At 32.1% G+C, this 61022-nt stretch overlaps 2 protein-coding genes and 2 long non-coding RNA genes across 12 annotated transcripts; 2 read left to right on the forward strand and 2 right to left on the reverse strand.

Annotated features, from left to right (window-relative positions):
- Positions 1–22079: 22079 nt before the first annotated feature.
- LOC143071802 (uncharacterized) lies at positions 22080–24468 on the reverse strand. The gene is made up of 4 exons (XR_012976972.1): positions 24300–24468; positions 23579–23682; positions 23071–23196; positions 22080–22399 (listed from the first exon to the last, which is right to left on the reverse strand). It is a non-coding gene; the product is annotated as an uncharacterized LOC143071802 (long non-coding RNA).
- A 490-nt stretch (positions 24469–24958) lies between these two features.
- Positions 24959–38056, forward strand: LOC143071801 (tRNA methyltransferase 10 homolog C-like). 2 transcript variants are annotated; one of them, XM_076246386.1, is made up of 4 exons: positions 24959–25100; positions 29775–30100; positions 36218–36954; positions 37672–38056. In XM_076246386.1, the coding sequence occupies exons 2-4, from the start codon at positions 29786–29788 to the stop codon at positions 37865–37867; spliced, it is 1248 nt and encodes a 415-aa protein (XP_076102501.1). In that variant the 5' UTR covers positions 24959–25100; positions 29775–29785; the 3' UTR covers positions 37868–38056. The 2 variants fall into 2 exon arrangements, with proteins under 2 accessions (XP_076102501.1, XP_076102502.1); XM_076246387.1 differs by having other exon boundaries at positions 24988–25100; positions 29778–30100.
- Positions 38057–40861: 2805 nt separating this feature from the next.
- On the reverse strand, positions 40862–56102 carry LOC143071803 (RAB6A-GEF complex partner protein 2-like). 8 transcript variants are annotated; one of them, XM_076246389.1, is made up of 10 exons: positions 56020–56068; positions 51935–52045; positions 50886–51018; positions 49527–49675; positions 48482–48565; positions 47112–47261; positions 46386–46586; positions 44649–44776; positions 43742–43919; positions 40862–43369 (listed from the first exon to the last, which is right to left on the reverse strand). In XM_076246389.1, exons 3-10 carry the CDS (start codon positions 50984–50986, stop codon positions 43146–43148), a joined length of 1215 nt encoding a protein of 404 aa, XP_076102504.1. In that variant the 5' UTR covers positions 50987–51018; positions 51935–52045; positions 56020–56068; the 3' UTR covers positions 40862–43145. The 8 variants fall into 8 exon arrangements, with proteins under 8 accessions (XP_076102504.1, XP_076102505.1, XP_076102511.1 ...); XM_076246390.1 differs by lacking the exon at positions 56020–56068 and adding an exon at positions 53573–53588; XM_076246396.1 differs by lacking the exon at positions 51935–52045 and having other exon boundaries at positions 46386–46526; positions 56020–56102.
- LOC143071804 (uncharacterized) lies at positions 52047–54717 on the forward strand. Its single transcript, XR_012976973.1, has 2 exons — positions 52047–52429; positions 52737–54717. It is a non-coding gene; the product is annotated as an uncharacterized LOC143071804 (long non-coding RNA).
- Positions 56103–61022: the final 4920 nt, after the last annotated feature.

The raw sequence follows: 61022 nt of genomic DNA on the forward strand, positions 1-61022 counted from the left end.
AAGGAAACTGAAAACTTCCTAAGCTTGCAGTTTTATTCATCTTCTTCAGATATGCGCAGATAAATACCTTCAAAGCATGTTTGTAATAGCAAGTGGTAACTTGAACTTAGTGTCCGTAATTCATACCAAAAAGGAACTCTCTTTTTATCAATTCTCTATCATAGCCGTAATGGGTTTAAATTGGAATTTGTTGAATTAATCCAAATGTGTTGTGATTTAAATGTAAAAGATGTATTGGACCTATTGACACTTACGGATTACAACATTCTACATCGCTTCATTGTTATTCATATAAGGCCATAATTCTGCTCATCAAATGAACATGATGCTTCCACGTTAATGCTGCATCACTTCATATTTAATTCTTCAGATGTATTTAGTAATAGCGTGTTTAGAATAAAATATATCCATTATGGATCATGACATTTCAATATGAGAAATATTATGTTTATGGATAGTGTTTTAATGAAAAGACGTCAACATATTTGATGTCTCTCATGTCTTAACAATGTCAGATTGACTGTAAAACCATTGTTTATACGTATACCGTGAATGTGATTCATGAGGCTTTGGTTAAAAGTTTTGGTTAAAAGTCTTGAATATCATTTTTTGAAATATTAAATGTTTATGCAATTGTCTACTGTAAACTTGATGTTGTATGGCGAATATGAATACCATGCAGCCTTGCATGGGAATAGGACGATCTCGATTGAACTTTGAAAGAACAAAAAATATCACACTAAAAAAAGTATTATGAAATATTTGTTTTTCAAAAAAAAGTTATATTCCAGGAATAGATAACATTAGCCGTATTTGGCACATTTTTTTTGGAATTTTGGGTTATAAATGCTGTTCAACATTGTACTTGTTTGGCTTTCTAACTTTTTTTCATCTGAGCGTCACTGCTGAGTATAATGTAGACGAAACGTGCGTCTAGCGTATTAAATTATAATCCTGGTACCTTTGATGACTATTTACTTGGCCTACTTACATTTGTTATTGGGTTGAACATATAAGATGCATTTTCAGTCGAAAAATGTAAATGATATTGCTTTGTAGAGTGTTACCCACGTGACATTGACCAAAACTTCATATTCCGTTTCGATCCCCATTGTCTTTGCATTGTGCGACGTTATGCTTGGTTTATAAATCATTCCAACGTCTCTACACATATCGATGGTATTGTCAAGATCGTGTTTAAGCTTTATCAGACACTTAGATTATCAAGTTTCCGTTACTGACTTGGTATAATTGGTTCACGACAGACTAACAGTAATAAATACCAACATATACAATGAAAAACAGATAAAAATATAAATTATTAGATAAAAGACTGATTAATAAAAAAGCAATCATGCAGACAGAAACAAATCATTAAGTAATTACACCAAACATGGACTTGACCGGGGCATAGCAGTCCCCTAGGGATGGTAATCGACTTTTCACTCATTGAAATCAAATGTTTTACAATAAATAAATTGCATCTTTCAAAAGAAATCGGCCATTATGATCAACTTTACTAAACTGCGTATCAATGTATTACGTTTGAAATGACAAATTTGGTTTTTTTTACATCGAAAGGAAAATATCACTCTTTTCAAGTTTTTTTGTTATAAAATTATATAAAAAAAATGTATAACGGTTTCAAAACTATGGTTATCAATTCATATCGGATACTCTAGAGTGTATTTAGTTTCCGTAATAAGTTTTTACTTTTCTATTAATGGAATATATGTTTACATATTTTCATTCCCATATATTATAAAAGGCTTTATAAAGCCTGTGTCTCTCATTGTCTAGTTTGCAATGTATATCGTCGTAAGTTATTTTTTGCCCTTTTTAATTCAAGACTGTGGTCATTTATACGGAGTTTAGTGGAACACTTTTTTTTGTAATAAAATCGATGTACAATAAGTCAAATTCTTTATCTTGACCAAGTTCTATATTTTTGTATAAATTAATTTTCCTTTTTCATCATAACTTTTAGATTTGTTTTGATTTTTTTTTATATTTGTCTTAGATCAGTATTTATTTTTTGATGGGTGAACCCCTTTCCAAAGGGTTTTATTGTTTGTCTTGTTACAATGATTGCATTGCCATAGGTTAGGAGAGAGTAATGAGTTCAATCATATTTAACGCAGCCACATTATTTATGTGGCTGTTTAACGCAACCACATTCTTAAACTTTATGTGATGTTTCAGGTTAACCTAGGTGGCATGTAATAAAGTGGATTTAGTTATTTCATGTCTATCTTAATTGATTAGTTGATTGTTTTATGATGTATTATAAATCAAGCCATCGGTTTTCTAATTTCAACTATTTCACATTTGGTGTGCGTTGGAGATGTTTCAAGCTTATGATACAGTTTGGGTATTGCTTATCGTTGAAGGCTCTATATTGACCCACAATTGAACCGATATCTTTTGCCTTTGGTCTTTAATCGACTGTTATCTCATTGGCAATCGTGCCAGATATCCTTGCTTTATAATTTGTTTAAAACAGCTTTCGGTTATCTCAACAAACTTTTAGTATCAATTTTAATTACAGATTAAACAGGTGGTAAAGTTTTCAACTTACAGCATCATTAGACGGACAAAAGAATACCTTTAAAAATAGACATAATTATAAAGTCCGTAGTTAAAATGTCTCTTTGCATTTAATATGCTTATTGATAACATTTTCAGTATAAAATCGCTCCGCTTAATTATTTTTAAGACTACTGTATCAACTTAGAGGGAACATTTGCTACACCTGGCTGACTAACATGCAGCTGCCCATATAGGCACTTATTGTGCCTTTTAACGATAGACTTGTTCGCGTATTTCAAAGAATCATAGTTATTGTTAAACTTATGGAGAATCCACCAATATCTTATATAATAGAAAAATTTACTTGACATTACCTTAATATTTTTTGTTTGTTTAAATTATCTGGTACTAGTATTCGCTAACAAAACTGTGGAAATTTACCAATGGGAACTGTTTAAATAGATCCAACATAAGCACACATAATTTTCCTTTTCAACATTTTGAATATTTCAGTTTCACCCATGAAACTTTATACAAATTATTACGACAAAAGAGACGATGTTCGTTTCCTTTTGTTAATTTTTTTTTGGCTGGCAGTGGTGTTCCTTTGGTCGTTTATTAAGTGGTTTTTATATTTCCACAACTCGTTTTCGTATAACGTCTTAGATTTCAATGAACGCAATCTTTGTGTTACTGGTAAATTATAAGTTCGGGGATTTTGTTACCAGAAAAAAAGTTTTAAAAACCTTTACTGAATTCTTTCATAGATACACAAAATTTGAATTCGAAATCAGAACCTTTAAAACTTATTACACTCGATATATCACTCTAAATTTTTCGGAGATGTCGTTAATAAGGTCTTTGTATTTAAAAACGATTCATGTAACTTGGTGATCCCTTGAATGAACATATTCTTTGAGTTTATCGTGTTGGCATAATAGGACGATATATTAATATTGTCTTTATCAGTACTACCATTGTTTTGTGTTAACACATCTATTTGTGTATTGATATACAATTATGAATTATTATTATACTTATCATCTTATATCGACACTTACATTTTGACATATTGCACAAGGCCAAGCTGTCTCAGACTGTTGGTGATGTCTTTTCGCTAAATATGTTGGATGTGTACTGGTTCTTGAAAATTAGTTTGAGAAAAAAAAAATGATTGGTGAATTTGTTTTTGAACTAGCTATCAATGAATTCGAATACTCTTAGCTTGGTACTCTGTTTCTCTTCATTGTGTGGGCACATAGTATCGAACCAAGAGCCCAAGCCTTTTCCAACTGAATTTTACAGTTTGTTCTTAACGTACTGACTTGTATTGCGTGCATAGAGAATATTTATGACTTAAATATGTTTGTGCGCGCTTAACTATCCACATGACTTAAGACGGTGGAGTAAAAGCACAACATATAGCAAACTGTCATCATCGGTTGTAAATGGCTCAATCCAAAAGATCGACGTAGACACCGATATAGAAGTACTCGCAGTATCTGAAATCTAGTTCAAAGTCAATTACAATAAATAAATGAAAATGTTTCTCCCAGACTTAAGTAAGACTCAGCAAACATCAAACGAATTTAGTGTAAAGACGTCATAATAAGTCCGAGAATCGTATAACCTTGTTTAATTCCAAAATATTATTGACAATATCGACAGGATGAAGTATCATGAATTTTCATAAATGCACATATAAAGCATTTGTATATTTAATTATGTTTTAAATTTCCAAAACAACATTAATTGTAGGGAACGGTAGGGCGTCGAAAAACTTTTAACAAATGTTCACGCTTTGCGCGAAAAAAATCTTCTGACTCAGACAAAAAACATCTAAATTTACGGGTTCTGTAAACAACATCACCGTGAAAATTAGCCTGTGATATCCAGTTTTTAATAAGGATTCTACAGGTAAAGCAAAATGGCCTAACTTAACTAAATCTTTGTACATAGAATACATGAAAGAATTAAGTAAACGCTTAAATAAATGTGTTATATGGAAATCATCGAGTCAGACTTAATAATTTACCAGATATACATAAAGTACATTGATTTAATTCTAAAACGCGACTACAGATACCGAGATTTACCGGAAAAGTTGTTCAAAATGTACACACCGTATAAGGAAGGACAAAAGGAACATCACCGTAAAAATAAGGAATTATATCAATAGGGAACGTAACCCGGTTTTTTTTGGGGGCAGTTAATTCGTGTACATATGTTTCCCTTGTGAAACTGAAATATCCAATTCTAGAAACAGACAATTATTTCTGTTTGTATTTAAAAAGTAAATTTTCTTTGGAAAGATGCCGCAGTAAATTTAGAATACCTTCTTTGTTCCGCGATCTGACTAGTATGTACAAATCATGTAAAAACAGTAAATTGAAAAAAAGATGCATTGCATATCTGAGATGATTTACTATATCATACATCTTGTGTCTAAGAATTACTTGAAACTAAAATGCTACGCTCGAACATGATATTGGAACTCAGAGTAATGCTTAACATACATTGCAAAACATATAGATAAACATTATAACTCTTGATCAACATTAACGAAGACAATTTGTGCTTTGTTTTCCTATTCACTGAATGATGTGTGAGTTTGGAGAAATAAATGTGAAGATGATAAAATAGTAATGAAGTATAAGCTGAGACTGGCTACTTTATTAGAATAAATATAAGGATGATAAAAGTGGTAATGAAGTATGAATTGGAAGTGGTGAGTATGACCGTTAAGGTTATGTTTATTGGAGTTGATGGCGTGAAAACATCATGCTGATTAAATAGAGGCGATTGACACAACGAAAGGAAAATCCTTATTATGTTCATTAAAACAGCAAGTTATTGACGTTCGTTTTTTCTGATAAATTCTTCCGGTCTGTTAGCATCTGTCATGGTGAATTGTCTGTTACTATTTACTCTAGGCTATAAGAATGTCGACTTATGTATATAATTATTGCAATATTTCACTGAAAAAAAATTGTCACCTCAATGAGGACATGTGGAAACATCTATTTTAGTCTAAAACGCCGACTTGGTTCATCTTATCTCCAAGTATCGTGTCTGTTAAATAATCACACGAGGAAGTGTCTCCTGTGATGCTTTTAAAAGGAATTCGACACATCATCCGTGATGCAATTTTTAATCCTGTTTGTTGAAAATTTACAACCACAGAACTGTCTGTGAGTAAACAGACTCAAGAATATTTTGTTCAACTAGATTCTTGTAGGCACAGATTTAGATTTGCAAAAAAAATCCCAAAACACAATTTGATAGCGACATTTTTTTTTTTTATCTATTTCGTGATTGAGCAATAATTTGCCGTAAAAGCGCCAATAACTCTGAAAAAAATCAAAAGATAAAGTTTTTGTTGATGACTTTCTTTCAAAGATATGGAAATGTGAAATTCATTAAATATATTAAAAAAAAAATACAGGTCATTTAAATAACTGTGATTTGACAAAAGCAAAAAATCATTATTTGAATTATAAGACACGTGTTTATTATCATTGCCAATTCAATTGCAGAATGAACTTTTCAACTCAACCTTGATGCTGTAATTTTATCATAAGAATGCATTTTCTTAAAATTTGCTGTCAAAATGATGTAGCATTCCACTCTAAAACAATAATTGCTTCTTGAAATGATAGTTTAGAGTTCATTGATAACATCTTCAAGACATGGAATTACTAATAATGAACTCCCACCTAGGTTTTTGTTGTTGTAAAATTGGAATTTGAAATCAATCAACCGTAAATGAGCAAATGAAAAAAATAATTAAATTTGATTTTCTGTAAAAAAAATAATATTTTTTTCCCCAATTTGTTTTGAAACTATTTTTTTTTATTCAAAAGAAAACAAAAAGTTCATATTAATTGAGTTTCAAATCATTATTGTTTTATTTCCCTTAAAATGACACACTTGCAACGTATTTTAAATAAAAATCTTTTTTGTTTTGAAACTATTATTTTTATCTAAAAGAAAACAAACAGTTAATATTATTAAAGTCAGTTTAAAATTATAATTGATTCATATCCCTGCATAAGCTTCACTTGCCACAACACATAGCACTTACCTTTTTCACTTTCGTCGGAAATTTTCAATATTCTCGCTAATTAAGTCCTGAAAACATTAAAGAAAACCCCTAGCAAATGGACAAATAAACGTCCAAAGATGGAAATAAAATCAATAAAGGATGGGTTTCTAAAAAGATAGTCTTGCTGTCTAGTAAACCTATTATATAAAATCTAATGAGTATTATCATACATCATTTTCCTTCTGGGCAAGAAGTTTAGTGGCTTCACAATCAGTTAAAACCAAGAAGCCTTTATTGAAATATTAGCATCGATGTTTTCTTACACGATAGAAAGTGAACATTGCATAGATGTAAAACATCGACAAAGTCTTATTTGGCTCAAGTACCTTCTGCAAAAAAAATATGTATACAGTTTGCATGTAAAATATATTATTTTTCTTTTAATGAATTTTTAAAATTGGCAATTGTTATAAAAAAAATCTTTGAAAAATATAGAAGTTTTTTTTAGACTTACCAGCAGTTTGGTAATTTTACAAAATCCCTGATAATGTTATGTATTATTATGAAATCAATAAATTATTGCTGGGTATTTTGCAAAATCATTAATTAGAAGTTTAAGCATATATGTATAAGAAATATATTATATTTCATACATTAAAACAATTACAAACGGTTCATTTTAAAACTTGATATTTCCGATATAAAAAGATACACAAGTAACACGAAGGGATAATGAAAATGCATGCATAAGTGATCATAAGACGAAGAAAAACTGACAATACCAAGCGAAAGAAAAAAAGTTGACGAAAAGACTGTTTGATTTAGCGTTGCTTACTTCAACGTCCATGATAAAACATGCACCAGTTGCTTAATTCTACGTTATTTGGTCTCTTATAGATTTTTGTCTCGTTGCTAATCTACACATCTGCTTTTTTATTTTTATAAAGATTGAAATTAAAACATGCAATGGATGTGTGAGGTGACATATACGAATTCTGAATAAAAAATAGACATAAGTACAACTTTAAACACATACAAATATAAAACACCAAAAAAACACAAGGATTATATTTGTGAAAATGAACCCAAATAGAAGATGTTTTAATTTGTTAACATAAAGTGAATTATAGTTTGTAGCATTATTGATGTTCAGCAGTCTTCACGCTGAGTGGCAGCCACGGCAGCCCAGGCTGGTAAAATTGCTCTCGGGCCTGTAAAAATCATATCTACAGGCCAACAGAATCTAACTAAAAAATTTCAGAAATTAAGCTCCGGGCCTGTAGATTTGCAGTTCGTCGTGAAGACTCCGTTCAGTGGCAAATATGTCAGGCAAACTAGTACTTATATTTTTGTCCATCTGATGAGTTAAGCCTCTTTCAACTGATTTTTATAGTTCGTTCTTATGTTGTACTGTTATGCCACTGTCCCAGGTTAGGGGGAGGGTTGGGATCCCGCTACAATGTTTAACCCCGCCACATTATTTATGTATGTGCCTGTCCCAAGTCAGGAGCCTGTATATTCAGTGGTTGTCGTTTGTTTATGTGTTACATATTTGTTTTTCGTTCATTTTTTTACATAAATAAGGCCGTTGGTTTTCTCGTTTGAATTGTTTTACATTGTCTTATCGGGGCCTTTTATAGCTGACTATGCGGCATGGGCTTTGCTCATTGTTGAAGGCCGTACGGTGACCTATAGTTGTTAATGTCTGTGTCATTTTGGTCTTTTGTGGATAGTAGTCTCATTGGCAATCATACCACATCTTCTTTTTTATATTAAACAGATTCAAAAGTTTTACATGATTATTTAATATTTTCAGTATTAGCTGCTGATTTCTTGATTAGTTATCATAATTATAATAATTTTATTTTGCATCATTGCCAAATCCATATTTTGGTTTTTCTATTTTCATATACATAGCATACACATGTAATACAATATTTACATAAATGCAACCGAATTCAGAAAAAAAAAACACCTAAATAGTATCATAAGATAACAAAAATATCGTTATCATAGTCAACACTGTATGTCATTTGCTTAGATACATTTAAATGATTTAGATTTAGTTCTAAGGCTACATTTTCTGTCATTAAAAGTATTTAAAAATCATCTTTGATATCTGTTCTTTTTAAGCCGTTTATTGAGTCCACTGGCGTGTACTAAATTTAGTCCTGGTATCTATGATAAGTTTATTTACAACCACTTGGTCGATGCCACTGCTGGTGGAGATTTATTTTTTTTTTTTTTTTGGATTCGAGCGTCACTGATGAGTCTTTTGTATACGAAACGCGCGTCTGGCGTATACTAAATTTAGGCCTGGTATCTATGATGAGTTTATTTACAACCACTGAGTCGATGCCACTGCTGGTGGAGATTTATTTCCCCGAGAGTATCACAAGCCCAGTAGTCAGCACTTTTTGTGCTGACACGAATTGTCATTGATATTGTTATATTTATAAATGTACTGTTTACAAATTTTTGAATTGTTTTAAATACTAAGGCTTTTCTACCTCAGGCATAGATTGCCTTAGCTGTATTTTATAAAGTTTTAGGAATTTTGGTCCTCAATGCTCTTCAACTTCGTACTTTATTTAGCCTTTTTCTTTTTTTTTTTTTTTTTTTTTTTGAACTTTTTTAGAGTCTTTTGTAGACGAAACGCGCGTCTGGCGTATACTAAATTTAGTCCTGGTATCTATGATGAGTTTATCTACAGAAGTCAATTGGAATTCCATGTTTTGTTCTTTGCAAACCATGAAAGGATGGGGATCTCAGACAATTTGTAAAGACGGATTTTTATGATATGTATACTTTAAATGGAAAGAACCGACTAATTAAAAAAAATGAATCACTAAAAAAAAAAGAGCAATCTGGAATTTTTATCAGTGCTTTGGTACGTCTACATAATTTTATGTGAGAGAGTCTTGTTTGTAAAAATCCAGTAAAGTTAATTATGTAATTGTAAAAGCCATAAGGTTGCAACTCCCTTGGTTGATTAAGTAGGTTCTGTTAGACTGAGGATTATACCAGAAATACCTGCTGAGTAGAAGGATATCATATCTTAACATAATTTCCTGTTTGGCATGTATCATTCGTGACATTATCTGGTTGTCAAAGCTAACAATGTCAAGTCGTAAAAAGTAATTCAAATGGATCAAATGCTTTATATTGATGTATGTTCCGTGGTCTACTTAACTAATATAGAGAACTCGTAAGGTTAAAAACCTTTTCTACAGCTGTATAATTATATTAAACGGAGAATAATCAATGACAGAAAGCGTACAGATTATTTATTTATTTGCTATCTCTTTCTAATTATAAATCATTAAATGGTTGGTTGGATCAATTTTTCAAATCGTTCTGTTGAGGCTAGTTATCTGTATTCGCATGAACATCTATTGGTACAATTTTATGTAAACTCAAATAAAGCACAAAAAATAATTTTGAACAAACCAATAATTTTTAAACTTGTTAACTGCTCATTGTTCTTAAACGTGGACCAAAATACATGCAATGTTATAAATAATTGGCAATGTTATAAATAATTGGCATGTATCATTCGTGACATTATCTGGTTGTCAAAGCTAACAATGTCAAGTCGTAAAAAGTAATTCAAATGGATCAAATGACGAATGATACACACAAAACAAATATGTGATATCTTATTTAAGCCTACATTGTGTAAAGATATATAGAGGCTGTGTATTATTATATGGTCCTTTTATTTTACTGTTACAAAACTTTGAATATTTTTCGAAAAACTAAGGATGTTCTTATCTTTACTGTTACAAAACTTTAAATATTTTTCGAAAAACTAAGGATGTTCTTATCCCAAGAGTAGATTACCTTAGCCGTATTTGGCACAACTTTTTGGTCCTCAGTGCTCTTCAACTTTGTACTCGTTGGCTTTATAACTATTTTGATCTGAGCGTCATTGGTGAGTCTAATGTAGAAGAAACGCGCGTCTGGCGTATTAAATTATAATTCTGGTACCTTTGATAACTATTAATACATCTAATGAAGAAAATTGAATTTCAGATGAGATAATGAATTAATTTAAGTTGATACTAACAATGGGGAATATTGACATGGTGGTACACCTGTGGTAGCTATAAACTGTTACAATATGTTCTAGTGAGCTTTAACTGTATGACAACAAAGGTAAATATAAACAACAAGTCATTTAAGGGTTGAAAGAGGGACGAAAGATACCAAAGGGACAGTCAAACTCATAAATATAAAACAAACTGACAACGCCATGGCTAAAAATGAAAAAGACAAACAGAAAAACAATAGTACACATGACACAACATAGAAAACTAAAGAATAAACAACACGAACCCAACCAAAAACTAGGGGTGATCTCAGGTGCTCCGGAAGGGTAAGCAGATCCTGCTCCACATGTGGCACCCGTCGTGTTGCTTATGTGATTACGAATCCGGTAAATAGTCTAATTCGGTAGGTCATATTCATGAAAGGGAAGGGGATTGTAGTTACGACGTAAGGAACATATCCGATATCATTTGTGAAACGGTTATTCCATAACGGTCAACCAACTCGTGATGGCGTCCGTAAAATTTACGAAGGGATGATTTCAACTTCACCATTTGGAACTCTTGGTTTAATAGCTTCCTTGTGAGCAGTAACCCTCTATCAAGAAAATCATGATAGGAAATGCAAGCACGGGAATATCGTATCAACTGGGAGATATATACCCCGTATGCAGGTGCTGCTGGAATGTTGCTACTTAGAAACGGAAAGTTCACAATTGGAAAGCTGAAATCATCTCTTTTGTCGTAAACTTTTGTTTTCAACCGACTCTCATTGTCATTTTCTAGATGTAAGTCAAGATATGAAGCCGACTTAACTGTATCTGTAGTATCCTTTATCTCCAATTCGATGGGATAGATGCGTTCCACATAGTCACCAAATTTTGAATTGTTTAGTGAAAGAACGTCATCTATATAGCGGAAAGCAGAGTTAAAGGATATTGCTAACTTCTTATCTTTCTTCCTAAGAAGTTCCTGCATGAAGTCAGCCTCATAATAATAAAGAAACAAGTCGGCAAGTAGAGGGGCACAGTTTGTTCCCATTGGGATGCCGACAGTCTGTTGAAAAACACGTCCTCCGAACGTTACAAATATGTTGTCAATCAAGAAATCAAGCATCTTGATAATATCGGTTTCAGAGAATTTTTTGTTTGAATCAGAGTGATTCTTTACAAAGTGTGATTTATCCCTCCATAAGACAAGATACTTGTATCTACGTTGGCCATTCTTTTTTATGAAGCAAAGTAATACCAACTCTTTCAATTTGTCTTTTAGTTTGGAATGTGAAATACTTGTGTAAAGAGTAGAAAAGTCAAATGTTTTAATACTGTTACAAGATGAAAGAGAGTTAGATTGTATGTACTCTAAAAGATCTTTGGAATTTTTATGTATCCACATCTGATTCACGCCACCTCTAGAATAGGCAGTTTCACAATAACTTTGAAGCCCGTCTTTGATTGCTGACAAAATAGATGTTAATAATTTAGAAAGAGGTTTCGAGGAGCACTTGGAAGACCCAGCAATATACCGTTGTTTGTAAGGACACTTATGTAGTTTAGGTATCCTATACAGTGATGGAAGATCCAGTTCTTCATCTTTGGTTGAAATACCAAAAGAACAAAGAACAGACCTATGATTATCCAGGATTTCCTCTTTGGTAAGTGTCGTGAGGGTATATGTTGAGTTTCCAAGTGAATTGTCTATACCTAATTCGTTTATCAAGCAATTAATGTAGTGACTTTTACAGACAAAAACGATGTTATTTGGGGCTTTGTCTGCGGGGACAACAACATATTTATCATGGAGGTCGGATAAGTGTTTAGCAACATTTGGGTCTTTAAAGATTGACGTAGCATGGGCATTGATGGACCCATTCAGTTTCTTAATTCTGATTCGTATTAACGACCTCACTGCCTTAATCCATTCGGATAGAGTGTCTACGTCTTCCTTTTCACGTTTAGCCCATTGCCTGGCATAATCCTCGACTGAGTCCATCAAAATTTTAAAGTTGTATTTCCAATTGATGGATTTAGGCTCACGATATTTCGGACCTTTCGATAACACATTTCGTAGAGAAGTGTTATTAACAATGTTAAGGTCACCGGTAATAACGTGGCCAGCAGGATCATATGTGAATTGGGAACTAGCACAAGTGCAATCAGGAGGTTTAGACTTGAAGTCGTCAATATCGAGATTCTGAAAAACGCGTTTGTAATTGAAAATTTTAGTTGCAATAGGTTTGGTATAGTTATAAGAAATTATTGGTACAGACTGGTCTTTGAAATAAGGAGGTATTTTCGATTGAACTAATTTATGATGAAGGATATTGCCTAGGTTGAAAATTATGTTCTAGTCCTTAATATAATGCCAGACAAAGAATAATTATTTGAATCTATTTTCTCTGATTAGAATATGCAAATAAACTAATCATAGATCTGCTTTATCTGGCATTAAGTATTTGGTTGAACATTGTCTTACTCATTAGTATGAACTGCCCACATTTTCTTTTTTTTTTGGATAAAAAAACCCAAAAAAACTGCCATCACAAGTTGAGGTAAACATATACAAGCATATATTTTTTCTGGATTGCCAATAGTATATACAATGATGTTTTATAAATGTTTTAACAAAGTGATATTGTCAATTCGTATAATTTGGCGTCCTTGGCTTTACTCCTTGTTTGTGTACTACATCCTATATAGAGTTGTCCTGTTGGGGTGAATACAAGAGAACATAGTGATACTATGTTTATGTCACTTGTTTTATAACATGTCACCAGTATGCCAGCATTGTTCAGGATATGGAGTGTATAAGTGTTGATATCAGCAACAATAACATTGTCTCTAGGTGTTGTCACTATGTCTCTTGGATTGAAAGGTATGTCTTTGTTGATCTCTCTATCTCCTGTATAGATATTGATTAAATCGCCTCCCTGTTCTAACACTACTACTCTATGTCTGTTACCACGTACTCCACCATCAACCACATGAATATTACCATTACTGGTACTGGTAATTCTCAAGGGATAGGTAAATATAGGTTGTTTATGTTGATGATGTTCATACACTCTCTCATGGTCTCTATTCTTATTCATCAGTATTACAACTCGTCTTCCTTGTTTAAGGAAGTCTCTATTATTACCTCCTACTAAAATTTTATTGTCACTAGTGATATGGACTGCAGTAGGGTAGAATGGTGACAGATTCTATACTGTGTCTGTAAGTTTACCCGTACTACTGATTACCTCTTTGAGTCTTAATCCCTCAGGACACAGAGTAGATTATTTGATTGAGTAACAGCCATACCATAGACACTGATATTATAACTGGATAGAACCTGTATGTTGTTTCCATCAAGTTTTACTTTTTGAACTAAACAAAAACCACCAGAACTTATCCAGAAAGTCTGTTCAATAGATGAGCTAACAAATGTTACAGTCTCTAATTCAATTTGATATTGTTTATTTATTTCCAGATGAACATGCAGTTCATAAGAAAGATTTTCATCAAATTCCAACACCCCAATGTTAGACTGAGTGATCTCTTCTGGAATGAAGTTTGGTAAAGAGCCATAACTTGATCTTGGTTCGGGTATTTGAATGTCAATAGATTTTTCTAAATTGTTTACTTCTGTAAAGAACTTGGAGGCATCACTGATTTGAATGAATTCCTGGACTTTATTGTTTTTGTTGTCAGCTTGTTTTAGTAAAACTGAGACAGCATTTAAGTCAGTTTTGATCATGTTAGAAACAGAGTTGTGATTCTGATCCAATTTATCTTTAAGCTCTTTAAAATGCCTTTCTACAGCTGCTTTGACAGATTGTTCATGTTTAAGAACATCTTCCCTTACCTGGTTGTATTTATAATTTTCTGATGATAAAAGTTGGCTAAGCTGTTCTTTTTTATATACAATTACTTTCCTTTTCCTTTGAATTTTACTTTGTCCTTTTTCCAATTTGTCAAATTTAACATCGTATCATTCCTGAATTTCTGTTAGATCATGTTTGTTGTGAATTTTTGCTACACAGGTTGGACATAGAAGACTTTCACATGTCTTACAATACAGACATACATATTGTTCAGCATGGTATTGACAGGAAATGTTTGCAAAATCTTCTTTATAAAGTCCAATTTCTTTGATATCAATTAATCTGTGATCCTCTGCTGTTTTTCCTCTTAAACGTACCTTCTTACAATGATTACACAATAAAAGGCCACACTCTGAACGCTTCCATTTAATGGGTCTATCAGTTTCACATAATCCACAATTGACAGGAATTTGTCCTTTTCAGACTGATTGTGAAAATGCCATTTTAGTACACTTCAACAGGTGTATTATTTTCCTTGTTTGTAACCTAGGCCTCCTTGACAACCTTCTCCCAGGTTTTTAGAAACATTTTTCGATCTTTAAATACTCAGTTCTAGCTAGAAGTCAGTCAATTAAGATCTGACATACTAAGAAGTATTGTGACCATGGGGATATCAAATGCCCAATGAAATGTCGAGTTAGAGGAAGCCTTCAAGGTCTTGCTCGTAGTCAGTCAGTATGGATCTGACTCAGTGTGGTCAGGAATATCAAATGCCCGATGAAATGTCGATTGAGAGGAAGGTCTTGCTAGTAGTCAGTCTAATAAGATCTGACTTAATGTGGTCAGGGGATATCAAATGCCCGATGAAATGTCGAGTTAGAGGAAGGTCATGCTAGAAGTCAGTCAATTGAGATCTGACTTAGTGTGGCCAGGGGATATCAAATTCCGATGAAATGTTGATTGAGAGGAAGGTCTTGCTATTAGTCAGTCAATTAAGATCTGACTTAGTGTGGCCAGGGGATATCAAATTCCGATGAAATGTCGATTGAGAGGAAGGTCTTGCTATTAGTCAGTCAATTAAGATCTGACTTAGTGTGGCCAGGGGATATCAAATGTCGACTGAGAGGAAGGTAGCAACTATATTTGCTTGTCATGGGCCCTTTGAAAAGATTTTTTATGTACGGATCTTATTTTTATATATGTAACAATGCTGTTCTAACATAAAACATTTTCATTGATCTGTTCAAATAAACTTTCATCATGGAAAACAATAACGTATGGAAAAACTATTAATTTTCCAACCGGCTCGCTCAAGACGGTATTAGCAAAATAATTATTTAAAAATTCTACATTATAAACTTCTGTCTTAAAATACAACAGTAAAGTAGATTTTGTATTTAACGGCTACATTGATTTGAACCTAGTACCTTTAATGACAGAATATTATCCATTCGTTTTTGATGCGTTTTGTTATTTGATTTTGCCATGCGATTATGGACTTTCCGAATTGATTTTCCTCTAAGTTCAGTATTTTTGTGATTTTACTTTTTATTAGTTACATAGTGTGCTAGTGACCTGATACGGTATACATGGAATTTACTGACCCCATATATACCGTATTATGTCACTAGCACACTATGTAACGAATTTATCTTACCGACTATCTGAACGTGTTAAAATTAGACTAGTGGCCTATCAAAGTGAGCAAGTTTTCAATACAGTTAGCATTAACATGATTAAGAAACTACTTCCTTTGATCCTACAAAAACAGATGCCAACAATGACAACTTGTTAGATTTAAATGTGTTTTATGAATTTATTTCACTATCATCACTTTCTTCGTCTGTTGAAACCTTTAAGATTTTTTTCAGTACTGTTTTGTTTTTCTAAAGGGACGTAACACCACTACTAACCGTGTATGAAATAAGCCCCGCCTCCTTATTACCTTATATGGAATATAAATGGACGCAACTCCACTACTAACCGTGTATGAAATAATCCCCGCCTCCGAACTAACCTAATAATAAATATACACGGTTTCCACGAGGACGCTTTTAACCAATCATATTCCTAGAAATGCATAGGAGGTAAGATAAATATTAATATTGACCCAATCCAAAGTCATATTCAGCCCAGTGGCGGATGCAGAAATTTTCGAAAGGGGGGGTGCTAGCCCAGGGCAAAGGGGGGGTGCAGGGGGGGTGCAAAACATATGTCCCGATTCAAATGCATTGATCGGCCAAAATAAAGGGGGGGTGCGGACCCCCGGAACCCCCCCTCTGGATCCGCCACTGCAGCCTAATAATTCACATTCGGTTATGTCAAATAAAAAAATGTCAGCTGCTGTCACTGATACAGATCTCCCATAACCGCCAAGCAAATCATGATGCAGTCTGTAAACTTTTAATGAAAAACTTAAATATTATCATTATAAATTTTAGCCAAATCAAATAGAATAGATGGCGTAGATAGTATTTGGATTTCGTGCGAGATAAACTGTAGTAAGTAGACTGAGTAAATGTAACGACAAATGTTAGAAATGATATTAAAATAGAAAGTCGGATGGTCTAGCTTATTTGACACTCTAGAGATGCTGGTCTCACACAACTTCCTCAATTACGAGCCGAGAAACACTGCTGTTTGTTTTTATCATGAACTCAACGGAAAAAGACAGAAGATATTGAACTTTAGGGAGCTACTATTTGATTTTTATGGGGGGGGGGGGGGGGGGCTAGGATGAAATTTGAAAAAAATAGGCAGGACAGGAGTTTTGAGTAAAAAAAAAAAGGGCAGGATGAGACAATTGCCAAAAAAAAAATCAGGACGACAATTTAGGTAAAAAAAATCAGGATAAACTAAAAAAAAAAAAAAAGCAGGACCAAACAGAGTGAAAAATAAAAAGTCAGGACAGAGATTACAGCTAAAAAAAAATGCAGGACAAAATTTTTCATCCTAGCCCCCCATAAAAATCAAATGGTAGCTCCCTTAATATGCCGAAACGGACAAGGCGAGTTCACCTACATCATACCATAGATATAATTGCCCATATTACAAATGATGTACATGATCAATATTGGGCCAACTTTAAACTCTGGACAGCATCCATTGAAACTTATCACCTTTCTATATGATTATCCGACATTCTAATAAGACGTGCTGCTTTCGCTTTATGAATAAACCAATGCTCTAAATCCAATAATTATTTTTTTTGCACATGCGTATGTTAACTACTGCAGAATAATGAATTTTATCAAATTGGCATGCATTAAATATATTTCATTAACTTAAAACACTTCCAAACTCTTAAATGATGCACATGTTGTTACTAATTAATTTATTATGACTGTATATGTGTTGCACACTGAAAGTGACATAGTAGATACGACAACCGTTCATGCTGGATGTTCAAAAATTCCTCCCTCTGCATACCTGCCAACTTTTCAAAATGCCCATGTGGGTTTTACGTGAAAGATGGTTCTTATAGTCCTACAAAACCTTCAAGGGGGCCTTCAAATATATTCGTATGAGTTTTTTTTTTTGTTTCTTCGTGCTTTATTAACAAGCTCATAGCCATTGTTAAATTATTTTTTTTCTTTAAAATAGTAGACAAAATTGCTCTTACAAAAATTTCCACTTGGGAGCCTCCATGGGGGAAATCCCCCTCAAATAGTGACAGTTGGCGGGTATGCCTTAGTCTCGATGCACCAGAGTTATCGTTCTTACAGCCAACAATAACGTCTGGTGTCAATTGTAGAGATTTATGTTATATTCATGAGCCTCGTGCCCAATTTTTGGATTTTTTTTCTAATACGCGATTGGATGGTATTTACATGTTGGATAATAAACTCCTCCCTCACTTCAATAACAACAACGTGGTCGAAGCGCACGTGTATCGTGCTGTTATATTTTAACGAGGAGAGTTTTATCTTTTATTCATGTTATTAAGATGCATTTAGGAATGATTTGTGTTAAAAGCGAGATGCACAAACTATTTTCATTGAATGTGTAAAACTCCTGTATTTAGATATAAAAGAATCTTAATAAGGATTCTATAAGTATTTCCATATACATCCTTGGTTAAAAAATAATATATATTGTTTTTGGTATAAAAGAAACATTATAAATCTCGAACCCATTCACCACCTCATGATTGAACCATTTATTTGAAAAAGCAAGTTTTAATTTCAGCCCATTGGTGGCACCACTCTCGTTTTTTTTAATGCGGAAAAAATATATGGGCTGATTATATAGGGAATAGCCACAGCAGACTGCATCGGCCCCTCTGAGACAGTCAGTGAAAACTTCTAGATACGCCACTCACGGCCACTTCATGTATATTGACATACACCAGCTTTGTGTATTATATCAACAAAATCGGGGTTTTAATGGGGTCACGGTGGGGGTGGTCCACAAATCACTGATTTGTCGGTATCAATACAATAGCGAATATATTGTGTTTATCTTGACAACTGATAGTACTTTTACTCCCCCCTTCCATTTCGGAAAGATGATTGATTTGTTGTTAGGAAAATAGGTCATGCATGTATTTTCCAGAGAATGCAAGCTGTATATATATGCCAAGCAGCTATATATATATATATATATACCTATTGGTCATTATTGGTATCAAAAATAATGTTTTACCTTTGATTTATTTATTTTCTTTCTTTCAAATTTCAAGATATGTATACTTGACTGTGACGTTAAACCAAGGAGTTGTATATATACTATCCTTCTGGAAAATGCATGCAACAAACCAATCATCTTTCCAAAATGGAAAGGGCCAGTGGCGGATCCAGGGGGGGGGGTGGGGGGGGGGGGTTCCGGGGGTGCGCACCCCCCCTTTATTTTTGCCGATCAATGCATTTGTATCGGGACATATGTTTTGCACCCCCCTTTGCCCTAGGTTAGCACCCCCCCCCTTTCGAAAATTCCTGCATCCGCCCCTGAGGGCCTTAGTAAATAGTTAAACCTCATAGATTTAATCATATTGACTTTATTTTGTTTTCAGTTTTGCTATTATCCTGACACGGTAGAAATTTGACATAACTGCTATATCTCAAATTAAACATCATGGTGCTTTTTGTGCTATATAATTATTAAAGTAAAAATAATTCGGCTGGCCGGGAGGTGGGTTGCATTTGAAATTAATAAAATGAATATTTTTCACATTTACATATATTAAGATTTAATAAAACACTTCGAATTCAATATTGTAAATCTGCAGGACAAAATTTTTCATCCTAGCCCCCCCCCCCCCCCCCCCCCATAAAAATCAAATGGTAGCTCCCTAACATTGTCTCGCTGTTTTACACGGCTAATAGTTCCATGCGATGGTAAAGGCTCTTCTCTATATCTTTGGGAAGAAAGAGGGGGGATTTATCATCACACGAAAAAGATGCAATTGTTGCTCCTTGTTGACGGCCTCACTGGTTTTGAGAAGAAAACAGTGCTGTCCATTTGTTTGTATATGCATGTAGGGATTAACCCCCCAAAAAATAGAGAAAAAGTAAAATATGACAATGATGACCAAGAAGGCAGAGTAGGGAATTCACAAACAAGGTAAAATAAATAAGTATGACCGCTGTGGAAACTAAACTTGAAATTGATAGAAAATAGCAAGTACAAGTTATTTGTAGTATATTTTAATTCATATGACATAGAAAAACGGGAAAATTTAGAAATTTTTAGGTGAAACCGTAGGGATATTGAAAAAAGGGCTTAACTATTGCTCGGTCCACAAATATCTATGAAATGACCTTGGTTAAAGTATTGTAGTCCACCATACGACATCAATGAACAATGAGCAAAAGTATTACTGTATAGTCTAAACCAGGCACTGACATAACCAAATGAATAAAAATTTTAAAAAAATGAAAGACCAACGGAAGAATGAATGACAAAATAATTAACGAGAAAAAGGCATGCAGCTCACCTTAGCAAATGGCATATACAATTGTGCTGTAGAATATTACATTTTTGCACACACATAAGAGCAGAAGTCTGGAACTCTCTTACTTTGGAGCATAAACATTCTGCAAGTCATATCATCATTGATAAGTTCAAAGATTAAATTAGTGAAAATTGTTACTGTAACTAATAAGAAAACCACACCAGTGTCATTTATCAGGCTTTTTTTTATAGATGAAGATCAATGCATGGACTTTGGAGGACTGCTCGGAATGTGAATTAGTATGAGACATATTGTAAATGCAGTACAAATCCAGACCTCTTTTTTTTTAGAACGATGCATTTGAATCGGGACATCTGGGATCCGCCCCTCTAATGTGCATCTATAAAACAGAGCAGTGCTTTTATTCATTTGGCATGAACTTGTTTTTATCTTATAGGTGGATTTCTCATAAATAAGACTGTTAATTACATCTTTACACTTAAATCAATTGGATGTGTGCTGATTGATACTTTAGTCTTAAGAAACAGATTTTTTTTTACAAGTTGTTATTGACTTTGAACTAGCAGTAACTGCCAGTAAATACAATACAAGTTCAGTCCTAATCAACTGATTTTCATAATTCAACTTCATATATGGTACTGTTAAATCATTGTCCAAGGTTAGAAGGGGGTTTGGCGCTGGCCAACATGTTTAAGCCCACCACTTTTGAATTCTGAATGTGACTGTCCCAAGTCGAGAACCTGTACTTCAGTTGCTGTATATCATATTTGTATTTAATTCATTTTTAACATAAATCAGACTAAGTTTTCTCTATGGAATTGTTTTACATTTCTATTTTGTGGCCTTTTATAGCTCACTATGCAATATAGGTTTTTCTCATTGTTGAAAGCAATATGGTCACATTTATTGAGTTATCAAGTTCCATATCATTTGCTCTCTAGTGGAAAGTCGTCTCATTTGCAATTATAACCGCATCTTCTTAACTAAGTTATTTATGTATAAAAAAAATATTGACAATTATATGTAAATGTTCACTGCAAAAACTTAAAAGACTTAATAATGAAAAGATATATCTGTAAAGTTTGCTTCAAATAATATCTTCCTTACACCAATTTTAAGCAAATCTACCGTCTACATTCTAGGACTGTTTGACCTATTTTTTTTTTATGCATGAACCCAAAAATGCAATCTTCATGTTTATATAAAAATTGCAAAAGACTCAGACCCTATCAGTATAATATAGCAACATGAAATAAAATATTCTGCACTAAATATCTTCTTTAATTTGATCATAAATTATTTTTTTCAAGATTTGTAAAATAAGAAATTTCACCAAGAGATTGATATCTAAAACAAGCTGGAATGTGTTTCCTGCTTAAATGATTTATATTATCAGTCTAACAGATAAAAGTTTACTACAAGTTTAAAGATATTAATGATTCATAACAATGAGGTCAAGGTCTGACAGATAAACCAAGCCTGACAGACTTGTACACCTTACAATCATTCCATAAACCAAATAGACATTTAGAGACAGTTTTTTTTTAGTATCTTAGAGGAGGATCCACCATTCGAAAAGTTACACTGACTTATGAACCATGAACAAAGACAGATGATGCATGCCAGCCATACATGTAAACTTTACAATCAATCTAAATAAAAGCATCTTTGGGGTTTATTATATTTCTTTACGTGTAGGTAAATGTTGTAACTTTTATAAAAATTGAAAATTCAACACAGTTTTAATCATTTTATAGTTCATACTTTTTTTGTTTTGCACTATTGAAAATATCTACAGCTTTTTCTTGTTCAAAGAATTAACTGTCATCCTTGTATGAATTTCATCAATGCATCCAAATTTGATTAAGTCATCATCCACAGTAAATTGCAAAAATCACTCTTAGTCCTGAATCTTTTCTCTTCTACTGTTGATAATAGAATTAGAAAGCAATAGTAGTGTAATGTTATCTTAAGGGCTAGAGTTATAGCTCTGAAGATCATTGTAAATATCAGTTTCATGTATACACTTCATGAATGGTTCTCTGCATCTTATTTCCCTACAAAGATATGACACAAGTTCAGACAACTGCTTTATTAATTGGGGACAAACATTATGTATTTAAAGAATTACTGCATGCGTTTAATCTTTTAATTGTTCGATATTTGACTGTAGGGAGCATTAGGTTTGATTAGGGCTATTCCAGAAAAAAATGTATGGGGGTTGGAAGGCAGTTTTTGTCAGCACCCGCCACCCATACAATTGTAATTGAGAATTATAGCGCACTATAGTGTGAAAAGTTGCTCTGATACCCATCACCCATGTATTATTAATACAATGTGCCTTCCAACCCCCCCATACATTTTTTTCTGGAATAGCCCTTAGACAGTTAAAACAAGTATCTTGATATGTTCCTTTGGTTATTCTTGTAGTTGAGTTGCTGTCTCATTGGCATATACCCACATCTCTTCAAACAGTGTAAGCTCCATGTAATGATCTTAAAAAGGTTCATACAAAAGCTTAAATCTAAAGGTTATTGTGTATAAATTAAGTGCTTTATTTCTTCCAATTAAAGAAATTATAAAAATGCATTGAACAAAGTTAAAACATTATATTTTTCTTAAAAATATGTCTAAATAAAAAAGTTAAGACTTAAATTATACTTAATGTTTTTTTATGGAAACTTAAGACAAGACCATATACATATACATTAGTTTCTTAAAGCCTTACAATTTCAGCATTTAAAGTCTTGAAGCATGGAAAGTCTCCTGTCCTTTGACAAATGAAATTATTCTCCTTCAGTTGTCCATAGAACCGTGGTAAATTTTCACAACTCCATCATGTTAAAAAGAAGTGCTAGAAAATACAATAATGGAATAATCATTAATTTAGTTAAAAAACTATAAAATTTTATGAGTAACAATTTATCATTATAAAAAGTAAATTTTAATAAGTATACAATGAACAATGTCTCCAGATCTGTTTTAATTTGCAGGGTTGCAAAATAATGAACATAGAAATTATGAATAAATGAAATTATATTCACTCATAGCCAAATATGGTTGTGGTTAGAACACATTATGAATGATTAAATCAGCTTGTAACATGGAAGAAACTACATGTACATGTTGTTATGGAAATTCTATTGGTTATTTCAAAGTCAGTTTTATAAAATAAACAATTATAGATTTATCCTATCAGTAAATTTATCAAATAAAGGCAACATGCAGTTGTATACCGCCGTTCAAACAATCTTCATATTCAGCACTCATCAGGAATAATGTCCACTTTGCTACATTCCATTGTTTGTTTTACTTTCTCTCCAAGATGTGCAAAATTGATCTGAAAATTATAAATGACAAAATTGCAACTTTAACTGTTTAATGATAAAGGGGACTGTAAATAACAAACATACGTATCTACAAGAAAGTAATGCACGTACTTGAGTATGCAGAGTTTTATTTCTTTAGAGGTAGAAAATATTAGTGTAAACAGTGCATGAACTTTTAAAGTTATATACATTGATTAGTGTATAATTGACATAACATGTGTGCCTTAAATGGAGTACAAATGTATATAGTATGGTGATGGAACAGTTTCCTGCACTTGTACAAAAGTGATTTTGCATTAAGTTATTTTAATAACACTCAAGTTTTATGTTTTAATTGAGCACCCAGCTGGGATCGCAGCCTTAGCTCATTTTGGATAAGACCAACTGTCGTTGCGTTGTAAATTGGTGGTGGGTACACCAGGCTGTGTTTATATCCTTTACACCAGTATATTGACATATTCACTGTAAAATATTCCTGCACATGCACACAGTTGCTTATCCGTGCTACACTACAAAAGTAGTGGTACTCCAGATAGTGGAGGAAAGAATAAAGAAGAAGAAGGTAGTTCTTATTAATGAAGTATTTGAAAGTATATATTTACAAAAACATAGCTTCAGATATAATTACCTAGCTTTACAAATTTTTCAGGCATGGTGATTGCTACTTCCTCCGTTTGTTTTCATCTAGTTTTATCGCAAATGAACGATAAGTCTAGAAACATTCCGAAAATATCCAACTCGTGTGTTTGCATATTTGGACACGCCCTCACATTACAATCATTCGAACCGATTGGATCCAGACTCTACATATATGCATATGGAGCGTCTGGATAATCGAGACTAGGTATGCCTCTGAAAAATCACAGTTCCAGCCGTTTGCTTGTTTACAAACAAAAGGGGAGGTTTATGGAAGAGCCTACACAATCGCTTTACCCTTATACACATCGGACATAGAAATTACCTTAATTGTTGTCCTAATCAGAATCCTAATAATTGATACAAGTTATACTTAATTGTAGTTTTAACAAACTACAATAAAGTATAGCTTGCATCAATTATTTCTGAACTGATAAGCTTGTATCTCTTTGTTTAAATACACAACAATGCCAGTTAATGTTCTAAACTTCATAACGTTACAAGATAGCCTTTTACTGTGCAGTCTCATTTAAAATTATCTCTAAAAATGTTTTAAAGAAATAAAATTCTTTTAGGATATTAATAAATACATAGTTTTCCCCCTTTTGAAACATGTGCTCCGAGACGGAGGAATATATTTAGAAAAGACGACATTTACTAACATTATACATTCATTTCACTTCCCGGTCTGTTATTTCCCCACAGAAAAAAAAACCAAACTGTACCATGTGGAGAAGAATATAAGTATTTAAAATCAAAACTATTTGAAATTTTCCGACAAATACACACTCGCGTAAGTATATAAAACTGTTGTCATATCTTTCAAATCAGAAGAAAGTTAATTGAGTAAAAAGGCAATGTAATTGAAAATATCCTCAGACACTAGTTTCATGTGCCTCATCTAACCTCTGTCAAAACAGAGACATATAATACATATGTCTCTGGTCAAAACAAGTGGCTGTGATCCGAAGTCGTAGAAAGGTGTCACAGAAAAAAATAAAACAAATAGCATTTCAAGATGTCATAATTATTTGGTCTACTTGTATATATTGTAGCCTAATAGAACATTAAAAACAGCTGAATTCATTTAAAGTCTGACAATGAAATTCTCAGAGGCAGATCTAGTCCAAATAATTCTGACGTCTGGCCAGGCTATTTAAATTTGTTTTCTAAGACACCTTCCTATGACATCATAACGCTGAAGCCATTTTTTACGTCTGGAGTTTTGAGAGCAAATTTTGGGGGGAACTTTGACACCTAATTTTGACAAGAAATTTTCATTGCCTGTTAGAAATTTTTACGTAGTTACAAAGTCCTATAAATAGTTTCTAAAGCGGCAATTACATGTATAACAGTGGTTGCCAATTAGATATATATAGATTCTACCACTGCATCGAGTGTGATACAATATTTATCCACTCGAGATAGTTAAATTTTCAAATTTAGAGCGCGAGGCTCGCCGAGCGTTTTGAATATTTAAAATTTAACTGTCGAGAGTGGATAAATATATTGTATTACACAAGATTTGGTGGTGGAATCTGTTTCTCTATTGATTTTCAAACAATACGCAGGCAAACTTATTCTTTCTTTGCGACTGATCTGCAAAAATATGTGTTCTTTCTACATTGTATGTGACGTCATCAGGCATTGTCGTCTTTTTTCATGCCATTACTTTAGGAAATTCAGAGGAAAACAAGAAAATTCGATGTCATAATCGGATTTTAACCAATGAAGAACTGAGATCAAACGAACCACACGTTGATTAATTTTTTTAATACAATGGTGAATGGGTGCAGAAAGGGATAAATTGACGAAGAATTAGAGAAATTTATTTAAGAGGTTGAAAGTTATGTATGATACATTATACAGCATGTACAGTACGGGTAGGGGAGAGATCCGTTTGCGCCAAAAATCCATCCTTTTGCGCCACCACTTTTTTTCTCAAATGCTACGTTTGCGCCACATGTTTTAAAATTACATGGTTTCATTTGCGCCAAAAATAAAACACACGATTGCGCCAGTTAAAAGAAAATTACTTCCTTACTCCTTTATTCGGACATGGAACTGGCAGTGTAACACGGCACATGTTTCCTTTTCTGAAACATATGTTTTTATTACTGCTGATGCATGGGTACTTCCCAATTTAATGTATGTAGTAGCTTTTAACTTCTTTTTATTGTCCAAAAACACAAACATTGAAGGATGAAATCCATAAAATAGTTAATAATAGTTCATAATAATAATAAAGCCCATACGCATGGTGGGAACAAAGCTCTGTGTCATCAACATTTGTGGCTAAAACATAAAGAGCAAAACTTCTATTTTCTATATTGGCATATCTTAGTTAAGCAAAGCAATAACTTTTATTCTCTCTCTGTACATTGACTGTCTAATGCTGCTTAAGTCATTTAATTCTCTTCAGAAACTCGTCTTTATGGTGAAATATCTCCTAACATGTGATACCTTTTGGGGCAAAAATAAGAATACATATATAGTAATCATTAATATTTATGATAGATATATGTACAGGTAAATTGGCGCAAATGAGTTACGAATATTGGCGCAATTGATACATTTTGAAAATAAAATTTGGCGCAAATGATACCCCTGAAAAACAGTAATTGGCGCAAAAGGACTGCTGCCACGGGTAGAGACTTATTTTTATGGATGTCTTAATCCGTCTAGATGTCAGACTGGTCGGACAGTTGTCCCAGTGTAATAAACACCTGCTGTGATATTAACCTGTGCAATATCAAAGTGGAAGGTTGTAAATCAATCTGTACCAACTTGATTAGAATTAAATTTTACCTGTACAGATATATTAGTATTTATGGAGGATAGACCATACTACCTACCATAAAAATGTCGGATTATTCATATCCGACTAGACGGATTAAGACATCTATAAAAATAAGTCTCTACCCCTACTGTATATACATAATATAAGCTTATTTTCCACTTGCTTATACCCCTGCAGTATAAACAACTCTTGACAATGAAATAAAATTTAAAAATAAATCCTCCCACCGCCCCATTTTTTTTCAAAAATCAGGATGAAAATCTAATTAATTTTAGTTGGCCTAAGAGGGTTTCCACTGGATTCGCTACTGAATCCTTTGTAAAACCCTATTCATGCTAATCAGTAACAATCAGGATTGTACTTTATCAACATTATCTCCTTATTACACAACCTAATTTTTATAATCGTAAATAAGGGAGCCATATTTGTATAGTGTTGTCACTTTCTGTTACCATTTCTGTTACCATTTCTGCAACCCCACAATATCCATGTCTATTGTATTTAAGTGTTGTTTTTGGTCTTTTATTGTCATAAAGGCAGCACTTGAAGTGGTGTAACATGTCAACACATTAAAAGATTTCCTTGCCCTAAACAAAGTGTTGTTGTCTTTTTATGATTTTGACTAAAGTACATGTAGATCTGATCATAGATAAAATGCAGACATCAGAATGTTATCAAATAGCTGAGAATAGATAAAATGCAGAACAAAAGATTTAATAAATTGGCAGAGTAGATAGATAAAATGCAGACGACAATCACTGAACATCAGCATGATCAGATTCCTGACTTAGGATAGGTACAAACAAATGCAGAGGGTTTAAATGTTTTAATAGGTACCAACCTTTACCTTTACCTGAAACAATAGTGTAAAATCACAACATAGAAAGACATAAAATATCAATTGAAATGGCTTAACTTAATCAAAAGATATATTAATAAAAACAAGTAATATAAAAAAGAAGATGTGGTATGATTGCCAATGAGACAACTGTCCACAAAAGACCAAAATGACACAGACATTAACAATTATAGGTCACCGTACGGCCTTCAACAATGAGCAAAGCCCTTACAACATAGTCAGCTATAAAAGGCCCAGATAAGACAATGTAAAACAATTCAAACGAGAAAACTAACGGCCTTATTTATGTAAAAAAAATGAACGTAAAACAAATATGTAACACATAAACAAACGACAACCACTGAATTACAGGCTCCTGACTTGGAACAGGTGCATACATAAATAATGTGGCAGGGTTAAACATGTTAGCAGGATCCCAACCCTCCCCCTAACCTGGGAAAGTGGTATAACAGTACAACATAAGAACAAACTATAAAAATCAGTTGAAAAAGGCTTAAATCATCAGATGGACAAAAATACAAGTGGACGTGGCCCGGTACTTATACATCCCGACACAAAAAGACACAATGAACAGATCTGAGAGTACTCGCAGTTATCTGACAGCTAGTTCAAAGCCACCAACAACTAATAAAAAAATCATGCAACTAAGACTAAACTATCAATCCGTACACATCCAACATCCAATGGATTTAGTGTAAAGACGTCATAAACAGCCAGAGAAAAAACATGACCTTGTGCAATGCCAAGTTACAGGTATCGACAGATTGTAGATCCATGAATATGTATATGCATATAACATACTAGTAGAATTAGTTAGCTTTTAATTTACTGATAACAAAATCAATATTTATACCCATAAAAACAATATTCAATGATCTTATAACAGTGTTGAATAGGTAACCTTTTAGAATAAGTTTATTTAAAGGAGCGACAAGTTTACATGGATCATTTCTAAATTTCCAGGCACGGTTAACAATATTTCCGTAAAAATGAGGATGTGCTATCCCGTTTGAAATAAGTTTTCTTTATATTCTTTTTAAATCTTTATATCTATGGAAAAATTTAGTATAGGTTTTAAGTAATTTATGGTAACGATATCCCTGGTTTAATAATTTACCAGTAATACATAGGTTGCGTTCGTTGAAATAAAAAACGTCACAACAGACACATGCATAGCGAACAAGTTGTGAAATATAAACACCGTAAGATGGTGCCAAAGGAACATCACCATCTAAAAATGGAAAATTAACAATAGGGAACGAAAAATCGTCTCTTTTGTCGTAAATTTTAGTGTGGATTTAAACATACACTGAATGAATAAATTTGATCTATGTCACAATGTAAATGCAAATCAATAAAAAAATAAAGGTTGAGGTGATAAACATTATCAGAAAGACAACAATAGCATTGAACAAAATGCTGCAAAGTAGAATAACGTAAATAGGTTAATAAAAATAATTTTGCTATAAGGTCACACAGTCTTCACTCTTTACCACAAGTCCTAAGACATTGGCTTGTAAAATTGCTTATGCTAAAAGCCAACAAAAGCCTACTCAAATTTTCAAAAAATTGAGCTTCTGGCTTGTTGATCTAAAAGTTAAGGGAAAAGGCAGAAGGTATACAATCATGGAGTAATGGAGTATGGGAATATTTTTTACATATAAACATTAATTTTGTTGTTCATATTACGAGAACAGAAGTGAACATTTATATTTGTTCACCAAGGACAGAACATTAATACTAGTCATGCTAGTAATTAACACATCATACTTTAAAGAAAATGCTTTCATGTTTTTTTTTAATTTCAGAAGAAGTTGAGATGAATTGCATAAGAAGACGTTTGTTTCAGATGGCAAAATTGTCAAGAGGGAGACTGCAGAATTTTAGAAAACAGACATTGCTCCACAGTGAAGGAGGGCATACAATGATGTCAACTTCTTACTTCTATGACAGTGAACATGCTCCCTTAATTGAGAAAGATTATACACTAGACTCAGCAGATAAGCCTCTTTTAGAAGGATTATTTACTCCAGAGACAGCAGCTGAATATTTAAGTAACCTATCTGAAGAAGAGCAGAAAAAACTGCAAGCTTATAAGCTGGAATATGAAGTTACTAGTAGTATTTCAACACAGGTAATAGTTTGTCCTTGTACATGTATATATATAATATAGTTAAAAATCACATTTCTTTTATTCTTTGTAAATAGTTCTAAAACACAATTAATACTCCTTAATTAATTTTTGCTTTGTATGCATGTATTTCAAGTTTTGAAAGTGAATTTCATCCTGGTATTTTTTCCTGTATACTGTGGATTCATTTATTATGGTTGGTATTAATTTTAGTGGATTGCTAAAAACTTGCATATTCGTGGATACTTGATTTCATGGTTTTGCCATCTCTGTATACGAAGCCTATTGAAAATATGTTATTCGGTGTACGTTTGAATTCGTGGTTCAACTGTACACATGAAACCCACGAAAAATTGGTATCCAATGAATAATAATGAATCTACAGTATAAAATTTCGTTTTTTACCACTGTATGCTGTAAGGAAGGAAGTAAGATAGCATGTAAAAATATGGATTGTGAAATGTGCAAAGGTATTTCAAAACTTCAGTTTACAGTATATAGGTTTACTTAATACTTAGGGTTAAGTTTACACATATATGTCTCTATTATCCTTTGTTATATATAAACAGGTTTTAAAGAGTGTACCTAGGATTTGGGTTTATAACAAGTTTCCATGTTGCATTGGGATCAGATTACATGTTACACAGTGTTTGGGCTACACAGGTTTTCATGTTAACCATGGTTAGTGTTCAGTTAGTACAGGGTTTCCATGTTACCCAGTGTTCAGTAAAAACAAGTTTTTATGTTATCCAGGATGTGAGCAATACTGGTTCCATATAACCCAGTGTTTGGTAAAAACATGTACATGTTTTCATGTAATCTACAGTTCAGTGGATACTTGTTTACTCAGTGTTTGGTAAACACAAGGTTTTCATGTTATCCACTGTTCAAGTTACCTGTAGTAAGTGTTAATTTAATACAGCTTTAATGTTCCCAAGTGTTTGGTTTAAACAAGTTTTTATACCCTCGTCTTTTAGACGGGACGTATTATGGTATACCGTTGTCCGTCCGTCCGTCTGTCCGTCTGTCGTCCACACTTCGGACAATAACTCAAAAACACTTTCACCAATTTCCAGGAAACTTAAGTGAATTGTTTATATCTATTGACGTAAGCTCCCTTTCGTTTTTTTTTAATTTCAGATTTTAAGTTTTGGATTTATGGGGCTTTATTCATAAAAAAAGGGTGGATTTTCAACACTTCGGACAATAACTCAAAAAAGGCTTTCACCAATGTCCATGAAACTTTGGTGAATTGTTTATATCTATTGATGTAAGCTCCCTTTCAATTTTTATAAATTTCAGATTTTAAGTTTTGGATTAATGGGGCTTTATTCATAAAAAAAGGGGGATTTTTAACACTGCGGACAATAACTCAAAAAGGCTTTCACCAATGTTCATGAAACTTTGGTGAATTGTTTATATCTATTGATGTAACAAAAAATACTTAATAAAATCTGATGAAAACATAAAATTTGTAAAATCTTTAGTTCAATTTAAAACATTAAATTTCTTGTAAAAAATAGGTTCCATGAATGTCATACGTTTGTACTATTATTGAATGGTTGCAAGGATGAAAGCACATTAGCAGTCCCTGAGATACTAACTGTTCCCTGAGGCATATATCATTTTATGATAACATTTTTACTATCTAAGCTATGGATAAAAATCAAATACTGTTTTTGCATATAGGATGTTTTACTCTTGTTAAAATTAGTTGCAATTGAAATCACAAATGATACCTTAGCATTGCAGCTTTTTCATAGAGTTCGGTTTCGGTGGAAGGGTTGAGCGCAATAAAAAATGTTATAAAACATAACTAGTCTACAATAGCACATAATAAGTGAACAAGTGACAACATGAAAATCCTAACATGTGACTAAATATTCCTTAAATGTTAAAGGGTGTCATTTTATGAAAAAAATAAGGAAATCAAGTCTCCTAAACATTTATCAATATGATCATCTTGTGAATATTCTGAACAATAAAAAGGTAATAATCATTATCCACCATATTAAGCACCATTTGAACAACTTTTGCATACATCTTTGTATAATTTAGTATGGATTCCTTACTGTGTTCAACAGAATCTAACTATGAGCAATATACCCCAAGAAAATTACCTTCTTTCAAACTACTATAAAATTTGGAAATCAGCCATAGAGTTGCTAAGACCCAAAATCATATATCACTTTCCTTATATTGCATTGAAGACTTCTATGTTATATGCCAATGTTACTGTCATTACCCAATCACCTTTGTGGTATTTAAATACCTATTGCCTGACCAGTATAAAAAATTGTCAACACAATTTGTCCATTTAAATTGTATGATAGGTATTGTGAGAGCTCGTCAACAGGTGGTCATTTAACTACCCAGTAAAAAAAAATCACTAAAAGGTAAAATTTAAATGACTGATAGATAGCTTGCTTTCCTCATGTATCATGACCAATGTCCTGAATAGACTATTCTATTTAGAGATGGGACATTTTAAGCCATTTCTTTTTGTGTCTCTTTACAGTGAAGATGGAAATTCAATCAGTGAATTTAGTTTATAAAAAAAAGGAGATATATATATGTTTGCTTCATGGTGTTTTAATATATTTTAAGTTTCTGATTCCTGATATGGAATTAATTTAAAAGTGTTTGTGAAATGGATTTTTTTGGATAGCCCATCTAATTGTGAATAATTCTACAAGATGAATTATGTGTGGCTTGGTGTTTTATAATGGGATATATTTTCATGTTATATTACGATTCCTGAAATGGAATAGTAGTGATGCTAAGTTTCATTTAATATTCAGGATCTTCTTCAATCGGAATTACTGTGTAAAATTTATTTTCAATATATCAAAAAAGTACAAATGGCTTAGTGAATAGAAATTTCAGTGCTTTATTCTTCATTATGAAAGTGGGATTTACCAGCAATGATTTATTTGTGATTGAAAGCAAAAAAAAAAATTACAATAATTATCTTTGTTAGAAAGAACAAATAGTGTATCAAATGTAAAATGTCCCATACCTAAATAGCAGTAAATAGAATAGTCCATTCAGGACATTGGACATGAGGAAAGCAAGCTAGCTATCATTCATTTAAATTAGCTCTGTTAAAAACAAACCAGGTAAATCTACAGGTAGTTAAATGACCACCTGTTGATAATAGCTCTCACAATACCTATTGTACAATTTAAATGGACAAATTGTATAGACAATTTTTTAAACTGGTCAGGCAATAGGTAAGTCACTACCACAAAGGTGATTGGATACCCACAGTAATGATATTTGTTTTTTATGCTAAATATTGAAAAGCTGAACTAGGTTTAATCATCAGTGTCTTCTTCACTGTAATCACTGTCCTCATCATCAGAAAAATCCTCATTTTCATTCTCAGAAGAGGCCTCCTCATCATCAATGAAATCTTTATCTTCATCATCAATGAAATCCTTACTTTCATCACCTACTTCCTCATTTAGATCATAACTTTCAGTAGAGTCACTTTCACCATCTTCACTTTCCCTGTTATCTTCTTGCTGCTCCTCATTGTCATTGTAGTCTTTTTTGCCATTTTTATACGCCCGTCGTCAATGAAATCCTTACTTTCATCACCTACTTCCTCATTTAGATCATAACTTTCAGTAGAGTCACTTTCACCATCTTCACTTTCCCTGTTATCTTCTTGCTGCTCCTCATTGTCATTGTAGTCTTTTTTGCCATTTTTATACAAACTTCAAATCTTTCAAACAACGGGCGTATCATGCACTAAAGCGCAGCCTTTTATTATGTTATCCATGGTTTGGTTAAGGTGTAATACCACCAAATCATGGTACATGTACGTCACTGGTTGTATACGAAAATAGGTTTTAAAAAACCATTCCTTTGAATTTGACAGTTGTAGGTAATTAATCCAACATTTTATTGTAGTAAAACATTCCTTTGTCATAAACATATGTCTTGGGTATTTTAAAGCACCATTATTTTTTATTTGAGATTTCTATAGAATATTTTATAAACTTGAGGTTACATGGTTACGAAACCTTGTACACAGATTAAATAAGGGGAGAAATTTGATTGGTTAACTTCCAGTGATGGTTATTTTCTTATATGCAATGAAATGTTATGTGAATTTTTTTCTATAGAACTGGACAGGATAAAACTTTACTCATGCCAAGTATTTCTTTGTTTGAAACAAAGATAAATTCTGTACATTTTTATGAAAATTGCAAATTAAACAAAGACTAATAGGGGAAAAATCAATGGTGGTATATTACACCTAATATGGGAAGCTGTACATGCACCTTTGACCTTGTGAGTAATCTCATTTGTTAAAATTCCTTGCTATTTAAGTGAAATATTACTAGAGATGAAATTTCTATCATAAATGAGTGAAAGTTACCCCATTCATTTTGCAATTAATTTATTTTTAATTATTGGCCTGAAAAGTAGAAATTTTGAGGAAATGAGAGGTATAAATTGACCAAAAGAGACCTTATAAATAAAGAAGACAAAGAGGTTCATTAAAAGTAATTATATTCCTAAAATCATCTTGAGTATCATATTCAACTGTTTGTAGGCAGATAAGATAAATATTTGATGATTTATTGGTCCACACTAATATATATTCTATCTTGATGTGGCTTGGTTTTGATTTGTTGAAGAAATTTTGCTCGAATCGCTGTAGATGTCGTCTTTCATTATACTAGATTTTTCTCAAACTATTGAACTGATTATGACAAAACTTGACAGAAATGCTTGAAATAACCAGTATTACAAAGGAAAAAAGTCACATTCAGTTTATTAAACAATAATGTCTTCTTTATACAGGTTTACAAATGACCCAGGGTTTGGTTAAAACAGGTTTTCATATTATCTTTTGTTTATTTGTACTGGTTTCCATAATCACAATCAATCAGTTAGCATTCCATAACCTATATAAAAAATGTATAATACATTGAGAGAACTTTATTGAGCTCAAATTATACCCATAAGAGCATGAAGAGGGTCAAATGCTTTAATTTTCATCAAATGCCCAATTTTCCTCAGATCCCTAGACCCTTAAGAAACATGTATTTATATGAACATTGGTTAGTTTGATTTTACCTGTTTAATTATAGATAATAACATTACACATGTATGTTTCATTATGATATTTTATTTTGATTGGTTAACAGCAATCTCACTTCATTCTGAAAGTACTGTGAATTCATTTATATTGGTGGGTACCAATTTTCGTAGATTGAGGAAAACTTGCATTTTCCTGGATATAATTTTGTGGTTTTGCTGACCTGTTCATACAAAGCCTATAGAAATTTTTTGTAATTTGTTAAACATTTCAATTTGTGTTCACATGTATCCAGGTAATGCACGAAAATTGGTATCCAACGAATAATAATGAATCCACATTAACCTTCATTTCCAAATAAATGTAACATTCATGATCATGATGATGACAAGAATTTCTACAGAAAAGTGCAAAGGGATAAATGAAAGAAAAACTTCATAGAAACTGTGTTTTCGTGATCCTATCAAACAAATGTTATTGTAAATATTGAATACTTCTTTCAGTTATTTTATAGGGTTGCAAAAGTGTTGACCCTGCATGCATTTTTAGAATGGAGTACTTCTATGCTCTTTACAAAATGTAATTCAATCAGCGCTTTCACAACCAAATAAAATACCAAAGAAGCTGTCAATCCTTAAGCAATATTTATCTTATATGTTATTGTAGTAATATTTATCTTATATGTTATTGCAGTAATATTTATCTTATATGTTATTGTAGTAATATTTATCTTGTATGTTATTGTAGTAATATTTATCTTATATGTTATTGCAGTAATATTTATCTTATATGTTATTGTAGTAATATTTATCTTATATGTTATTGCAGTAATATTTATCTTATATGTTATTGCAGTAATATTTATCTTATATGTTATTGCAGTAATATTTATCTTATATGTTATTGTAGTAATATTTATCTTGTATGTTATTGTAGTAATATTTATCTTATATGTTATTGTAGTAATATTTATCTTATTGTAGTAATATTTATCTTATATGTTATTGTAGTAATATTTATCTTACATGTTATTGTAGTAATATTTATCTTGTATGTTATTGTAGGCACCAATAGAAATGAGAGACGAATGGTGGGCACAGTTGTTAATGACCGGACATTCTTCGTCAAGACGGAAAAACTTGTTGCGTTTCTTTCAAAAAAAGGAAAATGCAAAGTTAGCAAGAGCAAAGAAGAAAGTGGAAAATGAGAAAAAGATGGAGATACATGATGCAGAAAAAAAAATTATGATGGGAGATCTATTGTATAATCCAATTAAGAGAAATACTATTCATTTAAAGATCTTAAGACAAACCATGGTTCATCAAACGGATTCTAAACTAGCACAATCTATGATATTTGGTAGACCATTCGTTGTTGATATGAGCTATGAACCGTACATGGGAATTAAAGAGAAGAACAGTTGTGTAGATCAATTACTAAATGGTTATGGTGCCAATAGATCTAGAAATGAACCTAGTGATCTCATATTTACCAACTGGATTCATGATAGCTTTATCTTTAAAAAGCTCAACTTTATTCAAAAAGAGCGATCTGCTTACCCTACCTTAATGATGAAATGTACTGAACAGAATTATGTGGATCTATTCCCAAAGGAAAGACTGGTATATCTGTCACCACACTCACCATTTGAGTTAACACACGATGACCCAGACAACATCTACATAATGGGAGGATACGTTGACTTGGGTGGCGGCAAGCAAGGACAAAAACCAGTATCCTATGCTAAAGCTAAGCAAGAAAAAATTAGAAGTTGCAGACTCCCCTTAGATAAATATTGTGTGTAAGTTTAAGTTTGTGTGAGTCATTTAAGAACCTCAAACAGAAATTGTGTTACCATCCTTTTCTTGAATTTCTCTAATAGACTGTTGAATAAATGTGAATACAATCCAGGTAAACTCGTAAGAGAGTCACACTATCACTTTTTGATAAACATGATAAAGAGCTGCTGAACAAAAAACAACATTAATGAAATGTGATCAGTATTGTGCATGTGAGTTCATAATATAATGAAATTGAGAATGGAAACGGGGAAAGTGTCTAAGAGACAAAAACCAGACCAAAGAGAAGAAAACAGCCCAAGGCTACCAATGGGTCTTCCACACAGTAAGAAAATCCTGTACCTGAAGAGGCAGGTCTCAGCTGTCCCTTAAACAAAAATGTATACCATGTATACTGACTGATTCACACTATCATACAAAAAGGAAGTCACACTAAAATCCAAAACATAAATGAATCAAAATGAAAAAAACAAACTTACATGACTTACAAGACTAAAATTGGCTGTATGTTCCTGAAGCAAAACTGCAGGGGGATTTAACATGTTTTGTGAGATGTCAAATCCCCCCAAACCCATAGCCAATGTAGAACTTATGTATTTTTATGCTTATTTGTGATGGGGAAAGGAGTTAAATGTAGAATTTATGTATTTTCATGCTTATTTGTAGATAAGGTACAGGAGTTAAATGTAGAATTTATGTATTTATATGCTTATTTGTAGATGGGGTACAGGAGTAAAGTCCTTAACCTTGAACCAAGTGATGAATATAATGTATGAATTTATTGATACAAAAGACTGGAGCAGAGCATTCGAGCATGTGCCACGCAGGAAGTTACAAAGAGATGCGGATTTACGGGAACATTTATACAAAAAGCAGCAGAAAATGAATCGTGTCAACAGACGCCAATTCTTATGACCAGACATTATGCCAGATGTCCTCCCAAGTATATGGATGATGAGACACAGAAGAATAGTTGCATTATTAGTGGTTTCTTATGACCATTATCAAAATTTCTTATAAATACAATTTACTTACTTGTTTACTGTTATCAAGTGTGAGTGTTAATAATAAAAACAAAGCATGTATTAAATAGTATTACCAGTTTTTCTGACTAAATTTTTTATTATTTGAAGAAGAGAAATAGGATAAACAATAATGAATGCACGTCAGACAATTATAATGACAGATACCAGACAATTATAATGATAGATACCAGGCAAACTTTTTTGTAAGCCAGAAACACATTTTATCTACAAAAGATTCATCAGTGACACCGAATCAAAAACTTTTAAGGAAGCTGGCTTGTCATGTTTTGGATTTTTTGTCACATTTTCGGAATCCTCTGGTTTTATCCATTTGAATGGCTTGAAATATTTTGCCCGGTGACCCCCATTTTTCTTTTGGTAAATCTTTTACATGTATAAAGATAAGCCATCTGTTAAAGTTTTATGAAATTTTAATTACTTTTTAACAGTTTTTGAAATCTTCAACTTGTCAATGATAAATCTATGAAAAGTCAAGAGAGAATATTTTCCGCCAAAATTTCAATGGCTAATATCTTGAAAACAAGCACGGTGACTTATTTATTTTATTTGCTCTTTGAATTCATTTATTAATCCCCTATCAATATAAGATAGTGTTTTAAAAAGTTAATTACTTTGAAACTGAGAAGCGAACTCCCTTAAAGGCCAAACAAGAACGTAAAGGAACAAAAATTTTAAAAGATTTTGCCAAACTCAGTTAAGGTAATCCAATCCTTGGGTAACTTGTATCGAAAGTAGAGTTATTATATTCCTTAAAAATTTAAATAAAACACTTATATTTCTATCAGTTAAAAAAAATCATATTTTCTATTTTCTTGAACATCGTTTTACTTGTCTGTGATTTTGGAAAGATTTGAAGAGGAGATGAGGATAAGTACCCTAACTTAAGGAAGTTCGCTGCTCAGTTTCAAAATAAATAGCTTACCATAACACTAGTATATATTGATAGGGGATAAATTGAGGAATCAAAAAAGCAAAATAAATAGGGGTCAATGTGCTTTTTTCGGATATAAGCAATTGGAATTTTGGCAAGCAAATATTCTCTCAATTTTTCATAGCTTTATCATTGACAAGTTAAAGTTTTCAAAAACTATTAAAAAATGAATAGGATTTTATAAGACTTTAACAAATGGCTTATAATTATACATGTAAAAGATTTATAAAAAGAAAAATGGGGGTCCATGGGCAACATTTTTTAAGGCATTCAAATGGATAAAACCAGAGGATTTCGAAAATTGGACAAAAATTCCAAAACATGACAAGCAAACATCCTCAGTTTTCTCGTTTCAATTGTTTTACATTGTCTTATCAGGGCCTTTAATAGCTGACTATGCGGTATGGGCTTTGCTCATTGTTGAAGGCTGTACGGTAACCTATAGTTGTTAAGTGTTATTTTGGTCTCTTGTGGATCGTTGTTTCATTGGCAATCATACCACATCTTTTTTATATTAAGTTTGAATATTGGTTTTTTGTTCGGATTTTTTTTGACTGTTTTTTCCAATAGAAACAAAAGGTTATTCAATTGGAGACATATGTACTGGACATGTGACTGACAACAGTTTCCTTGCAATACCTAATAACTGTACATTTATTCTTTCAAATTTTAATAGGATTTTACTGATGACAAATTGGAAGTCAAGCTTGATATTGACTATTTTCACTTGCATATAATGACATTTCCATGCAACACTTAACTGTTCAACCAACATGACCAATGCCTTTAAATTTGAATAATGTAAATATTGAAAAAAAAATGGAGTTCCAAGTTCCAGAAGGGTTGGTCCCTGATAGATTAGAATCTGGCACTCTTTTCCATTCAATAACTTATGAACCATTTAACCCATGCCTTTCAAAATTTTTATATATCGTTTCTGCAGAAAAAAAGGTGCAATCCCTAAAATGTCGTGTCTGTAATATAAAGGTTTTACTACAGATTCAATAAACTAAACATTATAAATGTTTATGAAAATGAGGTCAGTCAGATGAACCATACTAGACATTTTCATTTAAAAATCATTTCACACACCAGATATAGTGGTCCTATCCCTCATAGTACCTGAGAATCAGAAAGAACCACAAAATCTCAACATTGACCAATGGATTATCACAAGGTCAAGAACGTATAAACCTTGCAAGACAGACATGTATAACTTACAATAATTCTACACACAAAATGCAGTTGACCTATTGCTTATAGTATTTGATAAACTGACAAAACTTTGAAAATTTATCATGGACCAATAAACCATGAGAATAAGGTCACTGTCCTATTAACACTGCCAGACAGACATGTTCACTTATCAATCATTACATACACCAATTATAATTGACCTATTGCTTATGGTATCTTTAGAAAAAGACCAAACCACAAAACTGAACAAGTGTTCGATGATCCATGAATTGAGGTTAAGATCAGATGAAACCTGCCAGTCAGACCACGTATTTGACAATCATTCTATACACCAAATATAGTTGACCTTATGCTTATAGTATCTGAGATACAGACTTGAGTAAGTAACTTTAACCTAGATCACTGACATACAGCACAGTAAAAATGACATAGTTCAACTATCTCCCAAAAGAGCAAATACTAATAAAAACCAAGACCCTGACTACATGCACACCTCCAATATGTGCAAACAGCTTGACCATTTTGTCTACAAAAAAACTCGTCTGTGACACTGAATAAAACATGTTTACACATAATGGGACTGACAGACTAAAACAACAGGGCTGCAAAACCAAAAAAACTGAAATGTTTTTCAAGCAGTTGCTGAATCCTGATATAAATATTTGGATTATATTGAATACAAATATCACTCTGTGCTTGAGATAATGATAATTATAAACTAAGAGAAAATAAAAGCATATTTTTAATATTTTATTTAAAGAATTAATATCATTTATCATGTTCATTGAATTTCATTTCTTAAAAAGAATTTAACGAAGGAAATTTTCTTCAATAAAATATGTATAATACATCAACATTACATATGAATGTACTTATTTACAATATTTAAAGGCATTTGAAAGGCAGGAAAGGATACCGCAAGACAAATCTTTATATATAAAATATATGGTAAGAAATACATGTTTCACTTAACAAAGGAAGAGTACACATGCTGTTATGTCTCACCTGCTTTATTGATTATACTTGAATTTATGTTGCGAGTTTTTAAGAGAAAAGAGTTTACCTTGTATCACCCAAACTTAACATAATCAATGAACTCTGTAAATAAGGTCAAGGTCAAATGCACCCTACCAGACAGATTTGTACACTAACAATCATCCCGTACACCAAATATATTATATTGAGAAACAAACATAACTGTGAAAACTTAACATTTACCAATGAACCATCAAACTGAGGTCATAGTCGCATGAAACTGACATTAAAGGAGGCTTGCAGGTATAAGATTTTCAGAAAAAAATTAAACTTTAATTTTTCATTACAAATTTTATTTAATACCTTTAGTAGTTGTTACTTAATCATATGGTACAAAAGTGATTCCAAAAAATCAGTTCGTGTTGGCCCCAGGTGATTTTTTAAAATGTAGATATCACCGAAAAAGCTCCAAATTATCGCCCTTTGGTGCAAAAATGTCATTATTTGGCATTAAAATTGAAATCTCTTTTTTTACTCATCGGTGACCTATATTTTTAATTGTTGTTTTCAAATAAGCTGTACATAAACTAAATAATTGTAAATTTTAAGCGATTTCTGTAATTAAGTTCTTTTTTTATTTCAATATTACCGTTATTTCTCCTATTAGTTCAACAGAAAAAAAAGGACAATAACAAAAATGTATGCATCTTTAAATGGAAGATTGTTATCGTAAATGAATGGTGACCCCATTTTTTTATTTCATTTTTCTTTTAAGTATAAGATAAAGTTCATTTATAGAAAAATATGGAGAAATCCTATATTAAATAAAAAATTTGAGTTAGACCCGCGAGCCCCCTTAATTCTTTTAATCATTCCATACACCAAATATGATTAACATACTTCTCATAATAACTAAAAAATGAATGCAACAATGATAACCTTACATTGACCATGGCCTTGAACCATTGAGTTGAGGTGTGAAATAAAAAAAACTTAATGTTAATCACTGTTCCAGAAAATGATGTCAAGGTCAGGTGAACCCTGTATGACAGACACATAGACGTTGTAAGTATTCAATAAACAAAATGAAGTATTGTAATCCTTTTTCTCATATAATGTTTTATTTATTGCATAATTTGCCATATTTTATGGCAGTTTTCTGAAAGTTTAAGTTGCACTGACCCTTCACATCAAACATTTTGCTGAAATATTCTTTATACATTAAATTCTTAACTTTTGGACCAACATTTCAATTGGAGAAGGGTTGCTCCACCTATCAAATGATGACAAAGGTAAAAAAAATATACTTACAAAATTAATACACTTAGCAATACATATACACAAGATTTACTCAAATAATTGATGTTTAAAACATACACTGCTCCTTTGAAAATATCTGGTCAATGTATTCAAGATGTCTGTTTTAAAATTTATATTGAGAAATAAAGGGCTGCTTTGCCTAAATATGTATTACCTTTTTGATAACAACAAAAAATAAAACAATTTGAGGTTACAAGAAAATGTGTAGCAAACAACCTTTAATAGTTAAATACAACTTCTGTCTTAAATAAAAACATATGTATTATGTGTTTAAACACATAACATCCACCTACATTTAGAATTGTGTCTTGCATAACAGTAAAGATCAGTCAAGATCATCATGTTTTTACTTATATCAATCTAACTTATTTCCCCTTTTACTAGATGAAACACTACATATGAAAGATGTACCTTTATGTATTTGACTGTACATTTATATTACATTTTTTCACAAAGTAGATATAAGAAGATGTTGTATGAGTGCCAATGAGACAACTCTCCACATATTCTCAATCCAAATCTCAATTGGTAAAAGTATGCCATATTATAGGTCAAAGTTCAGTCTTCAACACGGAGCCATAGACATGTACACGCATTTGTTCTTTTTATATCATACTTCACATATTTCTTTGTTTACTGAATACATTATGGTAAATGCTTGTAGTGAAATATTCTCTATTGAATGAATCTTTTGACAAAGTAACATTATCTAAATATATATAAATTATATTTGTACACATGACCCACTTTTTAACATTGTTACACATGATGCATGTATTGGACTTGTGGGATAAATTTTGATAGGCAAGTCCCACACCATTGTTTCTACATTAATAGTAGCAGGTCCTCTCCAGCTGGCTGCATCATCCATATTTGTAGGTCTTTCTGATTCAGATATTGGATCACTTGAAGTCACGAACTCAAAATGTAGTCTCCATCTCAAACAAACTGTAAATATTAACAATAAATGTTACATTTTATTTATCTAAGTAGGATAAATTCCAAAAATTCTATCTGTTAATTTCACTTGTCTCCCCTTTTGCATTTTTATAAAGAAATACAAATAAATCTTATCATTCTTCACTTGTTCAAATGTAACAGAACATTTTTGGTATTTATATCATTTGGTACAGTGTATTGATGTGTTGGTATATCATTTCATCCGTCATATCTTTGTATTTGTTAGAGCAGGGAACAATGATGTGCTTGAATTATTTATATTAGTTTTAAATGTTTCATTCCGAAATCTATTATAAAGCATTGGGTAGCTGTATATAATTCGATATTGGTGTATTAATATGAGTATTTGTTAGTTCTAACCTATATCTGTTATGAAACATGGCGTAGCTGTGAGTGGTATAGGTATATTGACGTGAGTTTTAGCTGTATGAAGGCACATTTCCTGATGTTTGACATAAGATGTCACAGCTGTTCCTTGACCAGGCTTCTTTCTACATTCTTCTGAGATTTGCTCCTCACTTTGTAATGTTACAGAATACTGAAAAGTGAAAGAAGAAAATATTTGAGCCTTTCAAGGTACTTGTTGTCATCAAAAAGTACATCCCGTTGAGTAAAAGCCAGAACTGGTGTCTTCAATGTATACATACAGATACAGATACATGGATGTGTTCATAGTACTGATGACCAAATCACACTATCATTTTCTATGTTCAGTGGACCGGGAAATTGGGGTCAAAACTCTAATTTGGCATTAAAATTAGAAAGATCATACTGTAGGGAACATGTGTTCTAAGTTTCAAGCTGATTGGATTTCAACTCCATAAAAAAACTACATTGACCAAAAACTTTAACCTGAAGTGGGACAGACACATAGACCAAAAACATAATGTCCCTAGGTGGGACATTAATGTGTAGGAAACCCCCTAAAACTAAACTGATTAATTATTAAAATAACAGGAGCAGATTTTGATGGAAGAACATCATGTTAAAATTAACATAAAAATTAAAAGCTGTCATTTTGTGGCAGTTAATAATATCATGGAATAGATTTTCCATATGAATAAAAGAAGATATGAGCCATACAGCACAAGACAGCAAACCAACTTTTGGTATGCCAGATGCAAGTTTTTTTTTTAGAAAATGTCCAATCTTGATCAATTTTCATAACATTTGACCAAATCTAAGGATTTCAATTCTTCCATTTATATTTTGATTCTGTCATACTGGGACAGATTTAATTGTTTGTAGATCTTTATTTTCTACCAACCTGGACACATGGTATTGTTCCATCTGTGAAGTTGAACACACCTACAATGTCTTCACCTAATTTATAGGCTTGCTTAAAAAGTATAAACTTAGCTACTTTTCCTTTGGCATTTGTAATATTGTATGAATCTGAAATGAAAAAAGTTTGTTTTATTTTATTGCTTATGTATTTACATTGTATTATAGATCAAATTTATTCATTCAGTGTAATGCCACTTGTGTTAATATGTCTTTTGATTGAGTTAAGCCATTTTAATTGATATTTTATAGTGTGTCTTTCTATGTTGTGGTGTAACACTATTTTTCAGATAAGGGTGAAGGTTGGTACCTATTAAAACGTTTAAATCCTAAGCCTAAGTTAGGAATCTTATGTTCAGTAGTTGTTGTTTGTTGATGTGGTTAAAAGGTGTTTCTTAAATAGGTTCAAACATTGGTTTTCCCATTTGAATGGTTGTACACTAGTCATTTTTGGGGCCCTTTATAGCCTGCTGTTTAGTGTGAGCCAAGACTGTGATGAAGACGTACTTTGACCTATAATGGTTTACTTTTATAAATTGTGACTTGGATTGAGAGTTGTCTCATTGGCACTCATACCACATCTTCTTATATCTATTATATAAAGAAAACATGTCCTTAAAATCTTGGTAAATATTAATAAAAACTTATTAAATGAAAACATGTCATTTAGTTTCTTGTGGAGAGTTGTCTCATTGGAAATCATACCACATCTACTTATGCTTAAATGTTAAATGGTAGTATTGCTGTGTGATTGTTTCTTTTCCATTTGCTTGAGGTATAGGGGGAGGGCTTAGATCTTACAAAACATGCTTAACCCTACCATAGTTTTATAACCTAAATTACATGATTACACATAGTATTTAATTTTTTTTGGTTCAACTATGAAATAATAATAATATGTGAACTAAATATAAATATACAGTAAACTTTGCGTCTATCTATGGTAAACAAAAAATATGTCTGGTATACAAAACTTTAAGTCTGGTTACTTTGATGAGTTCATTTTCCCTGACCAAATGACAAACTTATTCCAAACCAAGGTGTGATAATTAATATTCCCGTGCTTGCATTTCCTATCATGATTTCTTGATAGAGGGTTGCTACTCACAAGGAAGCTATTAAACATTAAACCAAGAGTTCCAAATGGTGAAGTTGAAATCATCCCTTCGTAAATTTTACGGACGCCATCACGAGTTGGTTGACCGTTATGGAATAACCGTTTCACAAATGATATCGGATATGTTCCTTACATCGTAACTACAATCCCCTTCCCTTTCATGAATGTGACCTACCGAATTAGACCATTTACCGGATTTGTTATCACATAAGCAACACGATGGGTGCCGCATGTGGAGCAGGATCTGCTTACCCTTCCGGAGCACCTGAGATCACCCCTAGTTTTTTGGTGGGGTTCGTGTTGTTTATTCTTTAGTTTTCTATGTTGTGTCGTGTGTGCTGTTGTTTGTTTGTCTTTTTCATTTTTAGCCATGGCGTTGTCAGTTTGTTTTAGATTTATGAGTTTGACTGTCCCTTTGGTATCTTTCGTCCCTCTTTTAAGTCTGTACAATATCATGATCAGAAATATTCTACACTTGTTCCCTACCAAATTAAAGCTGCACAGACTATTAGTTAACATACACTTTTCACAACGACCTTCAACTTGAAGCTGCTGTTGTTTTGTTTTTCCTTTCAGTAGACACTAAATGTTGATCAAACTTACGTGGTGCTTTTCTTGCTGTAACTGTTGATAAAACCTGCATGGCAATATCTAGTAGCGAGTTCTCTGACTGCTGAGGTTTAAGGAATGGATTTGAGGGTGATACCTCTTCTCCCTCTGTGTACACACTTATATCATTTAAACCTGAATCATACAAGATAACATGATATACTCTCTCTCTGTACACACTTATATCATTTAAACCTAAATAATACAAAATAACATGATATTATGTCAACATATCTAACTAGACATCATTGAGATGGGAGTCATTCAGCTTGGTCCTAACTATCATGTATAATAAATGCTTTGATAATTTTATGATTTTAATTTCAAGGCAAATTGTAATAACACATTTCTTTAACACAAGATAGTTGTAGGTCTTTTCTATTATGTTTACCCTTATCTTTGTCTGATTTGAACATATACAATACAACTCACTAATATCCTCTGTTGTTATACAACACAGTGAGTCTATTTATTCTAAACCATTGTGTTCTTATTCATCTTATTCACTTTCTATGCACTGCCTTCAAAAAGAATTGTAATTTGCTAATACATGTACTGTATTGCAAATGCAGAAGATCCAATCCAATAACGAAAAATCTTGAAAATATCTGTTGGGGTAAATTTGATCTTTCAAAAAAGGTAAAAAATAGAAAAACAGAAAATGCAAATATCAAACCTCGTGAAAATAACCAATTTAGTATAAATTTGTGTTTTCTTTACCGTGTAATACCATAACTCTAAATGGCATTCTGATAAGTTTTGTTGGCTGATTAAATTTCTGTGCACCAATTGTAACTTTGTAAGAATACTTCACCGCCTGGCCTTTATAGGAAGGTGGAGAGTCCACAGGTATTACATCTTCATATATAACTAAAAACAAATGAAACGTTATTTATAAATCTGTCCTTTATTGTCTACAGGTATCACATCTTCATATATAACTAAAAATAAATGAAACATTATTTATAAATCTGTCCTTTATCAGAAAGATCAAGAGTCTACAGGTATCACATCTTCATATATACTAAAAAATAAAATGAAACATTATATCAAAGCCAGTTTTTTATATTACAGACAGGTGGACTTGTCAGGTATCACATCTTCAAAAGTTCATATACTGTAATATCGACATTATAAATAAGTAAGAGTTATCTATCCTTACATTGAATGTTGCTGTGTGCTTATCTTTTATAAGAGAATCATGTAATGAATATGTGTAAGACCTGATGTGTTTGATTAAAGATGGTACCTTCAATGGTATTAAGCATTTGTACATGCCTTGGTTTAATCCAGTATACTCGTCCAATAGCGACATTACATATACAATTTATAAACAAAACATATTATCTTTTACAACCTCTCCTGTTTATGCAAACATAGTCTAGGTGTCAAATCTTGATGAACAGCAGAGATTTGCTCTTCTGAAGATGACTAACAAAATTGGGAGAATCTTATAACTAATCATTGATTTATTGGATGATATCAGCATAAATAGACATTGTATGCCTACTGTAAGGATGCAGTCTTAAAATCTCCTTATCACTTTTACTGGAAGAGTCAAAATTTATTTAATAATAGTTTTGTAATCAGCAATATACTGATTTTCTGCATTTTCATCAAACCTTTGTATACATATATATACATATTTATGCAAATGTTTTTATGTTGTGATGTTACACTAATGTTTCAGATAAGGGTAGCGGTTAGTACCTACTAAATTGTTTAAACCCGCTGCATTTGTTTGCACCTGTTCTTACATGTCTAAGTCAAGAATCTGATGTTTAGTAGTTGTCTTTTGTTGATGAGGCTCATAAGTTTTCATGTTTCTCATATATATTAGACCCTTGGTTTTCTGTTTGAATGGTTTTACACTAGTCATTTTTGGAGCCCTTTATAGCTTGCTGTTTGGTGTAAGCCAAGGCTCCGTGTTGAAGACAGTACTTTGACCTATAAAGAGTTACTTTTACAAATTGTGATTTGGATGGAGATTAGTCTCATTGGCACTCATAACACATCTTCTTATATCTAAAAATATCACATAAGAAATCAAATTGTATAAATTTGTATGTAGTATTGCTGCTTTATCTTACATGACTTTGATTCTCCAGCAGAAAGCTTTAGATCACAGAACAATATCCTGGGCTTTGTTGATAAAACTGTTAGTCCACGTTCACCTATAAAAACATACAGAATGTAGATAACCCAAACGTTCATGTACATATATATACCAGTAACAAAACAGATGATTTAAATTGGATTTATCATTTTTATTTACTAAGGTCAAATGATCTGAATGGCTACCAGATCAATTAATTAAACCTTTGTACTAATGTTATGATGGTCAAGTGGTGTGAGTGTCTGCCTAAATATATCATTTCAACCTAGTATTACAGTCATGATTGGACTGCTAACTAAACAGATCATCTCATGATTCCCATCTCTTTATCTCTTAAATGTATAATATTAAAACCAACTTGTTTTTCGTGGATATTATATTTTCGCATTAAGCCCTTTCTAGCCCACTTCGTGACAATATAATTTCACAATTTTCAAATTTACTTGATGTAGTTAGATATAAAAGATTCCACTTTTAAATTTTTGTGATGATTTATATTCATGATATTCACATTATTTTTCTACTTGCAAAAAATGTGAAAATAAATTGCTCGAAAAAATTAGTTGATTTACAGAATATCTGAAGCAGGAATTTCAAAAAAATCATTTGTAAAAATAACAATGTGCACTTTACTGTTGTGTTTGGCAGGAAAAGGTTTTTGTTTTACATAGGTAACTTTGGTATTTGTCTCTTATAAAACATTGATCATCACAATATTTAAATGTCTACAAAACTGTGAATTACAATGTATGTTTATGTTTAAAATTAAATAAACAGTTAACACAGAGATACATCTCATGGCCGTAAATCTCTGTATAAATAAGAAATGCCAATGTTAAGAAGTAAAGTTGTATATCAAATATCATTGACTTACCATAAGTAGTTACCCTTAAACTGACCTAATCACCAACTTTAAAAAATTGTTGAAGCATCAGCTGCTACAAAACCCAAGTCCCACCTTTGCAACTTTGTCAAGGAAAGACAAAAATTATACTTACATAAAGTTATGTATAGTTTACCTTTATTGGGTACAAATGATGTGTCACACCCAGTAGTTGACACTTCTTCTGTTGACAGTTGTTGTGACTTAGGAAGGTGCACCCTTGATTCACTCACAGAACACTGACATATTATCTGTACACTAGACCAGGCTAGACTATCTGTATCACTATAAATAAACACATAATATTTATCTGTACACTCGACCAGGCTAGACTATCTGTATCACTATAAATAAACACACAATATTTATCTGTACACTAGACCAGGCTAGACTATCTGTATCACTATAAATAAACACATAATATTTATCTTTACACTAGACCAGGCTAGACTATCTGTATCACTATGAATAAACACACAATATTTATCTGTACATTGACCAGGTTAGACTATCTGTATCACTATAAATAAACACATAATATCTGTACACTAGACCATGTTAGACTATCAGTATCACTATAAATAAACACATAATATTTATCTTTACACTAGACCAGGCTAGACTATCTGTATCACTATAAATAAACACACAATATTTATCTGTACACTAGACCAGGTTAGACTATCTGTATCACTATAAATAAACACATAATATCTGTACACTAGACCATGTTAGACTATCAGTATCACTATAAATAAACACAAAATATTGTATGGGTGTTGCGTATGCATTGTACAAGGGTATTCAACAAAATCTATAAAAATGTAATTCTATTTATGTGCAAACAATGTTTCCAGAAATTATTGCCTTTTTTCATGAATGGATAAACTTGCAAGTTTAATAATTGCCATTACATTAAAATATGCATAAAGATCTAAGTATTAGTTTTCAAAATGCAAGTTTTTATTGTGATACTCACCCAGTCGCATTTTTCACATTAATGTCAAAAATTTTGGATCAACAAGAGTGAATAATTATCTCCCCTTGTAAAGCATTGAGGGGAATGAACTTAGATACCAATACACCTGTACACAGCTTGTAATCATGGTTATGATATATTTGCAATAGTTAAGAGTGTGGCACTATCATATTATGGGTTATGAACAACATCAGTAGACCATTGTAAGGGTTATCGAACTTGTTTTTAAATGTAAATCAATATTAATGAATACATTCAACAATGAAAATATATATAGTTATAATTAATAATTAGATTTGGTGGTTTGATGCATGTGCTAATAAAAAAGTATTGAAGGTAAATTAACAACTAAAAAAATTATAATTAATAATCTAATGTAAATAAAGGCAACAGTGGTATACTGCTATTCGAAATTCATAAATTCATAGAGAGAAAACATATCCAGGTTACAAGCTAAAACCTGTAAAACAAATAAATCATCTATAAGAGAACATATATAATATATATACTACAAACCTTGGATTTTGTGAGGTGTTACTGAAGGTAATCTGACTTTTGACAGTTTCACCAGCTAGGTATACAGACCCTCTTGGCAAACAGGCTGATACTTCTATCATCTCAACTAATTTATATCATGTTTCATCTATATCTGAAGAAGATATAGAATACATTTTTTTTTACATGTACCATTGAGTAATTTTGATCTCTAAAAAGTTATGCAAGATCCTATACAGGGCAGGCTAAAGGAATATTCTTGAATCTTTCTTTTTTTGGTGCACAGTTATAATGTACATTTGTTTATTCATGACACTTTATTTTTGCTTGTTCATTTTTATTCGAGCACAAAAAGGTCTACCAAAAGTTAAGTCTAGGACCATAGACTCACTGACCTTAATTTCTTTTAAATACAGTGAAAAGTGAATTACTAGTGTGCTGACTTTTTTTTTAGCACCGACCAAAAATGTTCCAGATTGGGATCATTTGTCTTAGAGTCTTTCTTTCTTTCTTGATTGAAAAATCACTGAAATCACTTGTAGTACCACTGACTGTCTAGTGAAAAAAACAATCTTGTTTATCAGCATGTCCTTTATGTTTGAACAAACTGCTTTCATCAACATAATGCTATTTAACACTGCAGGCATTTATACTGTCATGAACAAACACACTTACAAAATGTAAGCATATTGGGAATCAGACTTCAGTGTGTTCCATAAAATAATAAAGGCTTTATCCCACTTTAACAGATCAGAAATAACCACCAATTGGTGTATTATACCTCAATTGATGTATAATCCACCAATTGACATATATTTGTATAGACCAATTGATGTATAATGTAATTTTTTTGTAATAAAATGCTAGTGTGAGATAGGAGCATCTTTCTGCAACTTACAACCTATTTTATGACCATTATTGAGTCCTCTGAAAGTTTCAGTTTTGTCAAAGCCTGCTGCACCTCTTGAGAATGCATGTGTGCAACAATTCTTTTGTTAAAACATCTGTGCTATTGACCTTAATTGACTTTTAACAATGAAAGTCAAGTATTAATAAAGAGCTCCATTCACCTGTGGAGTTGTACTCATAATCACATGACTGCATACAGTATTGATGTCCATTGACAGGTGATTACAGGTAAATTTGCCAATCAAGAATTGACAAGATAACAATAGAAGAAACTGCAAATACAATTATTCATTAAATGCAATATGTTATATCACTATACTAAACTAGGAATGTTTGACATGTTTTCATACAATAATATGGTTTTAAGAAAACAATGCTCCATTTTGGTTGAATAATTTGGTTTGAAAAACAAAGAATTATACATCAATTGGTCTATACCATTATATGCCAATTGGTGGTTCTTTGATCTCAAGTGTGTTTTGACAAATTTGTTATACATGTATATGGAAGTGGATTATGGAACCGCTGCATTTTTCCATAAACTATGGAAGTGTAAATGTACATGTGTATTTCTTGTGACAGAGAGGTCCGACCTCGTCAACATGCAGTATCATGTGAAGTATGTGAGAGATGGCAACATAGATTATGTGGCACTGGTAAGTTTTTCAATTTATAAATATAAAATTTTGTTGCAACTATCATCAGGTATTAAACAAGGATATATATACATATCCATATATAATTAATGAGCTAAAGTAACTATATAAAGATAAAATAAGACAATATATATAACTACGTTAGTATGAATGTTTTCTCATATTTAGTATTATGTCCTAGTACAAGTAGATTTATATATATAAAAAATATCAATGTAAGGGTCACTCCTTGTTAGCCATTTATTTTATATTGATGTTTATATTGTTCACATGTGATTATATTTATAATATATAATTTGAATTTTAGGTATAACTCTTCAAGCTTACAAAGACGCCTGACATGGCAATGACCTACAATTCATTTGCACACCCTGTGAACAGATCAACTGGCCAGCACCAGAGCCTTTGAATTCACAGAAATTTATCCTCATAGCAGCAAGACAACATAATAACATTAGCAGTCGGGGGACTTACTTAAATGAGTGATTTTCTAAATCACTGATTCAAGTAACATTATTTCCATAAAGGTTGAAAGTAAGAGTTGTCTTTCTTTAATAATCACCTATTTAAGTAGTACAAAATAATCACTAGAAGAAGTGATTTAATTTTACTGTAGCTTTAAATATAGAATACTAATGATCCAGGGACTAATTATGTTTCTAAACTTATCAGAACCAACATCTGTGTTGTCTAGAATAACCAGGTCATTTCAGGTGATGACCCTGTACTGAATCTAGGATAATGACATAAAAATCACTTGTTTAAGTATCATACCTCAATTTCCTTCCCAAAAATCACTTGTTTAAGTATCATTATTTTAATAACCCCCACTAATTTCAACACCCCCGAACAGTGAAATTTTTATCGCGAACAGTAGAATTTTATTACATACTGACTGATTAGTCTTCCAGTTATTTTACATTTAAAAATACAATGTAGTGCTGAAATTCTGAGAAACTTATTTCCTAATAGCAGTAACACAGAATACATCATAAATAAATATTCAGTGAATGTAAACATACTTCAACATACATGTATGCAATTTCATACAAATAATTTAGTCTTCAGTTGTTTTACATTTAAAAAATTTAATGTAGTGCTGAAATTCACAGAAACTTATTTCCTAGTAACGTAATTACATACAGACAGTTACAAACTTAGTCCTCAATACCTTGAAGTCACAATATCTTGTAGTCCTGAAATGAACAGAAACTTACAAAAATGCTAGCTATAGACAACATAATACATCGTAAATATTCGGCGAAATTGTAGACCGACTTCAACATATGCAATTATATACACACAACGCAACACTATACAAAAAAATAAAAATCAGGGCGAACATACTGGGGGCGAACAGGTATTAGGGCGAACAGTCTCAGGGCGAACCGGTATTAGGATGAACAGGAACTAGGGCAAACCGGAATCAGGGCGGACAGACATGGATTCTTTGTCCATTTGTTATGATGAACCTTAACATATCAAACCATGCCATCACACTCAACAGCTCAAGTGTGTCCATTGTGTTTTAGTGTTTCAATGGCATTTTAGAGTCCTTCATATATGATATCACAAAAATTATATATAGGAAGTAATGACAGCATATATAGGTGGCACTGTAGTATTTGCATTCCAGAATTTAGGTTGCTCTTTTGTGTACCCTACCTAAGTCAATGTATCTGAACGGTGTGATTGGACAAAAAATACAGTATCAACTGAACCTGAGACTACTATAACACTAATACTGTGTTATAGTAGTGACTAGTCTCAGACTGAACATACTTTCCCAAAATGAGGGATGAATCAGGTGTAGAAAAATATGAAATAATTTTACATACAGATGAAAATGAATTTTTGAGAATTTTTTTAAATTGTGTATTCACTGCATGATAAAAGACCTAAAAGCACTAGTGGCCTTAGGTTTTTCAAAATAAATAAAAAGTAAACGGTCATGATACACATTCAAATTCATTTCTGAATAGTAAAATGATAGTACAGTGCATTCCGGTTATTTGCATAGCCTATTTGTCAGACGAAATTATGCAATAAAGCGGAGTATGCTTATATCCGAAATGCCAGAATACGGAGTCAAATCGCCGATAGTGCAGATCAGTAAAGGAAATACCGAAGAAAGACATCTAAAGAAAGATGAACATCCTTAATCCACTTGCATTGACTTGCAACATATTGAATGCTTACATGTACTTATTCTAATAAAAGTTATTTGTCTAGTGTCATGCATTTTATTTCATTGTGTATTCTTTCAATAAAGTTGATCAACACATTTAGTTTTAGTTTATTTATGTACCGACTTTTCCTTTACCTGAGATACGAAAATAAAATTGTTCTAAAAATAGATTTGTTTCTATGACCCGGATGTACAAATTATATTGTTACGCTTTGATTAAAACAAACTGTTGAACAATGCTACACAGTTTATAATCATTTTATACAATAAATGTGTAATGAACTGCCTTTTATATGCAGTATTTACCGATTGCACAGTGATGTAACACTGTTACTTTGCCCTCGTTAGTTTCGTATATATGCAAAGTAACAGGTAATGGGGCCCTGCACGGGTTATTTGCTGGACACGAGTGTTGAAAGTGAGAAAATATAATAATTAGAAGTTAATATTCTTTTAAAAAAATATTAAAAATGAAAGATTGATGTATGAAATTCTTCAACCATATATAAATGCCCTGTAATATTTAACATAAATGTAGATCACCCCTAGCCGAATTACGAGATTGCACATTTGATAATGATCGATAATTACCCGGCTTTATATTTTTAAAAATACACCCAAAATGTTATCTACGAGTTATCTATGAATAATGTTTGAAATCCAATCAATAATTAACACCTTTCTAGATAGAAGATCATAGAATCGTTGTGTTTTTACAACAATCAGCTGATTGACATTTTTATGACCTCGAGGCTTAAAATAGAATATGGGAAACTTTACCTGTGTACACATCGAGGCCTTTTTTATAATCATATAAACACGAAAGAAACTGTTTTAAAACTTTATTTAAATAACACAGAAGTAAATGTGAAATAATATAAAAAATTATGATGCATTCAAGAATAATATACTTACCAAATTGGGTTTCCGGTCAAAAATCTCGTCAGTTTTAACTAAGCATATCTAGCTGGCGATTTTTTTCTATGCAATTAACCGAAATGGCACTTGTGGGGCTATGCATATAACCGTACAATTTAACATTAGATGAATGGGAAATGGTTTTGTGCAGGAGAAAAGTATGCAATTAACCGAATTATGCTATTAAGCGGTATGCAATTAAGTGGAATTGACTGTACTTCAGTTAACTGTGAATGTAGAATTTTTAGCAGTGTTAGAAAGTGGTGAAAACTTTAAAAAGGCTATCATTATCCCTTATGGGCCAGAAAATACTACCGTGCCACCTTAAGGCATGCAATAATACATTGTACTTGATCAGAACAGTGATGATGATACGCTTGGAGATACATTTATCACCAGGATATTTCCTAAAGTCGATCAATGTTTGTCTTAGTTTTGACCCGAGAAACAAAGGTAACATTCAGAAAGTATAACCAATCCTTACATTACTTCATTTACATGTTATTCTATATTCGCCAAATTTCTGTCATCTGTCAATTTTTTGACAAGGCAATTCTAATAAATAAACAAGTTCGGAAATAAAAGGAGAAACGGAAATCAGTTGAGAGTCAGTTCGTCCCTTCGGTTTTATCGGCACAAATTGGAAATTGAGCTCACAGTCACTATTTAATTCACAAAGAATTTCATTATTTTTGGCTAAAATTAAGATTTTACCAAAAAATTTAAAAAAAAAGTATTGGTCACCGTGCTATTTTTCAAGCTACAAGTCGTTAAAAATTGCAAATGAAAAAAAAACCATTAATATATATTTTGGTGAATAAAAAGAAACCTATGAGATAGAATTTGGAAATGAAATATGAGAAGATAGGTTTGATAATATGCTTTTAAGAAAATTAAAAGAAAAAAAAGTGTCACCGGCTGTACGTGTTTCCTTGCTACAAGTATTATTTTTTTTTTGACTAGATCGTTCCAGTGTAAATTTTAAATCCTTAATGTAAAAGTATAATTTCCCCTTCAATGGCTAGGTTGAGAAATTGTTGCCAAAACACAAATATTTGGTATTTAGAAAAAATATATTTTGGATAAACAGTCTTACTCATGACTGATTAAAAACCAGTCTCAAAACTTTGCAGATTTAGTCAACTTGAATAACGAGACAGATTTTATACGGCATTTGTACAATACAACTTTGTGTGGCAGTATACAGTATACTACACCGATCGTGCAAGGGCTGTAAAGCTAGTCAATGTCGTTAAAAACTTCCACCGTCGTCTACATTAAGTCATATGATACATGATGAGGTTGACTGATATGTTTTAGATACTTTAATGTAACTGTTACTATAAAACACTTGAGCGTGCCATAGGCTCCTCTAATCGGCGTCCGGTTTATCAAAATGTCGAAATAGAGTCATAACTTTATTAAACTGCTTTAAAAGACCCCGCCATGAAAAATGTAAAACAAGATTCAAACTAGAAAACTAACGACCTTTATCTATAACAAAACAATTCAGAAAAAAAACATGGATTGATGGAAGATACTTTTAAAATACGGTTGATTACACGATCACATCCGCATTTTGTCCGTTTGCACTGAATAAGCGCAGATTAAACAAAAATATCAATATAATAGTTGAGTAATAAAAAGAAAAAAAAAAGAAAGAATACTGAAAAGCATAATTTAACATTCCAGTGACACAAAAATACTATCTTGAGTTAAGTTATAAAAATACCGAAACTGTATGAAATAATTAAATATAAAGATCTCGGAATGTACGTAGATAACGCCCCGTCACACTAGACGACGATCGCACCACGCTCACCGCGATCTAAAATAAATCTAAATCGTGATGAGCTCGTGGTTTGAGCGGAATGAAAATGTAACTTTCGTTGTCTTCACGATGCTACGTCCTCATCACGATGCTAAACGTCCTCATTACGCTTCTACATTGACCCGCTACGATTATACAACGTTCCCACCACACTAATTCTGCGACCTCACTGCGATTATCACGTTTTCACTTCGACCATATGCCTCGCTTTATCCGATTGCAACCCGATCTTAATTACCACGCTTCTAATTCGACCATAGCACGCTTCTAATGCGATCATAGCACGCTCTTAACACGACCATACCACGTTCACACTGCGATCTAACTACGCTCTCGGTAATAACGTCTACATCGTCTTCCATATAAATACAGTTCTAATGAATCCTTTTATTTCTCACTAGCCGACCGTGCAAGGGCTGTATGATCCTGTGTAGCCAGTCAAGGTCGTTAAAAACTTCCATTTGTTGTACTTGTCATTTATACGTAGATTTCTCGGGAACAATACAACCATAATTGACCAGAACTCGTGGGCGAAGGGTAGAGGTAGAGTTCGAGACAGAAGGGCCTCTGATACGAATCTTAATGTAGTAGAGTGATAATACTATATGATTAGCATATATATTATACGAAAAAGATAGCCATATTCACTGATGCAGCTATTCGAATCGACCTTCATGTAATCATATAACTAATAAAAGTGAAACTGCAGCCTAGATAAAAGGATCTCAAAATGATAAAAAAAAAAAAAAAAAAAAAAAAAAAAAAATAGAACTAAAAAATGTCGATTCTTGTATAAAAAAAAACCCACTTCATACCTCTTTGAAAAGATTAAATTTTGTGATGATGTGTTTTTTTTTTATCATGAGATGTCTCTTCATTCAGATTTGTAAATGAAAAAGAAAAGTTACTGTCAAAAAGTTATATATATTAAGGGAGAAGGTTTGGTACCTATAAGGTACGTAGATCATAGGTATAAGTTTCCCCGAGATAGAATTTTCTTATACTTTGCCACAATGAAGACTTTACTATGCTCTTTTCAAAAATATAATAAAAAGGATGGGTCACCGTTCTAATTTTCAAGCTATTAGTCGTTGAAAATTGCCTAAATTTGCATAGAATGATCATGAAATTACACATTTTTGTGCATAAAAAGAAATCCATGACATAGAATTTTGAAATAAATTGTGAGAAGATAGGGTTTATTATATGTTTTAAGAAAAGAAAAAGAAAAAATGGTGTTACCGAACTTATTTAGATTCATTAGAAAGGTATTTTGGCTTGATTGAACAAATTGATTCTCAAACACACATGTTTGGTTTTTATTTGAATATTTTGATTAATGCAATAAATCAGCAAGTTTTCTTCATATAAATAATATATGATAATATTCTTACCAATAAAATTGCACATCTGTCTACGAATTTGCAGATTTGGGCAAATAACTAGACCGATTTTGTACTGCGATTGTACAATTCAAGATGGCGGTATACCATGAATCTACCTTAAAACGTTTAATACCGCTGCAAATGTTTGCACCTGTCCTAAATCAGGAATCTGATGTACAGTAGTTGTCGTTTGTTTATATAATTTATACGTGTTTCTCGTTTCTCGTTTTTTATATAGATTAGACCGTTGGTTTTCACGTTTGAATGGTTTTACACGTCTAGTAATTTTGGGGTTCTTTACAGCTTGTTGTTCGGTATGAGCCAAGGCTCCGTGTTGAAGGCCGTACATTGACCTATCATGGTTTACTTTTATAAATTGTTATTTGGATGGAGAGTTGTCTTATTGGCACTCATACCACATCTTCCTATATCTATGGTTTGTGCGATACCACGTTGCAGAAAATGTCTAAGGTTTCATATGATATTTCTAGATATTAACTGAAACTTGATACGCTATTACACATTTTAAAATCAAGTCTTTACATTTGTAATACCAGTATTTTCTTTTCAGACATTTGATATTTAAGAATATTTAACGAGAAAAAAATGGAATTTCGTGATCAATCATTAAAACAATATTCCTAACGGGAATAACGGATAAAAATAAGATCTCGGATACACATTTATAATTGATTGATACATTTTTTTATAAGCAAAGGGTAAAATAATTTAAAAAAACGAACTCCAAGAAAAATTCAAAACGGAAAGTCCATAATCTCATGACAAAATCAAAGGTTACCAACACATCAAATGAATGGATAACAACTGTGATATTCCTGACTTGGTACAATCATTTTCATACGTAGAATTTTTTTTTTTAGATTTATATAGACAACGATGTGTGAACAAAACAAACAGATATAATCATGATAATAGGTATAAATGTAAAAAAAAAATAGGGAAACAGCAGTCAACATTGTGTTATAATCTTAATTAATCACTATAAAACAAACAAAGATGTTACACAGAAACACAAAAAGGCACGAAGACCATTAGAAAAAATGAAAGACAACAATACAATTCATGTGTTTTCTTTTACAAATTGTGACTTGGATGGAGAGTTGTCTCATTGGCACTCATACCACATCTTCTTATATCTATCTATCTATCTATCTATCTATATAATATATATATATATATATATATATATATATATATATATATATATATATATATATATATATATATATATATAGACAAAGCTTTTGCGAATGCGAATGACATTTTCCCTGTGTACTAAATATTTACATCATGTATAAAAATAAAATACAAAAATTAACCATAGCACAAAAACACAATAACGGGATATATGAGCTAGTACAGAGCCACGTCACATGTAACAAAGAAACACAAAAAGGCATATAATTATTTCGTTCTGTGAATGTTCACTTTTGTTCATATGCCTTTTGTTTGAATTACGCCATTTCAATAAATATTTTACAGTGTGTCTTTCTATGTTGTGATGTAACACTATTGTTTCGGTAAAGGGCGAAGGAGGTTGGTACCTATTAAAATGTTTTAACCCGCTGCATTTGTTTGAATCTATCCTAAGTCAGGAATGATGTTCAGTATTTGTCGTTTGTTGATGTAGTTCATAAGTGTTTCTCGTTTCTCATATAGATTAGACCGTTGGTTTTCCCGTATGAATGGTTTTACGCTAGTAATATTTTAGGGCCCTTTATAGCCTACCGTTCGGTGTGAGCCAAGGCTTCGTGTTGAAGACCGTGCTTTGACCTATAATGTTTTTTTCTTTTAAAAATTGTGACTTGGACGGAGAGTTGTCTCATTGGCACTCATAGCACATCTTCTTATATCTATATATATATATAAACAAAGCTTTTGCGAATGCGAATGAAATTCCCCCCTGTGTACCAATTATTTACATCATGTATACAATTAAAATCAACTGACCTTGGGTTATTCCCTCAGTCTTGGTTACACCTTTTGCAAGAAATAACAATTGAAAAGTAAGAATGATAACACTTTTAGGAAAATAAGATATCATGTATTTGTTTAGAAACGAGAAAATAATTGTATAATATTAATGAATAAGGACATAAGAATAATTGACTTATAATCATCTTGTTAATTCATAATTCTGATATTTAAAACCGTGTTTGACTTAAATATCTTTAATATTCAAATTTAAAATAAATTTTATCTGGACAATCATATATCAGCGCAAACCAAATTTTATATTTAAAGAGTCCT

The sequence above is a fragment of the Mytilus galloprovincialis genome, chromosome 4 (genome assembly GCF_965363235.1).
Source record: "Mytilus galloprovincialis chromosome 4, xbMytGall1.hap1.1, whole genome shotgun sequence".
NCBI classification, from domain to species: Eukaryota; Metazoa; Mollusca; class Bivalvia; order Mytilida; family Mytilidae; genus Mytilus; species Mytilus galloprovincialis.

What these genes read in the sequence shown, in the direction of transcription:
- LOC143071801 (XM_076246386.1), top strand. Translation starts at nt 29,786, where the DNA reads ATGAATTGCATAAGAAGACGTTTGTTTCAGATGGCAAAATTGTCAAGA. An exon ending in CTAGTAGTATTTCAACACAG is followed by an intron (nt 30,101 to 36,217) that starts GTAATAGTTTGT and finishes ATGTTATTGTAG; the next exon opens with GCACCAATAGAAATGAGAGA. An exon ending in CCCTTAGATAAATATTGTGT is followed by an intron (nt 36,955 to 37,671) that starts GTAAGTTTAAGT and finishes GCTTATTTGTAG; the next exon opens with ATGGGGTACAGGAGTAAAGT.
- LOC143071803 (XM_076246388.1), bottom strand. Translation starts at nt 50,986, where the DNA reads ATGATAGAAGTATCAGCCTGTTTGCCAAGAGGGTCTGTATACCTAGCT. An exon ending in TGCTGGAGAATCAAAGTCAT is followed by an intron (nt 47,262 to 48,481) that starts GTAAGATAAAGC and finishes ATTTGTTTTTAG; the next exon opens with TTATATATGAAGATGTAATA. An exon ending in GAACAATACCATGTGTCCAG is followed by an intron (nt 43,920 to 44,648) that starts GTTGGTAGAAAA and finishes TTCACTTTTCAG; the next exon opens with TATTCTGTAACATTACAAAG.